This window comes from Sesamum indicum, linkage group LG1, assembly GCF_026168435.1.
Source record: "Sesamum indicum cultivar Baizhima isolate 11 linkage group LG1, ASM2616843v1, whole genome shotgun sequence".
Taxonomy (NCBI): Eukaryota; Viridiplantae; Streptophyta; class Magnoliopsida; order Lamiales; family Pedaliaceae; genus Sesamum; species Sesamum indicum.
The window spans coordinates 3,821,469-3,893,557 of record NC_142657.1 but is presented as its reverse complement, the minus strand read 5'-3'; the positions used below and the strand labels follow the sequence as shown (position 1 = coordinate 3,893,557).

At 36.0% G+C, this 72,089-nt stretch overlaps 5 protein-coding genes across 5 annotated transcripts; 3 read left to right on the top strand and 2 right to left on the bottom strand.

The window, feature by feature from the left end:
* Nucleotides 1-2,849: 2,849 nt before the first annotated feature.
* Nucleotides 2,850-4,161, top strand: LOC105156873 (uncharacterized). The gene is made up of 2 exons (XM_011073126.1): nucleotides 2,850-3,460; nucleotides 3,645-4,161. Exons 1-2 carry the CDS (start codon nucleotides 2,850-2,852, stop codon nucleotides 4,159-4,161), a joined length of 1,128 nt encoding a protein of 375 aa, XP_011071428.1.
* Nucleotides 4,162-6,080: 1,919 nt separating this feature from the next.
* Nucleotides 6,081-6,527, bottom strand: LOC148789338 (uncharacterized). The gene has a single exon (XM_088879657.1). The coding sequence runs from the start codon at nucleotides 6,525-6,527 to the stop codon at nucleotides 6,081-6,083; it is 447 nt and encodes a 148-aa protein (XP_088735783.1).
* Nucleotides 6,528-20,336: 13,809 nt separating this feature from the next.
* LOC105156858 (uncharacterized) lies at nucleotides 20,337-20,792 on the top strand. The gene has a single exon (XM_011073103.1). The coding sequence runs from the start codon at nucleotides 20,337-20,339 to the stop codon at nucleotides 20,790-20,792; it is 456 nt and encodes a 151-aa protein (XP_011071405.1).
* An 11,724-nt stretch (nucleotides 20,793-32,516) lies between these two features.
* On the top strand, nucleotides 32,517-36,204 carry LOC105156606 (putative aminotransferase ACS12). The gene is made up of 4 exons (XM_088883126.1): nucleotides 32,517-33,328; nucleotides 34,026-34,151; nucleotides 34,707-34,867; nucleotides 34,956-36,204. Exons 1-4 carry the CDS (start codon nucleotides 32,861-32,863, stop codon nucleotides 35,809-35,811), a joined length of 1,611 nt encoding a protein of 536 aa, XP_088739252.1. The 5' UTR covers nucleotides 32,517-32,860; the 3' UTR covers nucleotides 35,812-36,204.
* Nucleotides 36,205-36,539: 335 nt separating this feature from the next.
* On the bottom strand, nucleotides 36,540-40,327 carry LOC105156597 (Leucine-rich repeat protein kinase family protein). Its single transcript, XM_011072776.3, has 2 exons — nucleotides 38,288-40,327; nucleotides 36,540-38,203 (listed from the first exon to the last, which is right to left on the bottom strand). The coding sequence occupies exons 1-2, from the start codon at nucleotides 39,457-39,459 to the stop codon at nucleotides 36,724-36,726; spliced, it is 2,652 nt and encodes an 883-aa protein (XP_011071078.1). The 5' UTR covers nucleotides 39,460-40,327; the 3' UTR covers nucleotides 36,540-36,723.
* Between the last annotated feature and the right edge of the window lie 31,762 nt (nucleotides 40,328-72,089).

Sequence of the window (72,089 nt, the reverse complement as noted above, 5' to 3'; positions counted from 1 at the left end):
CTACAGCTGTCCATACCTCTTCTATGCATACTGTTTCTTGTTGCTTTATCTCATTTGCAGGAACCAAGGTCATTTACACAAGCTAATCAGATAAAGGAATGGAGAGAAGCAATGTCAGATGAACTAGAAGCTTTAGAAAGAAATAACACATGGAGAATAACAAAATTACCTCAACGTAAGAAAGGAATAGGCTATAAATGGATATTTAAACTTAAGTTAAAATCTGATGGCTCAATAGAAAGACATAAGGCTAGGCTAGTTACAACGTTTTATAACCAAATAGAAGGCATAGATTATGTAGATAGCTTCTCACCAGTAGCTAAAGCAGTAACAGTTAGGTTATTCTTGGTAGTGGCTGCCAAGCTTAATTGGCACATACATTAATTAAATATTAACAATGCCTTCCTACATGGATTTATGAAGAAGAAATCTCTATGCAAGCTCCAGAGGGCTATGATATGCCAGAAGGACATGTATGCAAACTAAAAAGATCTCTTTATGGGCTCAAACAAGCCTTAAGACAATGGAATTACGAATTTACACCAAAACTGGAGGCTTTTGGCTTCACACAGTCAAAATAGGATTACTGCCTTTTCACTAAGGTTACCTCCATGGGATTTTTTACATTACTTGACTATATAGATGATGTATTACTTGCAGGACATTCAGAAGAAATCATTGCAGACATCAAACTCTATTTGGACAAATTATTCACCATCAAAGATCTTGGTCCAGCAAGGTATTTTCTAGGACTGGAGATTGCAAGATCAAATGGAGGACTTACTATCACTCAAGCCAAGTATACCAGAGATATAATACAAGACTCACAAGCCAAGGAAACAAGCATTCCACTACCATCACGTGTTAAACTCACAGCATTTGCAGGAAAACCACTACCTAATCTTGAAGCTTACAGAAGGCTACTAGGAAGGCTGTTGATCTAGTTTAGCAGACTTGATATTTGTCATGCTACCCACAATAAGCTAATTAATGAAACATCCTTGCAAACAACATTGACAAGCCACATTACATCTAGTTCGTTATCTAAAGGGTTCAACTAACACAAACCTCTACTTCACTTACAAACTTCAACATTATTGCATATTGTGATGCTGATTGGGCTACTTCTAAAGACACTAGGAGATCACTCACGGGTTACTGCATATCCTTGGAGGGGGTTTGGTTTCATAGAAGACGAAGAAACAAACAACAGTATCCAGGTCTCTAGTTGAACCTGAATATAGGAGCATAGGAAGCACAACATGTGAAGTGACTTGGATATACAACATTCTCAAGGATTTTTAGATAGAAGTTCCAGTCCCAATACCGTTTCTTTGTGACAATCATGCAGCATTGCACATAACAGCCAATCTTGTTTTCCACGAAAGAACTAAGCATCTAGAAATCGATTGTCATCTGGTCAGAGACAAATACAAACAAGGTTTCATTCCACCATCCATGTTTCATCCTAGAATCAACTGGCAGACGTTTTTACTAAGACTCTCACTGGTTCTAAGTTTATCTTGCTTATCTCCAAGTTAGGATTGACCAATATTTTGACCAGTCCCATTTGAGGAGGGGATGTAAAGAAGCCTACTTAAATTCTACTCATTCTGCTGCATAGTCTGCTGCATAGTCTACTTAAATTCCACTAGACGTTAGGATATTACTTAAACAGTCATGCTCTCGCTTTTTTTCTTATAGCGTTTTCCAGTTAGTTATTGGTTAGTGGAGGTTAATTAGTTGAAAGAGGGCGGTTAATTAGAGAAAATGGATTTAAGAGAGAAGGTGAGGTTTCGTACAGAAAGATGAGAGAAGTTTTTCTTCTGTACATAAATTTGATCCAAGAACAAGAACTGATGAGGGAGAAAATATCGAATGACTAATATACCCTTCATTAAGGGTAAAAGTGAAATTGCACTCCTTTAAGTCAACTTGTCAGCAGATATGGCAAGAGATAAATCCATGAGCGTGATTTATGGAGGAGATCGCGGATCCTGATCATAAGCGCGATCTAAGCGCTTGATCAGCGTCAGGCCGTCCGATTAACAGATCTGATGCTCATTATCATGACACGTGGAAACTCATTATAGCAAGGTCTGGTTGTATAAATATTGGGAACCCAGACTGAAGGAAGGTAATCGTGGCATTCTTGTGCTATTTTAATACTCGTAATTATATATTTTCGACCTATGTTCTGACTTGAGCGTCGGAGCGTCTTCGTCGGGGACCGATCTGACTAGCCTGACGTGTTTTATGATCCTCAGATTGGACGAGATCGAGAACGGATTGTTGGGATCGCGACCACTGATCCATCACCCAGAATTCTAACTCGATAATTTGGCGTTGTCTGTGGGAAGATTTTCTGAGGATAGCGCATTATGGAGGAACACTCCAAAGGAAACATGCCAGGTTTGGAGAAAGTGCCGGTACTGAAGAACGAACAATAAATTGACTCGAGTAGAACTACAACAAATGATGGAAGAAGCAAGTAAGAACGCTATTGTAGCGTATGAAGGAAGAACGACAACTCCCATCGAGGGGGAAATTACCAAAAAAATATTGTTGAAAGAGCAGGATCATGAGAAGACATCAGAAGGAACCAGTAGAAAGGAGACGGAGAAAGGATATCGAACACCATCCGAAGTCGGATCGAGCAACCGCGACAGAAGTCATCAGCGAGGACCAGCTATCTCACGTGCCAAAAGGTTGACAATGTGGGAAGGCAGATCGCTATGCTGGGAATGCAAATCGATGAACTCAAGAAAAGGGGGGAGATCGTATCGCACAATTGAAACTCTCCCTTCAGCAACAGAATTTTGACAGAAATTGTCAAGTCGAGTTTCAAGATGCCCGACCTTCCCAAATACGACGGGACTAAGGATCCGCAAGAACATGTGGCGGCGTTTGATCTAGTAATGAATTTATACGGACAATCTGGGCCCATTAACGCTAAACTTTTTGTTACTACTCTTACAGAAAAAGCCCAAGAGTGGTTTACTAGTCTACCGCCCGACAGTATAGAGTCACACGAGCAGCTCATGCAAAATTTCACTTTCCATTTCGCGAGCAAGAGGAAGCAGAAACGATCTGCCACTCACCTCTTCACAATAAGGCAGAGAAAGAACAAGACTTTAAAAAGCTTCATGTGGCGATTCAACAACGAAACACTGGAGGTACAAGACCTGCGAATCGATATGATGATTAGCATCCTAATCCATGGGCTGAAAAAAGAGGCATTCGCATCAGCACTAGCAAGGGACCCTCCAGCAGATGTAGACCAGCTAATGGCATTAGCACAAAAATATATCGATGAAGAAGAGATGAACGCGATGAAAGACGAAGAATGGAGTGTCGCAGCGGATCGTAGGGGAGACAGAGATCGTGTTGATAAGGAAGGTGATCGCAGGACAAAGCCCGAGAAAATAAGAGAACCAGCTTACCAACCCAAGTACCAAAGGTACACTCCATTAAACATGACACGAACCAAGGCGTTATTAATGGTGGAAAAGATTGATGTGCTAAAATGGCCGCGACACACGAGGTTTACCCCAGCCAAGAAGTATTCGAACAAGTACTGCCGATTTCACAAGGAAAGGGGCCACGATACAGAAGAATGTTACTAATTATATTTTAAAGACCAGGTTACTCGAAACATGGAGAGGAAAGAAATACGACGAAGCAGATCGAGAAGTAGGGACAGTAGGCGAGATTGGCAAGGAGAAAGGAGGGAACAAGGAACGAGAGAATGCGCCTGTGAAAGGCATCATACATACAATAGCAGGAGGATCGGCTGAGCATTCGAAGAGATCGACGAAAAGATGGGAAAGAGAGAGCAGATCGAATAAAAGAAAACAAATAATGAATGTTGCTGCAGAGCAGGAGATCGTGTTGGGAGATCGAGATGCTGAGGAGAGAGTCAGAGTAGATAACGACCCCATGGTGATAAGAATGGACATTGCCAACTACACTATTCACAAAGTACTAGTTGACAATGAGAGCTCTGCCAATATCATCCTTAAAGAGGTGTTGAGGAAGATGGGATTAGAGAACGCTATATTACAACTAGTGAGGACCCCGTTAGTTGGCTTCGGAGGAAGTGAGGTCGAATCCCTCGGCACGATCGACCTACCCATTTCTATTGGGGAGACCCGGACTTAACTCTTTTAGGGCTATAATCTCCACTTACCACTTAAAAATAAAGTTCCCGACCCAATGCGGGATAGGCGAGGTACTGTGCGACCAAGCGGAGGCAAGAAAATGCTACAATCTGTCCCAGAGAAAGGGAGAAATGACCGATAAGAGGAAATCAGAAGGTTTAGATGGAATTAAATGGCCTAGGGAGAAGAACGAGCGGATTGAGCCAATGGATAAGTATAGAGAGGTGGAATTGATACAAGGGACCGTACCAAGACTACCAGGATAGGGACGAAGATGGAAAGTTTCGAAGCATTGATGATTGAATTTCTCAGGAATAATGTGGATATGTTCGCGTGGGATCCCTCTGACTTCAAGGGAATAAATCCTAAAATAATTGTGTACAAATTAAATGTAGATCCGACCATGAGACCGGTGCAACAAAAGAAAAGAACGTTTGCAGCAGAAAAGAATCGCGTGATCAAAGAAGAAGTGGGCAAGTTATTGAAAGCTGGTTACGTATCAGAAGTCCATTATACAGAATGGTTGGCAAAGTGGTGATGGTACCAAAGGCCTCGGGTAAATGGAGGATGTGCACGGACTTTACTGACCTCAACAAGGCGTGCCCCAATAACCTTTACCTATTACCGAGGATTGACCTGTTAGTGGACTCGACTGCAGGATACGAAATATTCTCTATGATGGATGCATACCAGGGGTATCATCAGATCTTCATGGGAGTCGAAGATCGAAAAAAAATTCTTTTGTAACCGATCGAGGTATTTACTGTTATAATGTGATACCTTTTGAATTGAAAAATGCAGGTGCAACATACCAAAGGCTGGTGAATAGAATGTTTCGGATCAGATCGGGAAGACAATGAAAGTATACGTAGACGATATACTCCTCAAAAACCAGAGATCGGAGGACCATTTAAAGCACTTGGAGACAGCCTTCACGACATGCGGAACTACGGGATGAAGCTCAATCTAAGCAAATGCACATTTGGAGTTGGAGGAGGAAAGTTTCTAGGATTTATGGTCAGTGATCGCGGGATATAAGCGAATCCAGAAAAAATTTAAGCAATCCTGAAGTTGAAGTCACCGAGTTCGCTCAAAGAGGTCCAAAAGCTGACAGGTAATACAAGGTCCAGGTGAGATTGAGATAGAGGTCGCCACAAGACTCTGCTTTATCACCACAAACAACGAAGCGGAATACGAAGCCTTGTTGTTGGGATTAGAGCTAGCATACGAGGCTGGAGCTTGCAACCTCGAGGTTTACACAAACTCTCAACTTGTAGCAATGCAGATCGAAGGAAACTACGAGGCAAAAGAAAAATCGATGGCATTGTACCAAAAGAAAGTGAAGTCGCTTATGCAGCAATTCAGTAGGTGTTTGTAACGACCAAGCGTAAAACTCAGAATATTTGCAGAAATGGAGATGGGGAAGTTCAGAGAGAACACAGAGATGAGAAGGAAAAGAAACTTGTAATTTCATTCGTAATGCTCGTTTCTTGAACAATTCTTACATTTACACGAAATGGGGGACAAAATTCAACAAAACAAAAGCTGAAAACACATTTAAGAATTGCAGACAAAAGAACACTACCATTGTCCTTGATCTTCTCCTATTGGTGCTCTTCTTCTTCCAAGGACACAAAACGCAGAGCCGCTATTTTCTTCTCTGTCAGGCGTGCTTCTCAGCCTGACACGTGGCCTCCTTTGATTTGTCAATTCGCGCCACTTTCAGACAAAAATCCCCAAATCGCATTTTCCCTAATCCTCCTCAAACGACTACGTTTCCATCTAGGGCAGTACAATTTTGCCCCAATTTAATCCCATCTTCAATCAAATGGTCATCTTTAAATCCCGAGATCGGACGTTTCCAATGGCTAACGCAACATTACCCTTCCCTTTTTGAGATCCTTGTCCCCAAGGATCAAATCATGGAAACCGAGCTGCTATTTCATGGTAATCCTCCCAGGTTGCTTGATCAGGGGAGGAGTGTGCCCACCGGATCAACACCTGAGGAACCCCTGCGTTGTTCCTGGGAATCAGACGCCTAGCAAGGATAGCTGCAGGGTAGATTTGAAACACCTCATCTTCAAGCTTTGGCAGGTTCACTGAAGGGAAGTACTTCGCCCCTATCTTCTTCTTCAACAGAGGAACATGGAAGACTAGATGTATCTTGGAGCCTTGAGGGAGTTCCAGTCTATAAGCTACCTTCCCAATTTGTCCCATAACCTTGTAGGGGCCAAAGTATTTCGCAGAAAGTTTGAGCTTCTTTCTGAGAGCCCCTAAAGTTTGCCTATATGGTTGAAGCTTCAAGAAAACCTCATCCCCTACCTTGAATTCTCTTTCTATTCTTTTCTTGTCAGCATATTGCTTCATCCTTTGTTAAGCCTGGTGCAAATTATCCTTCAAAAGTTACAGAGTTTTTACCCTTTCTTGATTAATTCATCTATACCAGAGTGATGGCTTTGCAAGTATGGCCCAATGGATAGTTGCTGGGTTCGATAACCATACAGTGCCTGAAATGGTGTTGTTTTAAGCCCTGAACTCAAGTTTGTGTTGTACCAGAACTCTGTAAGGGTTAACCACTAAGCCAATTTCTTAGGCTTTTGATGACACATGCATCTCAAATAGCCTTCCAAACACTGATTGTAGCACCCCCTTTGCTACAAGAGCTATATCTACCCTAAACGTCATAGTTATAGTAATCCCTGTGTTCATATATATACATTTGCACATAATCATCTAATCAATTTGCATACGTAATCACAACGTCATAACGACATAGTCAACCCACAACATCATATATATACAAATCAAACACCACAGTTGATCGCTACGCCTATGTACTCTTTATACAAACAAAATTAGATTTGTACTCTAGCTGACAAGAGGAGAAAACAGCATACTGGCCCAACCTGCCTGAGTATAGTGCGTGCGTAGACCTATTCTTCAACAGTCAGACACCTCAAAGTCTACTCCTGAAAGAAAATGTCAACAGAAGGATGAACCTGCCACTTAGTAAGTAAATAATCAGCCCTGTCTATATATGTATATCAAACATAGCCCAAACAGGACAAGTAGGCAACATGCATGGGTTACAGTCAATTTAACTCCAACATAATCAATTGTAGTACACCACATAGCTATCTCACAATAAAATAATCAATTAAACTTTCTTTTTCCTAGTTTGCTTACCAGAAGGTGATATCGTGTTTTTCTCGTCAACTCAATCTCACCGTTATATAAATTTAAGTGAATCCCCTTGACAACCGGCTCATTAATCTCATTTCGCATCATAGCTCTTTTATTTCGCATCATAGCTCTCTTCACATCACATCTTTTTCATATCGCATCAAAGCTGTTTTCATTTCATTTCTTTCTTATATCGTATCAAAACTCTTTTCATTTCATTTCGCCTTACAGGCTTTTCAACACATCAAGGGGTATTCACGCCACAATTATAATCAATTTCCACCACTCCCTCATTTTCACATATCACCATTCTTATAAGCAACTAGTAACGTAAAATAATATATCAACATATTCTCAGTTTCAAACATCCACAATACATCAAACAACAAACATAATATTCCAACGTATTTCCTCATTCCACGTACACAATACCGTCAATCAAATCAAATCATTCATCACTCATATACTTTCAGACAAATCAATGGCAACATGAACCACAAATTTATATAACAGTAACAGCACAAATAAAGGGGAAATATATAGATAATACTAATTATTTACTTACCTCAACCTCACAACGTTTCTTCCTACTCAATCGCTAATTGTCAGTCCTTTCACCTCACCCCCGTATCCTATAATGAGTTATACCACATACAATTAATATATCGAGAATATCGTAATTTCTTTTAAATACAATATTGAATATTATTCGTACAATTTCTACTAATTCTTTAATATTCCACTTCTATCGAAGTACAAATCTTCGTTTTTCCTCTTTATTAACATACCATTTATTAAATATAATTTTCGGAATATTTCTACGAATTTTTTATCACTTTCTCGCTATTATATAATTTAATTAAATAACAATATGTAGAATTGCGTATTTAGTTAACAATTCTGATAGAATTATATAAATTGGCCATAGCAATATTCAAATCTAATAAATTTAATAATCTAATTAACCAATGATATCATTTTTATATTCGATTTGATATTTAATTTGACACTATTTTAAATAGCCAAACTGGTAAAATATTCGGGTTAAATGGTACATCACTCAATATAAACAACATTTAATAAACGGACTAATTAAATAAAATAATTATATAAATTAAATAAAATTATAATTATAATTTCATACCTCTGTTTTCTGCCGAAGGAAGAAATTGCAACTTAAAATATGTGTGTATAATTGTGCATGTGTGAGTGAATGTATGTGTACTATTAATAATAAAAAAAAAAGAAAGAACAGGATGAGAGAGTGAGGCGATGGGGTGGTGGCCCCCACCTCCCACTCTCCACTTTCTCTCTCCTGCTATATGTATATATATATACATATTATGTTTTTTTTATATATATAATATAATTATTATTTTTTTTATTTAATTAAGCTTTTCTCAAAATACCATTTACGTCCTTTCTAATTTTTTTAATTAATATAAATTGTCCAAAATATTATAACGAACTCCAATTTAACTCATTCAAGTGTTATTATATTCCAATTATGACCCATAATTTATTTACTTATTAACTAAATTTTATAAAAATTTATCAATTAATCCCCCAATTATATATTATTATTTTTGGGGCGTCACAATTCTCCCCTCCTAATAAAAAATTTCGTCCTTGAAATTTAACTAACTTACCGGCTCAGGGAATAAATAGGGGTATTTTTCTCTCATGTTCTCCTCAACTTCACAAGTGGCTTCCCTTGGAGAGTGATGACTCCACTTGACCTTCACCATTGGTATGTCTTTATTCCTCAATTTCTTTATACTCCGGTCCAAAATTTCTGTTGGCTCTTCTACATATGTCAATCCCTCTGATATCTCTATCTCTGGCTCATGCAAAATATGACTAGGATCGGATCGGTATCGCCGTAGCATAGAAACGTGAAACACGTCATGTATCTACGATAATTCTGTCGGTAATGCTAACCGATAGGCTAGTGGTCCAACTCGCTCCAGAATTTCATATGGCCCAATATATCGCGGACTCAGCTTTCCTTGCTTCCCGAATTTTAAGATTCCTCTCCATGGTGATACTTTTAGAAAGACTTTTTCCCCCACTTCGTATTCCATCTCTTTTTCTTCTGTCGATCCTGTGCTGCTTTCAAACACTTTTTAACTGTTTTTATCTTATCCACTGTTTCTTGAACTAACTCCGGCCCTTCAAGCTGTCTCAATCCCTCAATATCCCAACAGATCAGGTTTCGGCATTTTCTTCCATACAAAGCTTCATATGGAGCCATACCAATACTGGAATGAAAACTATTATTATAAGCAAATTCCATCAGTGGTAGATGATCATCCCAGTTTTCTCTGAATTCAATTACGCAGGCTCTCATCATATCTTCCAATGTCTGAATCATTCTTTCTGACTGTCCATCAGTCTGAGGGTGAAACGCTGTACTGAAATGCAGTTTGTACCTAGAGCCGTTTGCAAGCTTCCCCAGAAATGAGAAGTAAATCGAGGATCTCTATCAGAAACTATAGAGGTAGGAATGCCATGTAATCACACAATCTCTGAAACATATAGTTCGGCGAGCTTATCCAAGGAATCATTTTGATGGATTGGCAAGAAATGTGCAGATTTAGTCAATCTGTCAACAATCACCCAAATAGCATCATGTCTTCTGAACGTACGTGGTAACCCAATGACAAAATCCATAGTAATCTTTTCGCACTTCCATTCAGGTATAGTCAAAGGATGAAGTTTACCAGCTGGTGCTTGGTGTTCTGCTTTTACCTGCTGACAAGTTAAACATTTCGCTACGAACTCTGCCACATTTTTCTTCATTATTGGCCACCAGTAATAGGGTCTCAAATCCCGATACATCTTAGTACTGCCAAGATGCATAGCATACAGTGCGTAATGCGCCTCGTGCATAATTTCCATTCTCAATTCCTCTACGTTCGGCATGCATATACGTTTTCTATTGAACAATGTGCCATCTTCTTGGATTATAAATTGATCGCTCTTTCCTTTTTGCACCTTAGCTTTCATCCTCTATAGATATGGATCTCTAGCCTGTGCATCTTTAATTTTATCCTTGAGGTAGGGCTTCACTTGTATCGTAGCCAGTAGAATATCACCACCAATGCTAAAATGTACATCCATAGCTCTGAGGGCAGTCAAATACTCCATGTTATAGCAGATCATACCCGCAAGTTGGTCCACCGTCTTTCTACTCAAAGCATCTGCTACAATGTTTGCCTTCCCGGGATGATAGTCAATGGTGCAGTCATAATCTTTCAAAAGCTCCATCCACCTTATTTGCCTCAAATTCAATTCTTTCTGTGTTGGGATATACTTTAGACTTTTGTGATCTGTAAATATTTGAAACGTCTCCCCGTATAAGTAATGCCTCCAGATCTTCAATGCATGTACTATGGCTGCTAACTCCAGATCATGGGTTGGATAGTTTATCTCATGTGGCCTCAACTGCCTCGAGGCATAAGCTATAACTCTCCCATGCTGCATCAAAACACACCCAAGTCCTTGTTGTGAAGCGTCAGTAAATACCACATATCCTCCATCCCCAGACGGCAAAGCAAGGATAGGTGCTGAAGTGAGTCTCTTCTTCAACTCCTCAAAACTCTGAGCACATTTGTCATTCCAATTAAATGGTGCATTTTTCTTCAACAAGTTCGTCAGAGGTTTTGCGATTATAGAGAAGTCCTTTACAAATCTTCTATAATAACCAGCCAATCCCAGAAAACTCCGGATCTCCGACACATTTTTAGGTGGCTCCCATTCTAAAATAGCCTTAACTTTTGCTGGATCAGGTTGTACCCCTTCTTTGGAAACAACATGCCCCAAAAAAGCAATTTCCTCCACCAAAACTCACATTTGTTGAATTTACCGTACAACTGTTTCTCTCTCAGAATCTGTAAAATTGTCCGTAAATGTTGTTCATGTTCCTCGGGACTACTCGAATATATCAAAATATCATCAATAAACACAATCACAAATTGATCAAGGAATGGTTGTAACGTCTTGTTCATCAAAGCCATTAAAGCTGCAGGGGCATTCGTCAATCCAAATGGCATAACGACAAATTCATAGTGGCCATACCTGGTCCTGAAAGCTGTCTTTGGGATCGACTCTTCCTCAATCCGTAGTTGTCAATATCCTGACCTCAAATCAATTTTAGAGAACACAGTGGCACCCTTTAGCTGATCAAGCAGATCGTCAATCCGTGGCAGAGGATACTTGTTCTTGATAGTGATTCGGTTCAGCTGTCTATAATCGACACATAATCTCATACTCCCATCCTTCTTCTTTACGAATAATACTGGTGCTCCCCACGGTGAAATACTAGGTAGGATGAACCCTTTATCCAATAGCTCTTCTAACTGCTTCTTCAATTCTTTCAATTCTGACGGAGCCATTCTATATGGTGCAATTGAAATAGGTGCCGCCCCAGGAATAGTATCTATTTCAAAGTCTACTTCTCGATAAGGTGGTAGTCCAAGTAATTCATCAGGAAAAACATCAGGAAATTCCCTCACCACTGGAACGTCTAATACACTCGGACTAACTTTCATAGTATCGTGCACACTAGCTAGGTACGCCTCACACCCTTCTTTAATTAGATTAAAAGCGGTCACAGCAGAAATTAAGTAGTTAGGTATCACTTTTCTTTCCCCCACTATAATCGTCTTCATCTGCTCATTGACTTCAACCATCACCTCTTTTGTTTGACAATCCACTAAAGTATGATTACTAGATAACCAGTCCATCCCCAGAATGACATCAAATTCCCTAAGGTCTATTACAACCAAATCTGCATATAAAGTAACACCCTCCACCACTATTGGACAAGATCTCACCACCATATTCACTAATACAAACCCACCAGCAGGCATAGACACATGTAAATCCAAATGGTTCTATCTTAGCATGTACATGAGATGCAAAATCATGTGATATAAATGAACAAGTAGATCCTGGATCAATCAATACATGTGCACTAAAATCGCAAATAGAGAAGGAACCAGTGATAACCTCAGGTGCCGTAGGAGCTTGTTCTTTTGTGATTGCATACACCCTGGCTTGTGGTTGAGGCTGACTACTTTGTCCTGTTGACGTCATAGAAAGATTCCCGCTACCTCGACCACCTCTACTTCGTCCTCTGCTTGTTCCTGCCCGTTGTGAGTTTTCCCACATATTGCTAAACTCTGAAGTCTGAGGTCTTCTAGAATTATCCCTCCATGTAGGACAGTCCCTGATAATGTGTCCTGGTTGATGGCAACGATAACATACAATTGGTTGAACTCCCCAACATTCACCAGTATGTCTCCTACCGCAGTTAACACAAGAGGGAATAGATCTTCCACTGAACGATCTGGCTGGACCTGGTCTTGCTCCAGCTCTAACCGAAGTAGGCCCGCATCTACTCGAAAATACTGAAGAAGACCTGCTAGTTTGACCCACTCCTCGGCCTCTGAACCAACCTCTCTGCGGACCAGAGCCCCTAAAAGAAAATGCACCACTCTGTCTCGCTGTAGGATTCAGGTTACCTGTCAATTTCTTTCGTTTAGCTTCAGTAGAACTCCTTTCAATTGACGTCTCTTCTGCCCTTAGTGCCGCTTCCAGCAGTGCACCATAACTCGGAGGTTTGATTGCTATTTTCTCCCGAATCTCAAGTCTCAACCCCCTTTCAAATCTGTCTCTTCTCAATTCATCAGTACTCACTTCTTCTGGGGCATATTTTGACAATCTCACAAATTGTAGTTCAGATTCAGCAACAAATAACTCATTCTGCTTTAATTCCAGGAATTCAACTTTTTTATGGTTTCTGCAGACTGGTGGAGTATATTTTTCAGCAAATTCTTTCAAAAAGTCATTCCAAGTCAAAGTGGTTGGTCGGTTACTGCTCCCTGGGACTGTTTCCCACCAATCTAAGGCATCTTTGTCCAGTAAGGACACTACATACCTCAAGTTTTGCTCAGAAGTACACTCGAATCTGTTCAACACCCTTTCCGTGTTCCTCAGCCATTCCTCTGCTGTGGCAGGGTCAGTTGTACCGGCAAATACCTTCGCCCCCTGTCTCCTCACTATTTCATAATTTTTATCAATAACTGCATCATGTGGTTGTGATTATGGCGGTGGAGCCATCCTCTACATCATTTCCATAAACTGTTACATAAAAGGGTTTATTTCTGGTTGTGGGGCATTTCTATTTTGGGATTCTAACCCCTGATGTTCTGATCCTGAATCATGACCCTGCACAGACTCTATTGACTCAGTTGGGCCAGCAGTGTTTTCTCTTGACACTTCCATCCTATATAAAATACACATATGTGAGTAGATTCCTAACATATACACCTTACGTATAAATAACATTTCATCTACTATTCCAAGGAAATCTAATCCTTGCTCTGATACCACCTAATGTAGCACCCCCTTCGCTACAAGAGCTATATTTACCCTAAACGTCATAGTTATAGTAATCCCTGTGTTCATATATATACATTTGCACATAATCATCTAATCAATTTGCATACGTAATCACAACGTCATAACGACATAGTCAACCCACAACATCATATATATACAAATCAAACACCACAGTTGATCGCTACGCCTATGTACTCTTTATACAAACAAAATTAGATTTGTACTCTAGCTGACAAGATGAGAAAATAGCATACTGGCCCGACCTGTCTGAGTATAGTGCGTGCGTAGACCTATTCTTCAACATTCAGAGACCTCAAAGTCTACTCCTGAAAGAAAATGTCAACAAAAGGATGAGCCTGCCACTCAATAAGTAAATAATCAGCCCTGTCTATATATGTATATCAAACACAACCCAAACAGGACAAGTAGGCAACATGCATGGGTTACAGTCAATTTAACTCCAACATAATCAATTGTAGTACACCACAGAGCTATCTCACAATAAAATAATCAATTAAACTTTCTTTTTCCTAGTTTGCTTACCAGAAGGTGATATCGTGTTTTTCTCGTCAACTCAATCTCACCGTTATATAAATTTAAGTGAATCCCCTTGACAGCCGGCTCATTAATCTCATTTCGCATCATAGCTCTTTTATTTCGCATCATAGCTCTCTTCACATCACATCTTTTTCATATCGCATCAAAGCTGTTTTCATTTCATTTCTTTCTTATATCGTATCAAAGCTCTTTTCATTTCATTTCGCCTTACAGGCTTTTCAACACATCAAGGGGTATTCACGCCACAATTATAATCAATTTCCACCACTCCCTCATTTTCACATATCACCATTCTTATAAGCAACTAGTAACGTAAAATAATATATCAACATATTCTCAGTTTCAAACATCCACAATACATCAAACAACAAACATAATATTCCAACGTATTTCCTCATTTCACGTACACAATACCGTCAATCAAATCAAATCATTCATCACTCATATACCTTAAGACAAATCAATGGCAGCATGAACCACAAATTTATATAACAGTAATAGCACAAATAAAGGGGACATATATAGATAATACTAATTATTCACTTACCTCAACCTCACAACGTTTCTTCCTACTCAATTGCTAATTGTCAGTCCTTTCACCTCACCCCATATCCTATAATGAGTTATACCACATACAATTAATATATCAAGAATATCGTAATTTCTTTTAAATACAATATTAAATATTATTCGTACAATTTCTACTAATTCTTTAATATTCCACTTCTATCGAAGTACAAATCTTCGTTTTTCCTCTTTATTAACATACCATTTATTAAATATAATTTTCGAAATATTTCTACGGATTTCTTATCACTTTCTCGCTGTTATATAATTTAATTAAATAACAATATGTAGAATTGCGTATTTAGTTAACAATTCCGATAGAATTATATAAATTGGCCATAGCAACATTCAAATCGAATAAATTTAATAATCTAATTAACCAACGATATCATTTTTATATTCGATTTGATATTTAATTTGACACTATTTTAAATAGCCAGACTCGTAAAATATTCCGGTTAAATGGTACATCACTCAATATAAACAACATTTAATAAACGGACTAATTAAATAATATAATTATATAAATTAAATAAAATTATAATTATAATTTCATACCTCTGTTTTCTGTCGAAGGAAGAAATTGCAACTTAAAATGTGTGTGTGTATAATTGTGCATGTGTGTGTGAATGTATGTGTACTATTAATAATAAAACAGAAAGAAAGAAAAGAATGAGAGAGTGAGGCGGTGGGGTGGTGGCCCCCACCTCCCACTCTCCACTTTCTCTCTCCTGCTATATGTATATATATATACATATTATGTTTTTTTTATATTTATAATATTATTATTATTTTTTTTATTTAATTAAACTTTTCTCAAAATACGATTTACGTCCTTCCTAATTTTCTTAATTAATATAAATTATCCCAAAATATTATAACGAACTCCAATTTAATTCATTCAAGTGTTATTATATTTCAATTATGACCCATAATTTATTTACTAATTAACTAAATTTTATAAAAATTTATCAATTAATCCCCCAATTATAGATTATTATTTTTGGGGCGTCACACTGATTCACCCTCTCAGTTTGACCATCACTTTGGGGATGGTAGGCTTAGGACATGTCTAGGGAGACTCCTGACAAAGTAAACAACTCCTTCCAAAATCTACTTGTGAAAATTCTATCTCTGTCTATGACTATGCTAACAGGTAGACCATGCAATTTATAGATGTGATCAAAGAATAACTTAGCAACTGTAGTGGCATTGTAAGGGTGCTTGAGTGCTATGAAGTGAGAGTACTTGGTCAGCCTGTCAACTACCACCAAGATTGAATCCTTACCTTCAGAATTTGGGAGCCCTTCAATAAAATCCATAGAGATGCAGGACCAAGTTTGGTTTGGAATAGGTAAGGATTGCAACAGACCTGGATAAGGTAGGTTCTCATGCTTTGCCCTCTAACATACTTCACATTCCTTAACCCAAGTTTCAATGTCACTCCTCATGGTAGGCCAATAGAAGAGGGATTTAACCCTCTGATGGGTTCTATTAATACCAGAATGTCCACCTACTGCAGCATCATGCAAGGACTTGATAACCTTCTCTCTTACTCCTCCATGGCTCCCAACACAGATTCTATTCCCTTTTCTGAGTATCCCTGTTTCAAGGTTATAATCAAGATATGAAGAGGAATCCACTACCCTTGCTTGAAGGATGGTTTGGAATAAGGTGTTCCCCTCATAACTGTTTTGTACTTCTTGCATCCAAACTGGAATTTGGGTAGTGACGGCCTCCAAGCTAACTTCATTGTTGGTTGATGTTATCCTTGAAAGAGCATCAGCAGCAGGATTCTCTTTCCCTTTTTTATACTGCACCTCATAGCTGAGACCAAGCAATTTTGTTACCCTTTTTGTTGCATCACTGAATCAATCCTCTGATCCAATATATACTTGAGACTCCTCTGATCAGTCTTGATAACAAAGTGATTTCCCTGGAGATAATGCTTCCATTTTGTGATGGCCATCAACAAGGCCAGGAACTCCTTCTCATAAATGGACAGCCCCAAATTCCTTGGAGCAAGGGCCTTGCTAAGGTAAGCTATAGGATGACCATGTTGCATAAGTACTGCCCCTATGCCACTGCCACATGCATCGGTCTCTACTATGAAGGGCTGGGAGAAGTCTGGCATAGCTAAAACAGGTGATGTGGTTATAACCTTCTTTAGCTGATTGAAAGCTGTTTCTGCCTCTTCATTCCATTTAAAGGCATCTTTCTTCAGCAAGGCAGTTAATGGCTTACTGATAACCCCATAGTTCCTGATGAACATCCTGTAATATCCTGTGAGCCCAAAAAATCCCTTGAGTACCTTGACAGATGTAGGTATAGGCCAGCTGATCATACTTTCTATTTTCTGAGGGTCAGTAGCAACACCCTCCAATGATATAATGTGGCCTAGATACTCCACCTTCAGTTGAGAAAAGGAACATTTGCTCCTTTTAGCATAGAGTTGGTATTCTTACAACAAGTCCATAACCTCACTTATGTGTCTCAAATGCTCCTCCCATGTCTTACTATAGATGAGGATATCGTCAAAAAATACCAGGACAAACTTTCTAAGGTAAGGCTCAAAGATATTGTTCATGAAGGCCTGAAAAGTAGATGGTGCATTACACAATCCAAAAGGTATAACCATGAACTCATAGTGCCCACTATGAGTAATGAAGCTAGTTTTGGGAATGTCCTCCCTCTTCATCCTTATTTGGAAATAGCCAGATCTCAAATCAATTTTAGTGAAGTACTTAGAGCCATGCAATTCATCAAAAAGTTCATCAGTTACAGGTATAGGGAAATTATGCTTAACTGTGAGTTGGTTGAGATACCTGTAATCCACACATAGCCTCCACCCACCATCTTTCTTTTTGACCAGTAACACTGGGGAGGCAAAGGAACTCTGACTTGGTCTAATAATCCCATTGCTGAGCATTTTCTTAACAATCCTCTCAATTTCTGACTTCTGCCCATAAGCATATCTATAGGGATGTTGCTTCCTTGGGATAGCTTCAGGTATCAACTCAATAGCATGCTCAATGCTTCTCTCAGGTGGCAAGGACTTGGGTTCTGCAAACACTCCCTCATATAACTGCAAGAGTTTAAGTATCTCAGGGGCCTCCTCTTCAGGTTTAACACTCTTGCTGCTCCTTATCACTGGTGTCACCTTCCTCAACTGCTGTGTCAAGGAATATGTGGCCAATGTTCTAGTCAATGTCTCTTGAGGTAATATCTTAATAACCAGCTTTTGGTAAGGCAATGAGATAGAGATTCTAAATCTGTGGAAATCTAGTTCAATGGGGTTGTAGATGCCCAACCAGTCACAACCAAGTACCAAATCATAACCTCCTAACTTCAGCAATCTCACAGGGTGAGTAAAAGTATGTCCCTGCATCACCCACTTGAACCCAACACACATTAGGTCACTGATAATTCTACTCCCATCTACAACTCTCACTGTCATAGGCACAGTGCTCTCTAATTTGAGGTCAAGGATCCCAGCAATCTTCTCATCTAAGAAACAGTGAGTGCTTCCAGAGTCAACCAAAATGAGGATGTCTTTATCCTTCACCTTCCCACAAATCTTCAGAGTCTTGCAGCAGGTGCTCCCTCTCATTGCATGTAATGACACTGATACATCCTCCTCCTCATTCCCTTCCTTGACTGTCAGAGTCTCAGTTTGCCCCTCCTTGTCCTCTCATTTGCGCTCCTCGTCATTTAAAAGCATATACACTTGCTTATATTTGCACCTATGTCCAGGGACATATGGTTCATCACAACGGTAGCATAGATTCTTCTCTCTCTTTGCTCTCACTTCAGCTTCTGTCAAGAATCTTTTTGGGTAGTCAAGATTCTTTGGAGGTGGATTTCTGGTCTGAGGCCTGAATGGGGGCTTTGGAGCAGGGTTTTTATGTGTTTGGTGGGCTCTTTTGATGATGACATTCACAGTGCACTCTTGCTTCCTAGCCAAGACTACTGCCTGATTCAATGAGGTGGGGTCACAAGTTGATATGAATGACTTCACTTCCTCCTTCAACCCGCTAATAAATTTCATCATAGAGAAATCCTCATCAAGATTCCTGTTATAAATGAGCATCTGCTCCCTGAGCTCCTCAAATCTTTCCAAGTAGGTATCTACAGTAGTTACATGTTGTAGCTTATTTAAATCAATTGTCACTTTTTCTCTGTCCAGACTTCCAAATCTTGCCAATACATTCATCACAAACTCATACCAAGTGTGGGCATCTCTCCTCTCTACATACCCTTGAAACCAGAGTTCTGCCTTACCCTGCATATAGATTGATGCCATTGCAACCTTCTGATCTTCAGGAATGTGGATTACCTGAAAATATATGGTACACCTCCTGACCCATCCTCTAGCATTTTCCCAATCAAAATAGGAAAACTCCAATTTATTTAGAGCACTATGATTACCATAGCTGCTTTGTGTTTATGCCTCATGCCTGGGAGCATTACTAGCTTAATTTCTGAGTTGTGCACTGCAACTTGTGATGAGGATCCTTTCTCCACTGATGCTGTTAGGCCTTCTCCCAAGATAGACTTGTTCCTATTGTAATGTTGCAGCTGCTCTACCACACTCTGCAACTGCTGCTGCATAGCTAGGACAGTGGCTTGTAAATTTTCTTGTGTCTCCATCATTTGATCCATCCTGCTATGTAGCTCATCTTCAGATACTTGTCTTCTTGCCCTTTCATCCATGACAAGTATATCAGTCTTCTTCTGGGCTTCTTGCTGTTCTTTTAAACGAGTTCCATCAGCCATTTATGTTTTGTATAGTTTGTTTTAGGTCCAAGGATAGAGTGGCTCTGAGGCCAAATGTAACGACCAAGCGTAAAACTCAAAAAATTTGCAGAAATGGAGATGGGGAAGTTCAGAGAGAACACAGAGATGAGAAGGAAAAGAAACTTGTAATTTCATTCATAATGCTCATTTCTTGAACAATTCTTACATTTGCACGAAATGAGGGACAAAATTCAACAAAACAAAAGCTGAAAATACATTTAAGAATTGCAGACAAAAGAACATTGCCATTGTCCTTGATCTTCTCCCATTGGTGCTCTTCTTCTTCACAAGGACACAAAACGTAGAGCCGTTGTTTTCTTCTCTGTCAGGCGTGCTTCTCAGCCTGACATGTGGCCTCCTTTGATTTGTCAATTCGCGCCACTTTCAGACAAAAATCCCCAAATCGCATTTGCCCTAATCTTCCTCAAACGACGACGTTTCCATCTAAGGCAATACAATTTTGCCCCAATTTAATCCCATCTTCAATCGAACGGTCATCTTTAAATCCCGAGATCGGACGGTCACCTTCAAAAGTCGCGTTTCCAACGGCTAACGCGATAGTATTCTATTCAATAAATCCCATGAAGCGAGAACGAAAGGGCCGATGCCTTATCGAAATTTGGGGCCCTTCTGACAGGAATAAAAAATCGAAAGATTACAATGATGGTTAGAGAACGACCATCGATCTCGAATATTGTGTTAGTCGCTACAGTAGATCCACAATGCATATGGAAAGAAGAAATAATGAATTATTTGAAGGAGGGGATCCTACCAGATGACCCTGTGAAAGCACGAAGAACAAGGTTCAAAGCTCCGAGATTTACTCTGATCGAATCCCAATTGTACAAAAGGACGATAGATGGCTCCCTGCTGAAATGTTTAGATGAAGATCAAGCTAATTATGTTCTTAAAGAAATTCATGAGGGAAGCTGTGGCAACCATTCAGGGGCGAGGTCGCTCGCACAGAAGATAATGAGACAAGGGTACTCCTGGACAATACTACTGAAGGATGCCAAGGAGTTCATTCATAAGTGTGAAAATTACCAAAGATATGCTTCCCAGATACATGCGCCCGCGGAACCAATGAAGCCAGTTCAGATCGTCTGCCCATTCGACTAGTGGGGCTTCGATATATTAGGGCCACTACCCCCAGCACGAGCATAGAAAAAGTTCATTATTGTGGCAGTCGAGTATTTTTCGAAGTGGGTAGAAGCGGAGGCTGTGGTAAAAATCTCCAAAAAGAAAATGATCAATTTTATCAGAAAAAACATAATATGCAGGTTTGGAATTCCGAGAGTTTTGATATTGACAACGGAACATAATTCCAAGGGCGACAAATCACAGCATGGTTGAAAGAATTAAAGATTCAACAGAACTTCACAGCAATAGGCCACCCCCGGACGAACGGACATACTGAGGTGACAAACAAAACCATCCTCCAACATCTGAAATCAAGTTTGGTATCGAAAAAAGGATGGGACGATAAACTACCTGGAGTATTGTGGGCTTATAGAAGGACCCCGCGGTCGACTACAGGTGAGACCCCTTTTTGTCTAATATATGGTTCTGAAGCTATAATTCCTGCAGAAATTGGGGAGAAATCACAAAGGATTAAAGGCTACGACCCAACAACCATTGAGGAACAAAGGATCCTCGACCTCAAGGTGGTGGAAGAGAAGAGAGATGTTGCCTATGCAAAAATGATACATCACAAAGGCATGATGCTACGCAACCACAACAAAAGACGAAAACTCCGACCTTCACAAGTAACCAATTTGGTCTTGAAAAAAGTTGAGGTCTCAAAACATGTGGGGAAGCTTGACCTAGGATGGGAAGGACCGTATAAGGTGATCGAGATCATGGGACAGGGGACATACAAGCTTCAAGATATGCATGAACGAGATTTGCCCCGACGATGGAACATCCAGAACCTCAAAAAATTCTACGCTTAAAGCAGACGCCTGAGAAAGACTAAATATGAGAGAACCCCGTTGTATCTGAGAAAGATCATGTCGATGTTATACTATGTGAAACAAATAAAAAACGATCTGTGAAAGATCCACTGAAGTTCTATGTATTCGTCTCGATCATGAATAAGAATCTGAGAAAGATCGTTCAAATTAAATCTCATCAAGATATATTCTGTTTTATCTTTTTGAATCTGAGAAAGATCCTAAGATATCATGTACGATCAACAAAACTTAGATCTGTGAAAGATCATGGCTAACTGTTCGAAATCTGAGAAAGATCTCGAGATATCAAGCACGATCAATAAGTCATGTATTTATGAAAGATCATGTCCAGTTGTTCGAGATCCGAAAAAGATCTTAAGAATCCACGCACGATTAGTAAATTTTAGATCTATGAAAGATAACATAATCTACGAAGAAGTATCTGAAAAGATTATGCAATCTGACCGAATCAACAGTTTCATAGATCGACAATTTGAGATACCAACCAACAAAATGTTCAAGCATACTGCATTGAAGGACAAATGGTTACATCTAAAAACAACCAAACTCAATGGTCTTCAAGGTCATCCAAAAGTGCTGCGAACTCATCCTCAACTTCTGGTGGGATTTCTTCCTCAGGAAAAGGTTGGAGATTCGCATCAAGGCCAGGATCTAATCGGGAGGCGTCAAAATCAGGCGCGAACTCAAGGGTAGTCACTTGGGCCTTACACCTGTCAAAGCCTTGCATTAAATAATCCGCCGGTTTCATCTCCACTGCTGACTCGAACGCGGGAGCTTTTAAGAAATCACGAGCACCTTGAAGACGCACCACGAAAATGAGATTCACGAACTCTTCAGACTTGAGAAAATCTTCGCATCCCTCGATCGCCCCAGCAATTTTCCCTGCAGCATGACCGGCCTGGAAGTCGACCTCCTTTCCAGCAGTCGTGGCCTTAGCCACCTCAGAGGCCATCATTTCCTCTAAATCTCTGATGCAAGCCTCCAATGCCGATCGTTGTCTCTCTCAGTCCTCCTTTACACTTGAAATTTCTGAAATCCTGTTTCTCAGCTCCCGATTTCTATGTTCCGCCATGATCTGATTCTGTCGGAAGCCTAAGCACTTAAGGGATAGGCCATGAATAAAGTTGGCCGCCTAAAAAGATCCAAGTTAGAATTTGGAAGAGATCGAAACGAGCTTAAAATCATGAAATTACCTATATGAGGGAATGAGCTTAAAACCATGAAATTACCTGTATGAGGGAATGAGCACAATGTTCCTCAATCCGAGTAACGACGTCTGCAGAAGAGCAGCTTGATCGCAAGGCAGACAACTTGCATCATACAATTCCCAAGAATCTTGACCAGATTGAGTCTTGAAAACAGTTCTATTCGGAGATATCTTCCAGTCCGGAGTTAACTTCTCGCCCTCCAGTCGAGCCGCCTGATGATGGGGATTGCGAAGGTCCTTGCGAGCTGATCTCCAACACTTTGACACCCCTCGGAGCAGTTCTATGTTCTTCTCCTCTTCGACACTAGCCTCTTCAGACTGCTGATCAAGACCAACTGATCGAGATCAAACCTGTCTATCATACCTCACGGGAGACTTGAATGCTGCTTACGTTTCCTTAATGCTTCGCTAGGGAATCCCTCGTTGACAGGAGATCGTTCTCGCGACCTCTCACCCTTAGCACCCAAAAATCTCTGGGACCTTGTATCCTCGCTTCCCACATCGATTGTTACGAGAGCCCGGGGAGGAAATACCTCAGGAGTCGCTAAAGCAGTCAGTTCAGGTTGGGTGGAGCCTATCGAAGGTTGAGGTTGAGGTTGAGGTTGAATAACCTGAGCTACTTGAGCTGCAGCCGCAGCTCCAGCTTGAGCGGCCCTTATCCGTTGAGTAATTCGAGCTTGAATGACCATATCGTCTGCATAAAGGAGTCCAAGTCAAAAGTTTTTAAGTAGAAAGAAAATACAGCGATAAACGAAGAAAGGATTCACCTAAGGAACCCTCAACTTGGAGGGGTGCTGGAGTTAGATGCGCAAGGAAGAGTATCTCCTCTACCAGAATCCTCTTCGGGTCATACCGGTAGGAGGTAAGGCTACTAATTTGATCTCCTTCCAGCCCCCCTCCCTTAATTACTGGCTTTGGCTTGTCTACGCTCCAATTTAACCAAGAGGGCCATTCACGACCCGGAGGTGGTCGAACAAAGATAAACTTCTTCTTCTAAGGACCAACGTTAGATGTCAAGGTGTCAAGATATCTACAGTCATTCCGAGCAGACAAATAAAAGAAACCCCTATCCCTAAACCTTTTGGAGGTTGTAAAAGAATATAACGACCAGAAGTTATCGAAATTTGGCTCAAAACGATGGACTCTCATGATGATGATGAAAAGAATAATATGGCGGATGGAATTGGGCGAAAACTGCATAAGGCACAGGCCTAAACGACTAAGGATTTGGGCTACATATGGAGCTAGAGGAAAACGTAACCCAGCCTCAAAATGATGGATGGAAAAGGCACAAAAACCAGGAGGAGGTCGATGCATGCAATCAAACAAACTAGGTATAATGACCTCATAGCTACTGGGAATAAAGAATTTGTCCTTTATGTTTTGAACCTTTAACTTGACCATACTAACTATACCAGCCCAAGGACTATGCTCTATCATAGATTGAAAATTTTCATAAGTATGAGCCTCATCATGGTCGGACTCTTGTACTGGGTGACCATGGTGTGGCCTAATCCTAGAAGGGCCCTCAAGGAGAGCTAGAGGAATATCCATATTAGGGGAAGAAGAAGCAGAAGCAGAATTGTAATCAGAGTTAAAGGACATAGTACCTTGAAGATGATGAGGTCGAAACCGGAGATCAAAAACTGGATCAAATGAGTGAAAGCAGCAATCACTGGCAGATGACAAAGTCGGTAAGACTTTTACAAATGAGTTGACTATATATATAAGCAGGAAGCAGCAGGCACTTCACAAAGATAGCCACCCCAGGGATAACGCGTGGCAACTCGCGGGTCGATGCGCCAATTATCGATAGACACGTGTTGTCCCAAAATTTGAGACGACTGTACTGGCAGCGGGAAAAGACTTTTCGACTTCTTCACTGTAATCAATTACACTTCAGAACTAGGGGAGTAATGATGAGGGAGAAAATATCGAATGACTAATATACCCTTCATTAAGGGTAAAAGCGGAATTGCACCTTTAACTCAACTTGTCAGCAGATATGGCAAGAGATAAATCTATGAGCATGATTTATGGAGGAGATCGCGGATCCTGATCATAAGCGCGATCCAAGCGCTTGATCAGCGTCAGGCCGTCCGATTAATAGATCTGATGCTCATTATCATGACACATGGCAACTCATTATAGCTAGGTCTGGTTGTATAAATATTGGGAACCCAGACTGTAGGAAGGTAATCTTGACATTCTTGTGGTACTTTAATACTTGCAATTATATCTTTTCGACCTATACTCTGACTTGAGCGTCGGAGCGTCTTCGTCGGGGACCGACCCGACTAACCTGACGTGTTTTCTGATCCTCAGATTGGACGAGATCGAGAACGGATTGGTGGGATCGCAACCACTGATCCATCACCTAGAATTTTGACTCGATCAAGAACCAAGTTGTCAAAGGAACTTGGAATTGTGTTCTCTCTTCAAGTTAGTTTCTTTACAACCTTTCATAAATTAACAATATTAATTATTTTTGATATTCTAATTAAGAATAATTATGTTATAAGGATAATTTAGTCTAATAAAATTTAAAAAGTAAGTATTGATATACTTTTATAAAAGAATAGAAAAGTGAAAGTTTATAGCCAATAAAGTTTAGTTTTATTGACGAAGTTGAGGCTCCAAGACTTTAAGATCATGTGTTTGAACTCTGTCAATGTGTAGAAATGTTGTTCTATTTTATTAGTAGGTATCGATTAGACATAATATTTTATACATATTGTGATTTGTATATAATTATTGTTATATGTAGATATTTGATATTGTATAATTATTCATGATTTTTAATTTTTTAAAAAAAATTGTATAATTATCGAGAGGAGCGTATAATGAACCAATTATGATAGCTATAGTTTGCACTCGGGGTTTAGCGAAACTCCTTCTTTTTTTGTTTTTTAATAAAGCAATTATAATTATATTATAAATTTCAATATTAACATATCAATTATCACCATCTAACAACATACTTAATTGACCAACAAATACTAGTACAATAGACAAAATTTCTATTATTATTATAGTAAGCTAATACTATCAACTTATAATTTTTATAGTTATGAGACCTCAGTGGCACCAATTAAGTTAGTCAGTTAAGTGGCACTGGCAACCAAGCAGAATAAGCTGGTTTATTGCTCCTATATGTCCTTCGATATGATCCCTTATAAAGAAAATTAATCAAGTGTAAACTTGCATCTTTCCGATTGATATTTATAAATGGGTTGATTTTGATCTTGATCTCGACTTTTATTTTTCTTTTCTATTCTTGTTATCCTATTTTGTGAACCGTGAATGTGTTTGGATGAGGATGGCGTATCTATCACACGCAAAGTGAGTTAATCAAATCAAACTTGAGTCGCTTTCTGTTGATTTTTTCATGAAATGCATTGATCTTAAGACTGATTTTTTAACTTGAACTTTTCTTTTACTGTAACTGATGTCATATCTATTGCAAATAAGGAGTTTAAACCGTTTATAAATGTGAATGCATCATTGACCTTTAGCAAAGTTGTTTTCTAGAATAAAATCGTTAGGTTCATATGAAGTTCGAGCGAACAGTACTTTGAGCAACGAGAAACTGATTATGTTGTACGCCGCCTCACCTGGTGTCGATTGTTAACATGAGGTTGTGTACCCTCCCAAATCCCTCGTCTGGGAAGCTGATAATGCTGCCACATGTTTCATCTGTATTGTAGATGAAAAGTTTAAGTGGCTTATGAACCCCTATACATGCACTTTTTAAATAAATTACGAGATTCATAAAATATTAGAATGAACAATATCTCGTGCAACAGGACATCAATTGTATTGCCCAACACATCACTATTACTTTTTCTTCTTCTTCCATAGTTTTCAATATGCCAATATGTTTGGTCGGAACAACCACCAATTCAAGATAGTTCGCCATCTCAATACACATAAACCATACACATTAAAAGTTATTCTAAATCATAAAACTATATATAATTATCTAAATTATAATAATTCAAACTTATTTAAAATAGAACTACCTGAAAGCATATCTCTAAACTTTTTGTTCAAACCGAAACCCTTAATTTCAACAAAAATAGATTATTATTGTATATATTGAATTGTTGCAATCGCGCGCCCAAGCCACTAATATTAGTGAAGTGACACAAACGTTGTCATTTCATGAAATAATACATGACGTTTATGATTACAGGATATCAATATTAAAATCCTAATATCTAAGTAACCTGTGTCACTCATAGCTGGATTGATTTTGACAAAATCTCAGCTCCAAGAAAACAGTTTATGTGGCTGAAATTCATATTATGACATAGCCCACAACCCCAAAATCTTAGACTAAATGAAAAGAAAGTCATACATACTGGGATCCAAACTTATCCACACAATTAACATAAGACAACAAAAGCAGGCCCTAATGTTGTTCTTGTCGTAGCTGGCTGGGCTTTGGTTGGATTCTTGTGGTTTGTGGTTCACAACACAGAAGACAAAAAGATCAGGAAGTTGTATTCTTCCATTGCCCTAATGTATTTGATTGCTGCTCAAACGAAGGGAGATAATGTAGCGGGTAAATTACAATTACCTTCCTAAACGTTTGACATAATTATGAATATTTTCTTATTATTTGTAAATTTATAAATACCTTCTTGATATTTTATAAAATTATATAATTTTTGGATGGATATAAGAAATTGTTAACTTTGCCCTCACTTTTTTAAAAAAAGAAAATTAAAAGTTTGTAAAAAAATTGAACGAGGTGGATGAAATTTTTTTAATAAAAATTAAGAAAATTTAAAAAGTAAATAAAATTATAATTCTTGATCTATAATGGTATTTTGATCACTTCACCACGAAAAATAGATGAAAACTTAAAATTATAATTCTTGATCACTTCTATAATGGTATTCTTGATCTAAAATTATAATTCTTGATCTATTAGGTTAATTGTTAGACAAGTGTTGAAATTATGAAGGGTAGTGATAATTTTTCAAATAATGAGAGGAATTTATAATTATGCGAAATTTCAGGAGAAGTCGTTGTAATTTATGATAACCGTACACTAGGGCTGCAGTAAGACAATTAATGTTTTGCCAATTAATGGTTGTTTCTTTAATTCGTAAGAACGATATAGTTGTGGGCGCAATCTTTTTGCTGACGTAAAAATTGTATTAATAGATAATTTGTAAGTACTTTTATAAGAAACTTATGATCTTGAATGCATGAATATTTCTGATGCATGGTGATGATCGGTAGTGAAGGCATAATTCCTAAAAAAAAGAAAAAAAATACTAATAATAATGTCTTTTATCCAAGCGAAACAGTTTCGTACGTTACATCACAATAGTTTATTTCCTCTTGCGTCCCTCTATTATTTCAATTTACAAGATGTGTTATGGAAAGCGATACGAAGAAGATAAAGTTAAGAGTCATACGGATAATTTTCTTTGAATATTAACAATTTTTTTTTTAAATTTTGTTAGCAATTTAATTGTTTAAAATATTTTATTTTAGAGTTTATGCAAAAATAAAGTATATTAATTTGTGGGTAAATTATATTTTTGGTCCCATAAGTGGACCCGATTTCAATTTTAGTCATACTAAGGGCAATTCGCACATTTGGTCCCATAAGTGGATTTTTTTTCCAATTTCAGTCCCGGTTGGGGATTTTCGTTAAAACTTAACGGCAGCTGCTGAAATCCGTTAGGTGTTGTTAAATATGGAGGGAAAGCATGTAGAATTGGAGGGAAAGCATGGAGAATTGGAGGGAAAATCAACAACTTGGTGGAAATTACACTATACCCTATTCCTTCTATTTAAATGAAGAAATGGGATTTAAATTACACAAGTTACACACATTTTCAAAAAATTACACAAAATTAAATTCCAATTTTTTCCCCTAATATTCATAAGATTATAGAAAAATTAAAATAAAATTTAAAAAATACATAAATATATAATTTTAGAAATTACCAAAAAATATTTCAGAAAAATAAATTCAAAATTTTTTCAGAAATTACACATATTTTCTTAAATTAACACAAATTATAAAACAACACAAATTACACATATTCATAAAATTTACACAAGTTGTACATATTCATAAAATTACACAAATTACACATACTTTCTAGAAATTACGTAAAATTAAATCCCAACTTTTTTTCCTAATATTCATAGGATTACAGAAAAATTAAAATAAATTTAAAAAATTTAGGAATTTCAGAAGAAATGAAATAAATTGCAGAAATTTCATACATTTTCAGAAAAATTTCAGAAAAATAAATTTAAAAAAATTTCAGAAACTCTTTTCAACAATTTTTCATAAAATATAAATTTTTAGAATTGCATCATTACAGAAAAAAATTCACATTAAGTTCAGACATTTCAAAAGTATTCAGAATATCATATTTTTTATTATTTTCAGATAATAAATATCACATTAAACTATATTTTTCATAAATTATAGAAATTAAATAAATTTAACACTGATTACATAAATTTAACATACATTACAAAAATCGAAACATATTTTCAGATATTACACATAGCTTCAAAAATAAAATTGCACAAATTACATAAAAATAGATCCCAATATTTCTTTTGAAAAATTACATTTAAATAGAAGAAAGAGGGTATAATGTAATTTCCACCAAGTTGTTTCATTTTCCCCCCAATTCCGCATGCTTTCCCTCTAATTCTACATGCTTTCCCTTCATATTTAACAGCACCTAACGGATTTCAGCAGCTGCCGTTAAGTTTTAACGGAAATCCCCAATCGGAACTGAAATTGGAAAAAAAATCCACTTACGGGACCAAATGTGCGAATTACCCTTAGTATGAGACTAAAATTGGAATCGGGTCCACTTATTGGACAAAAAATATAATTTATCCTTAATTTGTTGGTGTAGATATATTGATCTTATTATAGGGTTGAAAAGGAACACGTGTGAACTTATTACTCTCATCATTACATTTACCAACAATAACATAAGGAATAATTACATTTATGCTCCTTAATTTATGGTCTATTCATATAAATTATTCCTATCTTTTAAAAAATTACACATACACCCACCAAAATATCATTATCACTTACACAAACCACCCCTTACTTTTACACCCTAAAAATATTAGCATCATTACACAAAACTATCCATTTTTCCTTACTATTAAGAATAGTTTCCGTAATTATACAAAAAGCATGGGTAATTTGTATAAATTAACTATAGATCAGGGGTGTAAATATAATCATCCCATAATGTAAAGATATTCAGACACGTTCAAATCATCCCATAATGTAAAGATATTCAAACACGTTCTTTGAAAGCGTTTCAACCAACAAAAATTAAAATAAAGTTACGATTTATTGGCAGAATTTTAAATAATCATAACTTTTCATTGGAGAAAACTACATAATAATTTACATATATGTGATTGTTTTCCAGGAGATGGACATATTCCCCTAAAGTACTATGCTCCCTTGTCCTATCGATGTGAAATTATGATGTCCCAACGCTATTTTTTAATTCGTTCTGTATTTTTAATCATTTTTATAGATTTCTTTTTCTTTTTTTTCTTTTTAAATTATGTGTTAGTAGTCGTTCTTAAACGCGATAATTTATAATTTTATTGGTCATGTCATATATATAATATTTTTCACTTCCGGTGTCAATCCAAATTTAAGCATGTAACCTTTTTTTTTTTTTTTATTCAAAAAGTCGTCTGTGCCTAGGCGGAGGGTTTGGCGGACCTCTACCTGTTTATTACATCAGAAAAAATTATATTATCTATGAGTGAAAAGCAGTAAACAAGGAATATTTACTCCCTTTACAGTAAAATTTTTTTTAATTTATGTGCAAAGTCTATCTGAGCCTAGAAAACAAATAAAATTTTACCAATAGACATGTCCATCCCTTTTATACGGTGGTCGAACAACCTGCGTAGTAACTTTGCTTGCCGTTTAGCAGTTATTAGGGCTAAAAGCATTTTACTCTCTTTAATTATATTAAATATCTTATTCACTCGTCTAAACTAATAAGTGTACGTAATTAATGTTTATTTTATTTGACTAAAATTTTGGATAAAATTACCCTTACACTATATACATATATTATGCACAAAAATTGTTTAATATTTTGCACATTATTTTAAAGTATACTCTATTATTATGTCATAAATAAAAATTATGTTTTATTTCGCGCATGTTAATTACATATATTATCATTGAAAATGAAACATGAAGATGAGTTTTTCATTTATGTTTAAATTGCATTTCACATAATTACAATTAAATTTTTATTATTTTTTCAATTATAAGGCAAGTTTTTCATTTCTCTACAATATATAATTATCACTTCCATTGTATCATTTATTTTATATATATATATATATATATATGTTAAAACTAAAGGTTATAAAATGCAAGCTGATAAGTACAATTCTCTTGATATACTTATTTATTCCACAAATTAATAACAATATATTTAATAAATTAATTTTATTATGATTTTTTATTCATTGCACATTTAAAATTAATTTATATTATTCACTTTTTGATCATTTATTCATTTAAGTAGATTATATAATAAAAATTTAAGTATGCAGACATATTGCGAGTGCTCTGATTCTTAGGAACTAATTACAATATAAAGTAATAATCGAGTAGGTACGCGACATATTCGTCAGAAGCCTAAGATTCGGGTCCCAAGACTTTTTCGGATCCAAACTCGATTCGACCCTGATTGGTTTGACCCGTTTTATATTTTTAAAATATTAATATTTTATTATAGATATAATTTTAAGAAATAAATATCAATTTAATAATTAACTAATTATGGAAATGGAACTCGAAATAAAGAAATAGAGTTAAGACATATTTTAGACGTCGGTAACGGAAAACAAAGTCAAAAAGAGGGACAGCCTGCAGGCCTTCATTAATTGGCCCTCAACCTAGGATCTTGTTACTTCTTTTTTTTAGTAATTTTGTTGCTTTAAGCAATCAGCAAGAAAAGGAAGGACCAATTTGTAAATTCAATCCAAATCTCATGCCTGAATTCAAACTCAATTTCCAAAAATTCTTGTTAACCAATCACGTCATAAATGTAAAATCATCCATCATTTTCTGAAATAGTAAAGCAATCACTTATATGGGTGAATCGAATTTTCAGTCCAATATATAAGAAGCGGTTTGCGAGTAATTCATAATGTCTTAAATAAGACTGATAACTTATTCGATCTTGAAGTCGTAACTGTAGAATTTTGTCATATTGTAGGTTATTTGAAAAATGAGATGTTTTAAGAGGTTAAATGTGTTTAATTTTATTTTAAAATTAGATTATAAAGTGTTTGGATAAATAAGATGGTATAGTTTATATGATGTTGAGAGGTTGAGATAATAAATTTTTGATAATGTAAAAATGATCGAAAACCCGTAAAACTATTAGAATTTAAAATTATTTAAATAAATAATTTTTTAGAGGAAAAATGTCAATTATATGAAAAGTAAAAATAAAATTATGAGTGTGTTTTGTTTATTAAATTGAAAATTAAAAAATTTATAAGATGTTTCAAGAAAAATTAAGTAAAGTTGAACTTTTTTAAAGAGATTATAAGAACCTTAAAATTAATTCAGATACGATGAAATTGAATTGATGCTTGAATTTCCCACCACTCAGCTCACCAAAATCCCACCAAAATTAAAATCGCCAAAAAGCGCGCAAAATTCATCAGACGAACCAATACCGTTGTCTATTTCCAATTACTGTACCATTTTCACTGATTTTCTCCTCGATTTTGGAGCACTGAGTCTGCTTCGGGATACTGTACATTTGTTCGCATAATGATGTTCAAATACTGACAGACAAGAACAACATAAAAATCAGCTACCATTCTTCTCCGTCACTCACTCATTTATGAAAAATCAGGATATTTCTTGAGGAAAATTAACCAGGTGTTCTTGCTTTGTACACTCCGTCGCTGTCGCGTTGGTGGGTCAGCATGATGTCGCCATGAGAAAGGCCAGAGGCACCTCCTCCACCACTGCAACTGGTGGCGGCGGCGCGGCGGCGGGGATGAGGGTGATTGTGCCCTTACAAGGAGTGGTGCAAGGCCGCGGAGGCCTTTTCTTTGGCTCGGTTATCCCTTGTGCTCTCTTCTACTTCTTGCAGTTGTACCTCAAGAGCCGCGACGGGGAAGGGCGCCGGAACCCGCCTCCTTCAACGCCGGAAACTGAGACCCTTTTGCCGGAGCATTCTTCTCCTTCTTCTTCTTTTTCTGGGCTGCAAAGGGTGCACTCAAGGTTGCTACTCTCTCCGAGGGGGTCGAGTGGGCCGGCCAACGTGTCGTCTCGAGCCAATGCTCTTGTTAAACAGAGTGATGGGCCTTACTATGTGGGGCTGAAGCGGGTCGAGGAGGACCCCTTTGATGAGGTGGAGAATCCGGATGGTGTTATCCAGCTTGGGTTGGCCGAGAACAGGGTGGGATTTTGTTAATAAATGAAATCTTTGTGATTTGACAGACTTTGTTGTGCTTGCATTTCTACTTCTTTGTTAACAGAAAGTGTTTTTGTACTCTGTTTTCTCTTCGACTTTATTCTGATGAATTGATATAAGTGCATCTGTGCCACTATTATGTGAGTTCTGATGATGGGGTGTGGTTGTGCATATTTCTTTGAATGCCTTGTTATATAAAGTAAATGTATTGTATTTGAGCTTTTCATCAAGTTAAACAGACCTGTCTTTCTAAAGCTGTGTTTTTGTATTGATAAATTTGAATTCTTAAGACTGAAAATCCAGCCGTAACTATGTATCGTAACATCTAGCTGTAGTCTTAATCTGATAGTGATTTCTGTCATCAATATGCACTCCGTGAAATATTCATTTGCCAGAACATCAAACATTGCATTTAGTTTGAAATGCAGAAAGTTTTTGTGCTTTCATTTGACTGGCAGACGTGTCAGTTCATAGGTTTATTTGCGTTGAATATGCCTTCCAAGTTCAGTAATTAGCTGGGGATGTGTGTCCATGAGTTGTATGTGCGAATGCATGTAACCTGTATGTATCTCTGGTTTATTTATGGGTGATAAAGATAACAGCTTTTAAATTTTATCCGAGAGCATCTGTTATTTTTGTTGTATTGACCGAATATGGTGTTTGATTTTTGTGGTTGATGCAGTTATTGTTGGATTTGATTCAAGAGTGGCTTGCAGATCATGAAGCGGGATCGATAATGAGCAAGCAATTAAGCATAACTGGACTTGCCACATATCAGCCATTTGATGGGTTGATGGAGTTGAAAATAGTAGGTATTTCCATGCTTATGGTTATCGTTCATTTCTTTTCCATCCCCCGAATTAAAAATAGGTGGGGGCTGCTTACTTTGGTGCATCAAAGATGAGAGGTGTTAATTTTGGCAATTGTATCTACTTTCTGCACTAATGAACTTGGTAGGTCAAGTAAAATTTTGAGTATTGCAGCAGAGTAGTTTCATCTTTGATAATTTGATACATATACATATACAGCGGCAGAGTTGCATTTCGTTTTGATGAGTCAATGCTGTAAACTTTACAGAGGTACTGGAACAGCAGAGACTTCTATGCACTGTTTTCTACATTAAGCAGCTGAGTTTGGCTTGAAAAGATAATGAACAGTGTTTACTCCTCAAAATTGCACTATTCGCCTTACATTATTTATCTGATTTATGAGGCCATAACTTCGAAAACTTTCATTTTTGGTGACAAATGACCTATATATAACCCTCCCTTTGGTTTTCAAGATAAATCGGCATTGAATGCATCTCATGTTTATTCATCAACACACTAACTCCATAGGTCTGTGCTAATTATTCAAACTACAGGTTGTGGCAGGATTCATGTCTAAACTCATGGAGAGACCACTTGTTTTCAACCCAGAACAAATAGTATTTACAGCTGGTGCGACCCCCGCAATTGAGATTCTTGCCTTATCTTTGGCTGATCCAGGAAATGCATTTCTTGTACCATCACCATACTGTCCTGAGTAAGTCTCATTTCCTTCCCTGTGGTATGATGTACTCATGGTTGTTGATTAAAATAGTGAAGGCAGTAGTAACATAGCAAATATGCAGTCTTGATGGGGACCTCAAATGGCGGACGGGGGTGGAGATCATTCCAGTTCCTTGCCGCAGTGCAGATGGCTTCAGTTTGAGTACTAATTCTCTTGATCGAGCATTCAACCAAGCCAAAAAACGTGGTCTTAAAGTTCGTGGGATAATATTATCCAACCCTTCAAATCCCGTTGGCATTCTGTACAGCCGTGAAATACTTTACAGCATTCTGGACTTTGCTACAGAGAAGAATATCCATATTATTTCCAATGAGCTATTGGTTGGATCCACTCATGGAACTGAAGAGTTTGTGAGCATGGCAGAAATCGTTGATACAGAAGATATTGAGAGAAACCGAGTTCACATAGTTTATGGACTGTCAAAGGATCTATCTCTTCCCGGGTTCAGGATAGGGCTCATCTACACTCTCAACGACAATGTTCTGTCCGCTGCCAAGAAACTAGCAAGATTTTCATCTGTTTCAGTCCCTTCCCAGCATTTGCTTATCTCCATGCTAGCAGATACGAAATTTGTTCAGCAAACAATTAAGTTCAGTAGGGAAAGGGTCCGAAGTATGTACACTGAGTTTGTAAACGGGTTAAAACAGTTGGGAATCGAGTGCATGAAGAGCTCTGGGGGTTTCTATTGCTGGGCTGATATGAGCTGGCTGATTCGCTCGTACAGTGAAAAAGGAGAGCTTGAGCTATGGGATAAACTGTTGAGCATGGCTAAGATCAATGCCCTTCCTGGATCTTTTTGTCATTGTGTTGAGCCAGGGTGGTTCGGTTTCTGTTTCACCACATTAAGTGAGAATGATATTCCTTTAGCTATGCAACGTATTCAGGAAGTTACTGAAACCTGTAGATCGCCTAGTTAAATTGTTATTTTTTCATTGCCTTTTCAGGCTAAACGTTCAGATTATAGATATACTTATGTCAAGCTCGTGTAAGTTTCTTGTTGTGCGTCGAGTTTTGAAAGAGCGAAGCTACTGATCATTGGATTGCTGGCCAGCTCTGACAGCGGATGCGGCAACCTACTGTTCTCCTCTCTCTGCATTCGACCGTATTTGTAACGGCTCAGAATCTGATCATTATAGATAGGTTGTTTACAGCAGATGCTAGATGGAGACAATCCTTAGGAAAAGTGGGTTTATTCTTTTTGTGCAGAATACTATATGAAGTTACAATATTATGTTCTTGTACTGTCACTTTGTATTTATCCTTCGAGAGTATAGGCAATAATTTGAAAACTGGACAGTTTTTACATGGAACTAGATCTGTTCTGCTCTGTTCCTAGTTGATGTTGATTGTGAGAAAATGTGACTGACAGATGAACTGAATTGATCATACAACTTAACATGATGAATTGCTGTTGTTCTTACATAATTACTTAAACAGAGCAGAACTCTATTTAACAGGCAAACCTGTTTATGAGAATTTGATTGCAGTCATTTTGATGACAGAATCTGTAGTGTGAACTGGGAATTAGTGATATGCTCCAAATGACCTGAGTGCAGTGGTTACATTGGCCAAATGCAATTTTGACACTGTCTGCTGAAAGATAGCCTCATTTTTAGCACATAGGCGACGAAGGAGGAAGAGAACATTTAAGCTCGAAAATTCATTTATTTTGGGATATGTAGTACAAAATATATGCTCCATAAACTACAAAAGAATGGAATAACATTGCTGCCAACTACAAACAATTGAAGGGAGTAATTTTCAGAATGAATCCTAAAGAATTCTTATGTTTCTCTGTACCAAGTAAAGAAACGTCGCCTACTTACTGGTTATGATTCTGAACCATTTCTTATAGACTCAAGAACCTGAACAACCTCAGCCATACTCGGTCTCCTTGAAGGCATTTCAGAAGTACAGATCAAACCCAACCTCATTACCTGAATCAGCTCATTTTCCACAAATCCCCTCAAACTTCTGTCGAAACAGTCTGAAGCCAAACCCGTCTCTATAAGACTCCTAACATATTCACACAAAATCACTACCTCATTTGCAGCTGCGCTCTCTACCGGCTTCCTTCCTGTAACCAATTCCAAAAGAATAACCCCAAAACTATAAACATCACATTTATCACTGAGTCGGGAACTCTGAGCCAGTTCTGGTGCAATATATCCGACTGCATTATGGATTTTTGTGAAACCATAATTTTCCAGAAGGGGAAGCAACTTTCCCAGGCCATAATCAGACAGCTTAGCTGTGTAGTTTTCATCAAGAAGTATATTGGTGGATTTTATGTTAAGATGAAGAACTGGAGGCTTGCAGTCATGGTGAAGGTAGGCTAAGGCTCTGGCTGTTCCGACTGCTATTTGAAACCTTCTAGACCAATTTAGTTCTGGATTACCAGAACCAGTGCTAGTACCAGGATATCCAAGTCCATGCAAATTATCATATAAATTCCCTTTGGAAACAAATTCCAACAAGATTAATTGCATGCTGGATGACCAATAATAACCTTGAACAGCAACTAGATTCGGGTGCTGGAGGTTTCCTAGACGTCCTATTTCATGCTCAAACTCATCTTGGTTCCTGATTCGTCCCAGTGTCTCAAGTTTCTTTACTGCAATGGCAATGCCGCCTTCAAAGGTAGTTTTGTAAACTGTCCCGATTGAACCTCCACCGATTAAACACTCCTTGTCAAGCAAAGCTTTAGTTCCAGCTTCCCAATCCTCGTACTTTGAGGGTAAACTTTTGCTGAAGAGGACCAATTTCCCGATGATGACATTTGATTCTGTTGAAGCCAATGGAGTGCTCTCAACAATCATAGTTTCATCTTCTCTTTTCCTTCCACGAGCCTTTATATTTATTACAGTTATGATACAAACACCAGTAACGATCAGAGCAGCAGCAACTATAGCAACAATTGCAGAAGCACTCAACTTTGGTTTCCTTGTAACTGGAGTAGCAGTAACACCTGAGCAGGAGTTCTCCAACGGAGCACCACATAGACCTGGATTGTGAAAAAAAGCCGAGAATCCAAACTGCTGGATGTTTTGAATTGAAGGGATAACACCAGAAAGGTTGTTATAAGAGACATTGAAATGAGTTAAATTTTTCAAATTTCCAAGACTAGAAGGAATTGGACCGGAGAGTAAATTCTCTGAGAAATCTAAAGAATGTATGTTAAACAAATTTCCAATGGTCAACGGTATGCTTCCATTTAGCTGGTTGTGATGTAGGTCAAGAATTACAAGGTATGTCATGTTATCCAGGTTTTGTGGAATTCCTCCCTCCAACGAGTTTCCAGAGAAATCCCTGCATATACATTTCAGAGTTTCATCAGTTGAATGGAATAGAAACCTAATGCAAACACATTAAAGATGGGAGGATAGGACTCACATCTCAAGAAGAAACTTGCATTTGGTGATCTCATATGGGATTTCACCACCAAGTCTGAGATTGTGTAAATCGAGCACTTCAAGCCATTCTATGCTCCCAAACTCTGTAGGGATCGTTCCTTCTATTGAGTTATTTGCCAGTCGAATGACCAGGAGATTTTTCAAATCAGAAATTCCAACTGGTATGCTTCCATTAAGCCTATTAAAACCCAAATCTAAATACTTAAGGCCATTGCACTTTGTGATGCTTGGTGGAATTTCTCCATACAAAGCATTCCCTGAAACATCAAGGACTTCCAATTTCCCAGAGCAAGTTCCTATATCTGGAATTTCCCCTTGAAATTGATTCCAAGAAGTATTGAAGTATGTAAGGTTTGGCACTCCAAGAACCTCGAACGGTGCAGATCCAGTAAACATATTGCTGCCAAGATCCAAAAGATCCAAGCTTCCACATTTTGAAACCTGTTCTAGAACACCTCCTGATAGCATATTACTCCTCACTGACAAGTACATCATCCTAGGACTGCTGCAAACTTCTAAAGGCAACAACCCGGTGAGAGCATTGAAAGACAAGTCGATCCCTTCTAGATTCAAACAATTACCAATTGAAACAGGGATTAACCCTGATAGATTGTTATGTGCAAAAGAAACAAACCTTGTCTTGTAACAATTCTTAAACAATGCCGAAGGGATCTCCCCAGTATACCCATTTCTTGACAAGTCAAGAAATCTTATGTTTGGCAAATCTCCAAGAAATTCAGGGATTGATCCGGATAGCGCATTCGAACTCAAGTTTATCTTCCACAATGTCTCAATTTCCCCATACTCAACAGGGACATTACCAGTGAATTTATTCCCATACAAGGTTATAATCCTCAGAGATTTCAACCCAGATAATGCCGGAGACAACACTCCACCAAGACCAGTATTCCACAACACAATCCTTACCACATTTCCATCTGAATTACAAAACACCCCACTATAATCTTGACAAGGGCTTTTACTAGGATCCCAAGACCTCAAAATATTAGAAGGGTCACTAGAAATGTTGCCCTTAAACTGAAGCAAAATCTCCTTTTCAGTAATTGGAGAGACTCCAACTATCACAAACTGAAGCAGACAAAACGCATAAAGGGATACAAGGAAGTGGAAACTCGTACCTAGTACTCTCATATTCCCCCCAACATAACCCCAGCATTATACTTGCTGGATCCCGTTCTTGATCTCTGCCACTGCACATACAACAATGCCCTTCCTCAAGAACTGCACCCTTTGGCTTGTAACATTCCCAATTCTCATCTTGCTGGAAAATGTGAAGAAACTGCAAGAATTGTCTTGTATGCTAGTCCCTGGAGATCTTCTTTCTTTGAACAATGAAAGTGGGATCTCTGGGCAGGTTGTGATTGTGGGTCAGCGTGAAAGTTCCTAAATTCTATATTTCTTTTACAGTTTCAAGAAACTTGAAGAGTCCAAGAAGTAGATGGACAGTGTGTGTGCGTATGAGTGTGTGAGGGTGGGAGAGCTCAGAGCTGGCAGCATGTAGAATGGGTTGATGAAATGGAAAAATTGGGTGGCCTGGCTGGAAAGAGAAGCACAGATGGGCAATTTTAATTAATTCCTTTCTCTTTCTGATGCTCACAGCAATTAGCAAAGCAAAGTGTGTGTTGTGTGTGAATTTAGAGGGTCGCCACCACGTGGTCCGAGATGTATGAATCTATGGCTCATTACACACACACAGAGAACACACACTAGCTCAAACTGCTGTGTGTGTGTGCTGCTGTCTTTGATGAAATGAAAAGTTAATTATAAAATTACATTAGCATATTAATAAGAAACAAGGGAAGAAACCGTTCTGTCTGTTTGCTGAACTAAAATGCTTGGCCATTACTATGGCTTCCACTGTTGTGTCTTTTTCAGCACAGAAAAAGAAGCATTTATTCTCTCCAACAACCAAAAAGCCATCTCCACACCCACCAAGATTCAATAATATTTATTGTATTACCAACAAAAACTTGAAATATAATTCAGAATTTTTAACAAAGAAGGAAAAAATTATTGAAAGAGATTCGTTTGTGTGTGTGTGTGTGTGTGTGTTGGAGTTGTCATCCCTTGTTGAATACACTGGTTGATGAAATGATTTATCCACTATATGTTGTTGTTTTTAATCTTGTTTTGCATTGAATTGCCCAAATATGGCAGTTTATGATTTTCTTCAAATTTCTTCATTATTTGAAGCAACTTTTGAAATTTAGTTACAATCTGCATTTTTACGACCATCTATTAAATCGTAACTCCAAACGTGGTATCTTTTAAATTCCATCACCCACAAATGACATAAAACAATTTACCCCATGTGATATGTGAAACGAGCAAATACCTTGTTGTGGAAAAAGAATTGGCAAATTACACTCTCTGTATTTCAAAAAGTGAAGCAAATTATCTCATATTTAATGATTTAATAGAGGGTAATTTGCTTCATTTTTCAAAATATAGAGGGTAATTTACTATTTTATTTTTACAGGTTTTTTTTAATTCATTTTTTATATCAAAGATCGGGTAAATTGCATTAAAAACAAAAATACTGATACACAAAGCATCAAGTGTAGCACGGATCAAATCTCAGGACAAGACTTTTCTATATATAAGAGATCTCGTATTCAAATCTTAAATGTGCTCGATGTTTGAATATAAAATAAAATTATAAAAAAACAAAAAAGAGCATAGCATGGATCAATTGGCGTGGGATGCAGGGAAATGGGGTTTGAATTGAATGAGGTATTCGTTTTTGGTCAGTTTCCATATGTATGAATACGACAAGGACTTATGAGTAGACATTGGTTGGAATATATAATTATTTTTGGGTACATTAATATTAATAAATTTATTATTATTATAATTACTGACATAGACAAGAAAAGGTCCACCTTTTGTTTTTTTCTTTATATAATATAAGTACTATTTACTTTAACGTTAATAATTTCCACACAAATATTGTACCATTATAAGTTGTAGGTGCTCCTAAATGGCAATTCACATGACCCTATAGAAATTATTTAAATTTTTACCTCTTAGTATTATTATCATTATTGTTTTGTTATATATATCTTATTTTGTTAAATTTTCACTTGATATTTTCCAAATACAAGAGTCACATGAAAAGGGTATGGGTCTAAATAAAAATATAATTTTTTTATTATATTTAATTATTATAGTCAAAAAAGAAAACTGTGATAAATATTAACTAACTATGGCTGCACAACAGTCATTATTCGTTGTTTCTGCAAGTGAGGCCAAACTCTCGATAAAAATATTGATTGTCGTGGTGAAGATTTGAATCGTAGCGTTGGTTTTGTTTTATTGTGATTAATAGTATTGATTTACCGAATATTTCAAATCATTGTCATTTATAAAGTAGCAAAAATTAATTTTCTTTATAGCGTGGTATGGTGCAAAAGAAGTGGGCTTTAAATAGAGTACTAGTCTAAGGGAGTGTTTGCGAGCGGCTCTCTAAAAGCACTTTTGAAGTGTTTGGGATGTCAACTTCTGCTTCAGAAATGGCTAAAAAGAGCGCTTTTAGACCAAAATTAGAAGCACCTTGGGGGGGTGCTTTTAGCTGATTTGGCTTTTTAATAAATAAATTCAATTTTATCTTTTACTATTTTTTTCTTATTATAATAATTTTAATTCAACTTTACTATTTTTAATTTATTTTAAAAATTATATATTTAAAGTTCATATCGGAGTTTTTAAATAATTTAAATTTACACTTTCACATATTTAATATTTTAAGTTTTTATATTTTATGTGCTATATCATCTAATTATATTATTTCGTGTACATATTATTATTTTAATTAATTAATAAAATAATTATTTTTTGCAATCATTTAATTTTAATTATTGTGTATGAACGAACAATTATATTACTTATTAGAAATATTATTAAATTAAACATATTTTTAAAAATATAAGTATGAAATACTAATTAAAATATAATTTATAATTTTTTGTGGAAAAATAATTATTAATGACAAACAACAAACAAAATAATAAGTAAAACAATAGTTTTTTTTAACACAAATGGACAAAACAGTCTTTCATCAATTAAGTTTATTTTAGAAGTGATTTTTCTCCAAACGCTATCCAATTTAGTTTTTAGTTTCTTTTCACTTTTTTTTACAAATACTACCCACATTTAATTCTTTTACAGTAATATCTAAAAATAATTATAGATTTTTTGACTATAGTTAAAATTACGATAAATATTAATTGATTGTGGTAAAAAATTTTATATTAAATTTGATCATCATAAGTAATTTGATTGCAATAATTTTAAGTCGTAGTAATTTATATATAAAGAATAATTCATATTTTCGTAGTAATGTTAGAAACACCGAACATATTATATGACATATTCAGAAAGAAGGGAAAAAAAGCAATTTTAGCTCTATAATTTATGGGGGTGGTATTTTTTCTCCCACACGAATTAATTTTCATAATCTAGTTCTGTAATTTTAAAATATTGGCAATTTTTATCCATTCCCGGCCAAAATATTGCATATGAATTGCACACGACCCTAATTAAATTGCAATTTGGTCTCGTAACCTAAAGAACATTGCCATTTTTAGTTCTGTAACTTAGCGGAGTTGGTATTTTTGTCCTGCACGAAAGTGATTTACAATACTAAAATTACAATTTAATTGGGTCATGTGCAAGTCACATACAATTTTTTTTCAATCAAATTAGTCGAAAAATAACTAAAATTATCAAAATAGTAAAGTTACATAAATAAACCGCCAAAATGAATTCGTACAAAATTAAAAATACTATCCCTTAAATTACAATACTAAAATTATAATTTTTGGGAAAAAAGAAACTACTAGAATGTTTAATAATGGGGTAAAGTGAAGTCAACTGCATGGAGTTTTTTTCCAAAATTTATTGCTGAAATGTTGTCGGAATGATGCAATTTACATATGTAATAAAAGAATAAGAGGGATGAGTGTGCATGCAGTTAAAGTGTAACATTAATTGTGAAAATAAATTAATGAGCTTTCGTTGAAATTAAAGATTCATAATTAATTAGGGTGTATTAAGGTGGATGCACACGTTTGGACCACCTTGCCAACCACAGGCTCATGTCCGTATAAATTCTCTACGGTGTTTGCAATAATTTTTATTTTTATAACGAGAATAAATTATAAAAGTTGAGAGTGTTTAAAAATAAAATTGAAAAAAAAAAAATAAAATTAGAGTACTTGAAAAACAATTGAATATTTGCAATTTTACTAGTATGATGGAGAAGCTGATAAAAAGTTGCTTATACTTTTATATAAATAAATTTTAAATAGTTCAAAAATAGGAGTTGTAAATCAAAACACTCGTCAATAGATTTCAATAATAAATTGATAATCACTTATTTTAAAGTATAATTAAGTCTCCATTGGCCCTGAGATTGAGCCGCTTGAACCTTCATTTTGGGTGCAAATGCAATTTTTGTGATGTTTCGCCCATTTTTCGATAATATTTAATTCAAACCACGTTTCTTTAAAACTATAATTAAACTTATCAAATAAGAATTATTAACAAAGTAACTCTCTTGCATGGGAGCTCTACATTCTCCCTTGTATGGGAGTTCTTGGTAGTTTGAACTCTTTATGGTAATCAATCTCCTCCTTCCTCTTTTGGCTCTGTGCTTAGCTATTTCTTAATAATAAATGTGGATCCAATTATGATGATGAATGTTACAACTGTAGAGGAGCAACTTGCAAGTTTGACAAGAGCCATTGAGGGACTTTTGAAGCAGGTCCAAGAGCCAGATGCTCAAATCGCTAGGTTGATCAACAAGACAAATAATGTTGATACGAGTCATATCATGGGGAAACAAGTTGAGGCTCATTATGAAGCATAGGCATCCACGAAGCAACATTATATTAAAAAGGATAAGTCTGCAAAAGAATTTCAAGTTTCATCTGATGGACTGATTTTTCTGGATCAAGTGAAAGAATTCATTGAGAGAACCATCAGAAGCAAAATTGAGGAAAGTTCAAGGTCATCCCTGGCTTATTCCAAGCCTTACACTCAAAGGATTGACAACTTGAAAATGTCAATGGGCTATCAACTACCAAAGTTCCCATAATTTGATGGCAAGAGCAATCTTAAGCAGCACATGGCTCACTTTGCCGAAACGCGCAACAATAGTGGAACATATGGGGACCATTTAGTCAAGCAGTTTGTCCGATCACTGAAAGAAAATGTCTTAGTTGGTATACTAACTTCGAGGCTAGCTCAATCAATGGATGGGAACAACTAGAATTCCTTAATTGTTTCTATAGCAGTCGGCAAACTATTAGCATGATTGAGCCTTCGAATTCTCGCCAATGGAAGGAAGAACAAATCATTGATTATATCAACAGGTGGAGGAATATGAACCTTAATTACAAAGATCGATTATCTGTAGCTTTCGCTATTGAGATGTTCATTTAAGGGATGCATCGGGGCCTTCGTTATATTCTCCAAGGAATCCTATCCAATTTTTTTGAAAAATTAGCCACTCGAGCACATTATACGGAGTTAAGTATGACATCAAGTGGAGTTAAAAGGACTATCTATTCAGGAGCTTCGTAAGACCAAGAAAAAGCAAGAAGCAAAGAAAGGGGGTAAGCCCTTTTCAAAAGCTCCAAGCAAGGAATCTATGATCGTGAATGTGGCACCCTTCAAGCTCAAAGGCACTGCAAAAGACAACGTTGTCCCAAAGAATAGTGCTCCTTACGATAAGCCAAAAAGAAAATTAACTTTGAAGAAAATGCAAGCCAGACAATATTTGTTCCTTGATTTCGATGTCTCCAGAATATTTGATGATTTGTTGGAGGCTAACCTCATCTATCTTCCAGAAATAAAGGGACCAGAGGAAGCTGAACGGGTGGATGATCCAAAGTATTGCAAATACCATCGCTTAGTCGGGCATATGATACAAGATTGTTTGGTGTTCAAGGATAAAGCTATGCAACTGACTCGCCAAGGTAAAACCTCTCTTGAGAAAGATATTGCGGCAACAAACATTATTATAATCAAGTGTGGATATTTTGATGGCAGCAAGGATTCATGCAACACCATGCATAGGGAAGATACTACAGTCAATGCTGGTACACTACTCGAAAAAGAAGATTCCTCAAATTTTGATAACTGTATGCCCACAATTACTTTCACTGATGAAGATTTGCTTCTTGGGTCTAAGCCTCATAATTGTCCTTTACTTGTTGTTGTGTGAACAAAAAGTGAACAAATACTGGTGATGGAGGGTCTGCAGTAAATATCTTACCTTTATGAATTTTGAAAGAATTGAGAATCCTTATGGACGAACTCTCAAACAACCGCCTCATTATCTAAGGCTTCAGTTAGGGAGGGCAAAGAGCTATCGACATTATAAGAATGCAATTAATTATGGAGGACACGGTGCCGATTGCATTGTTTCATGTTATAGATGCCAAAACTTCTTATACCATGCTCCTTAGTCATGCCTGGTTACACAAAAATGCCATAATTCCATCTACATGGCACAAATACCTCAAATATTGCCGTGATGGTATAGTGAAAACGGTACTCGGTGACAACAAACCTTTTACTGAAGCTAAGTCGCACTTTGACGATGCTAAGTACTATATCGAGGATGCTAAGAAAGAAAAAGAGGTTCTGCCCTCCGAAGATCCAAAGTCATACGGTAATCAGAACGTAAGAAAGAATGATTTATCCACCATTGAAGTCAAATTATCAAAGGATCTGACTTTACCATTGACTCATATCAACATGAAACAACCGTCTAAGCCGCCACTCAAGGGATTTGTGCCCTCAACCCAAGAAGAAGAAGGAGGACATGAGGCGTTGGCCATAGATGGAAAAGGATTCAATCCTAAAGCCTTGAAGCTTTTTATTTAAGTCGGATATAACCCAAAAGAAAAACTAAGCCTTAGGAAACTTCCTCGTGAAGCCACTCACAAGAAGTTCCACGGACTCACTGCTACCCAAATAATGCTAAAAGAAAAAAGATATGCAATTCAAGATTCTCGAATAAGTTTGGGCTTTACTCCTCCTAAGCTTGTTCGAATTGCCATAAAGAGGGTCAAGAACAATTATGTTGCCGAAGAGTTTTCTTCAATTGAAGATAACAAGAGGGAAGAAGATCTGAGAGAATCTATCTTTAATAGACTTGACCCCCATAGAAGAACGGTGCAAGGAACAACCAACAAACAATCTGTCTTCGATAGTAGGGGTGCATGTGAAAGAGTGGTGTATCAAAAGAAAGGCATGTTTAAGGTGGCCGCACGTTCGAAGAAAATATCAAGTCTTCACATACACAAAAACTTAGAAGCTTGATCCGTTCCAGAATGAGGCAGAGATTTGAAGGTTAAAGCACAAACCATGATCTTCATGCAAGTATAATCTGAAGATGAGGATGATAGGGAAAGTGTAGCATCATCTAATTACATTAGCAATGGTGCTGAAGATGACATTGCCCAATCTTACCGCACCACCTTAACTGAAGATGTGAGGTTGAAGAAGAAGACATCAAAGATGCTCCTGTAGAACTTGAGGAGGGTGTTAAAGCTACTGTTGATAAATTGAAAGAAGTTAATCTAGTTGACACTAATGGCCCTACGCATTTACACAAATGCCTGGCTAATCCTGAAAGAAGAGGAAGTTTATATCATAGTACTCCATGAATTTAAGGATGTGTTTACACGGTCCTATAAAGAAATGCCCGAGTTCGACCTAAAAGTAGGTGTGCACCACGTATCAGTAAAGAAAGGGGCTCGTTCTATCAAACAAAGCCAGCTTAGATTTTAACCTGAGTCAATCCCATTGATTGAAGGCGAAGTCAATAAACTATTGAAGTCGGTTTCATTCGAGAGGTCAAATATCCTATGTGGATTTCCAACATCATCTTTGTAAGAAAGAAGAACGGGCAAATTCGAGCATGTGTTGACATCAAGGACTTGAATAATGCATGTCCTAAAGATGCGTTCCCATTACCAATTGCTAAACTAATGATAGACGCCACTACGAATCAAGAAGGTTTATCTTTCATAGAATCATTCCGATAGAATCAAATACATATGGCACCTGCAGATGAACAATTGATGGCATTTTACACTCCTAAAGGTATAAATTGCTATAAAGTCATGCCTTTTGAGCTAAAGAATGCCGGTGCCACATATCAAAGGGCTATGCATAGGATCTTTGATGACATATTTTACAAGAATGTCAAATGCTACGTTGATGACTTCGTTGAGAAATCAAAGAACCGAGGGGATCATTTTCATGTACCTTTGGAGTTACATCCTGAAAATTTCTTGAGTTAATTGTCCACCGGCGGGATATAGAAATTGAGAAGGCCAAGATTGTTTCCGTTTTGAGAATGCCAGAACCTAAAAACATCCACGAGTTTAAGAGCTTACAACGAAAACTAGCATATCTTTGAAGATTCATTTCAAATCTAGTAGGCTATTATCAACCATTTAGTTGCCTGATGAAGAACAATGTACCATTTGAGTGGGACAAAGCTTGTGGTAAAGCCTTTAAAAGTATAAAATTTTACTTAATGAAGCCCCCCATATTGATTGCACTTGTTCCCGGGCGCCATTTAATTCTTTATGTTGTTGCTCAAGAGCACTCTGTAGGAATCTTACTCGCTCATAGAAGTGATGAAAGAAAGGAGAATGCATTATACTATTTGAATAGAACGATGGCACTAAATGAGCTCAAATATTCACCTATTGAAAAATTGTGTCTCACACTCCATCTTTGCAATCCAGAAGTTGAAGCACCATTTTCAATTTTATAGTGTCCGTCTAGTCTCAGAGGCTAACCCTTTGAAGTATGTCAAGACGAAACCAGTACATTCGAATAGGCTTGCAAGATGGTTCCTCCAACTACAATAAGTTAAGATCACATACGTTCCCCAAAAAGTCGTGAAAGGGCAAGTTCTAGCAGACTTCTTAACTGATCATCCCATGCCTGTTGAGTGGGATTTATCTGATGACCTACCTAATGAAGACGTACTTGTCATTGAAGCTACACCTCCTTGAAAGATGTGATTCAATGGAGTCTCCCAGAAAGAAGGAGTCGCTGCTAGAGTTGTCTTTATTACATCAGAAGGAGAAGTACTGCATTACTCCTTTATGTTGACACATACTTGTTCAAACAATATTACATAATATCAAGCTCTAATCTTTGGTTTAGAAATGGCTTTCGACATAAAGCAACTACATCTCAAGGTGTATGGAGATTCTCAGTTAGTGGTCAATCAACTCCTTGGTCTCTACGAAGACACAAAGCCTGAGTTGTTTCTATATGATAACTACGTAAAAAGGCTAATGGAGGTTTTCAAAGTCGATGAGGAAGATTGGCGAAAATCATTGGTCGACTATTTGAAATATGGGAAACTACCCAATGATCTACAACGACCGACCAACACCCAATGGTGGGCAACTCAATTCATCTACTACAAAGGCACGCTCTATAAATGACACCCAATGGAATTTTCCTACGTTGTCTAAATGTTGATGAAAAAAATCAAGCTATGGAAGAAGCTCATTCTGGAATTTGCTGTGCTCACCAATCGGGACCAAAGCTATACCTTCGCATAAACAGGATGGGTTATTACTATAGTTAGAGATTGCATGAACTATGTAAGAAGATGCTAAGCTTGTCAATTCCATACCAATATGATCCACCAACCACCTAAGCCGTTTCATCCTACTTATTTGCATGCCTTCAAATATATTGCTAAATGCATCGTTGCATCCTAATTAGCTTGTCTAGGATGCTGTAAAAACTAACTCAATTGCTGAGCCGCATGAGACACATCTGGCCTGGTAAAGCTCAAATATAACACTCTTCCAACCATTTGTACTTCGAAGCATCTAATAATGACACTCCACAATCTATATTAAGTTTGATTTCTGCTAGCAGGGAAGTATAAGTAGCCTTTGCTTGTCCCAGTTCAACATCCCTTACAATATCAGCAATATACTTGCTTTGAGTGGTTACCAAACCTTGTGAAGACCTTGCCAACTCAATATCGAGGAAGTACTTAGCTACTCGTAAATCTTTAATAGTAAAGAAACTATGCAAATACTCTTTTTACATCCTTGATGTAAGAATTTGAGGGTGTTGCAACTAATATGTCATCAACATACACAAGAAGCACTATTTGTTCATCAATAACCTTTTGTGAAGTTTTTGGGTTCCTGCCAAACTGATAAACAATCTACAAAGCACATACAGGAATGTGCTAGAGAGATAATTTGTATAGCTTTTGAAGCAGAAGAAAAACCACAAACAAAATCATTCAGCCAAGTAGGCTTCGACATTGTTCTAGTTGATCTTCTAAGTTGGAAGGTTTGAGTTGGTGGACTAAGTTCCGCATGGTCGTTTGGAGAGATGTTTCAGACTGTAAAGGGTCTTGCTTGACCTCTTGAGTGCTGTCTATTAGAAAAGGGAGTGGGTAGGTAGATTTAGTGTAATTTATAGAATGAAAAGGAAATACTTCCTCATGGAAAACTACATCTCTGGTAATAATGATAGCCTTAAACTCTAAGTCATATACCTTGTATCCTTTACATCCATGTGCATTTCCTAGGAACACACACTTGGTATTCCTACGGTCCAATTTTCTTTTTGTTAGGTAAAGTGTTTGCTGCATAGTAGAAGCAACCAAAGGTCTTTAAGTGGGAATAAGTGGTAGGCTTATTGTACAACTCAAAGGGGTTTTTCCAGTTTAACACCAAAGTAGGAAGCCTATTTATGAAGTAGGTGGTGTAGTAAGAGGAGCTTTAGTCCAGAATTTCGAAGGCATTTTGGTTTGGAATAACAAGGCCCTAGCTATTTGCAACAAGTGTTGATGTTTTTTTTCAACTATCACTACAAGAAAATAGGGTATCGGAGATGGAAATTCAGAGACAGAATGAAATCCGTCTTTATCAAAGACGGATTTTAGAGAACGAATTTTTTATATAATAAATTATTAATAATTTTTATCTTAGAGATGGAGTTAGAGACGGATATATAATTTCACTAAAATATGTTATAATCCGTCTCTATATCCATCTCTGATACTATTAAATGATTACTTAAAAAATCAGGATGGCTGGCACTTAACTTTTTTAGTTATTTCCTTCTGTATTTCCGTAGCTAATTTTTTCTTTAATTTAGCCACGGAAATTTTTGTCTCTGATGTTGTAATTAGAAATTTTTTTATTTATGAAAATATTAAAACACAAAAATAAGAATATTTTTTATTTATGAAAATAATAATTAAGTTGTAAAATTTTATATGACATGATAATATATATATATATTTATATAATTATAATGAATTATTTAATTTTAATTAATTACAATAAAACTAAAAGTAAACTTTTTATTAATTTTTTTTATTTTAATAAAAAACACACATCCCTCTTAATGTTTTTTCTCACCAGCGAAGATTTTGAGCTCGAGTCGAGCTCAATTGTGTCTGTTCATAAGCTCGCGAGTTTTTTTTATATATATATTTTATTTTTGATTTTTTTATATATTTAATTTTGTATTTAATATTTGATCAATTTTATAATCAAAATTGACCATATATTATAATTATTAATCAATATCATACATTTTATTTTGGATAATAATAGTGATGGTTGAATAATTTTAATTATTATTTTATTATATATATAATGAGATCAAAAAATTTAATCAATAATTATGATATTTTAAAATCTGGTAACTCGATTCACATCAAATTTAAATATATATAAGACCGTGTCCATTAGATCATATTGGAGAGTTTGATTTAAAATCACATGGCCTGATTCTATGATACACTTACTTGAATGATTATTCTTATGTTCCAAGTACGATATCTTGACATCCGTATAACCAATAAGTCTAAAACTTTACCAAGTGTATTTTTCTGTAAGTATGATCATATCTAACGGTTTTATTTGAATTTTGATGGTCCGATTAACATATGTTGTTCAACAATGTAAGATGATAGTTGCATCAATGTAATACTAACATTTATAAATATATAAATTTACTACAGATTGTGAATATATATTAATCTCAGCTATAAAATATTTTTATGTATTTCAATTGCATTATTTTCGATAATTGATATTTTCTATAACTTTAAACTATTCAATATGATTTTTTTTATTACAGGCTCACTTAATCGAATCAAATTGAAAACTCGAATATTTTATATATATATATATATATTTAATTTTATTAAAGTCCAAGAGGCAAATTTTGAAAAGTTTTAAAGTTGATTGGAAGACCTTTGGTTGAATGGAAACCATCCTTGATGGAAGAATCTCTTTATGATAATAGTTTTATTTCTTTAAGACTTTTAGTTTTATCAGGAATTTACATTTTTTAGTTCTAATAGAATGTGATGTGATTCACCATATAGACATCTTTGGATCTCTCATTCTTGGGGAATATTCTCTGTATTTTTCTATAGTATTTTCTCTTCTTCTTTTATTTATTCTCTCATTAGCGTGCTAGGCTAGTTCTTTTAATTTCGATTAAAGACTTGGTGAATGCTAAATTCCAATGAGTTGTGAGATCTAATCATGCTTTCCACTTTCATTCATATTGGTATTTGTATTGCTCTGTGCCTTTATTATAAATAATCTGATTTATGAATGATAGGTATCGTTATTCATTATCAAGAATATTTGCCTAGGCAATTGAATTTGCAAATTCGTAATTGTTTATTTAGTTCAATAACTAGTGGTAACACAACATAATTGATTATGTTGTGGGGAATGCACAATCTAACTTAAATAAACCTTTATAGGATTTTATTAGTTAGAATTGGGCTTTTCTAGTTTTTAATGCTATTGGAAAATTAAATGTTGAGAACATTTTCAAGGTTATTTACTAATTAGAGATTTAGTCAATGGATGTTTCTTGACTATCGGCAAGGTAAGAAAAGGTGAGATTGTTAGGTCATACCTATGACCATAACCAATTTATCTATCATGAATGATTGTCATCTTTGCATCTATAATCAACTGTGAAATTGAGCATGATCCTATCTTTAACTCAAATGTTTCTCTCATATTTATCATCTTTCCAAGTGTTTTCTGCTATTTAGTTTTAGATTTGGATTTTAAACAACCCCTTCCCTTTTTCCCACTTTTAAAAGGAATTAATTTGGAACCAATCTCTGTGGATTCGACCCTACTCATCAGTTTCAAAAGTTTTTGGTAGAAAATATTTTTGCTGGATTCGACAATCATCAAGGAAGTAACAATAGACCCCTCTGTTCAATTCACACTTGATATCTATTGTTGCTTGTCTAGCTTCGAACTCTGGTTATATGTTGTACAAGCACAATGCTACCTAGCAGTCTTAACAATCCTACAATTGCTTCATGGGTTTTCGACACTTGGGCTTTGGATGTTGTGGGACCTATGACAAAGTCCTTCAGTGGTCACTTGTATATTTTGGTTGTAACGGATTGTTTATCTAAATGGGCTGAAGCGATACCTCTTAAAAAAGTAAAGAAAGAGAACATCACTGATTTTATCCGCACCAATATCATCTATTGTTATGAAGTTCCAAGGTATATCATCACCGGTAATGGAAAGCCCTTTTGCAATAGCTTGATAGACAAGTCATGTTAAAAGTTTGGTTTTAAACAAAAAATGTCTTGTCTGTATTATTTTGCTGCCAACAGTCTTACTAAAGCATTGAACAAAATTTTGTGCAGCCTGTTGAAGAAAGTGGTGGCAAGTCAAAGCAAAATTGGCTTGAAAGGATTGGAGAAGCTCTATGGGCATACAGAACCACTGTTAGAATGCCTGATCAAACAACTCTTTACGCACTGGTCTATGGGGTAGAAGCAATCCTTCCACTTGAGTGACAAATCCCATCATTGAGGTAGCAGTACAAGAAAGACTTACCGACGAGGAAATGCTCGAATACATTTGAAGAGTTGAAAGGCCTTGATGAGAAGAGATTGGAAGCACAATAAAAGCTCAAGCGTTACCCAACTTGGTTGTCTAAGGCATTTAATAAGAAGGTTCACCTGCGTTCTTTCCAAGTTGGTGATTTATACTCATAGTGAGGAGGCCTACAATCACAAGTGTCGATTGAGAAATAAATGCTTACCCAAATGGGATGACCGATATGTTTTCATAGAAGCCTACATAAATAGTGTGTATAAGTTGACCACTGAAAACGGCTTGAGAATAAGCCCAATACTGGAAAGTTCTTAAAACGGTACAACGCTTGAGTGGAGAAAAATAAATAAAAATGAAAAAAAGCTCCAAGCCCACATGAGAATAAACTGTGAACGGCCCTCCTCTTTCCAAATAAATATTTTTGTACATTGAACTACGTAATTACTTGATCCTTTTGATGAGGTAAGTAGGAAGCTTAGACATTTCTATGCTTAGTCATAACATATAAAATGTCCTATTTTCTCATATAAAATTGTTAACATGAAAAATATCGAGGTATGCTCAGATATTGCAAGATCGAAAAAAATAAATTCTATTATATAATCTTTGTCGAAATGGGGTCAAAGCAAAAACAAAAATGAAAAAAAAAAGAGATGGAACTCAATAAGAGATTAAATCCTAAACAAATCTCAAGCAAAATGACTCAAACTCCTCAAGTCTTCCTTGAGGACTTTCAAATTTGCTCTTGAAGACTCCAAATCCTCAACTATTACATCATTTAGCGGGGTGGTATTGTCAAGTGCTAAAATGTCCTCCTCGATCTTATGAACTTTGGATTGAGCATTATGGTTAAGTTGCTTTTGTCCCTTCAAAGTAGCACACAAGTTCGTTCTTTGTTCTTTCAAATCCACAATCTCCTTGTCAATATGCTCCAACTTGAGCATAGTGGATTGGACCTTAGAAGCCTTTTCACTCGCTTTAGCTTGAACATTTTGGAGACGATCCTTTGCTTTCTTTAATTGTTGCTCAAGAGACTTCGGGACAACTTCTCAGAATACTAGGATCTTGCTTCGTCATATGCACAACTTTGGCAAAAAACACGTTCAACGATTCCTCCACTTTCAAAATATCAAACTTGTAAAAGCTCCTCATGGACTTAAGAACAAGGTAAACACTGTTTTCGATTGATGAGATGAAGTCAGTTGAAGTGTTTGATATCTTTACGAGAATTGCACTCCACATCTTTTGAAGAAACTCATTTTGGTGGTTAAGGATGAACTTCTCACCTTCAAATTCCCACACTGCAACATGATGTGGGAGTTGTTTCCTCTTAAGTCCATCCCAACTAGAGGAGTTGTGCAAACAAATTAGGCCCCATAATCGTCTTTTAACTATCTTGAGACTCTTCAGTGGCATCAATGGACTGGACTTCATCTTCTAACTAAAAAGAGAATAAGAAGACAATTTTAGTAATGATATTAGAAAAAGGGAAAGTTTGAACATATTTGATTAAGGAGATATGACTTGTGCAACGAAATTCACCAAGAAGAGCTCGATGCACTATCATTAGCCTCTGTTGCTTTTAAAGGTGTAAACTCATTCTTTTGCCTTTTCCAGTGACGATCCCATTTGCTACTGTTGCTATCCTCCAAATTATGTAGTGAACCATTTTTTTTACTTGCCTCTGACACTGTATTTTGAGGGTTATACTTGACCACAATCGAAGGAACAAGCACATGTGGAGATTGTTCTCACCACCATCAACCTGCTTGTCCTCGTGCTTTATGAGTCTTGATGTAATATGCTACCCGCACATAGACAAAGTAGATAAGAAAAGAAGGACTTGTCTAGCAGGTTTTGGAGAACTTGTGATAGTATTCAGAACCCCATAAATACTCTCCAAGACAGGAATCCCTCGGCTCACTACTAGACCGCTCGCTATCATGGATGCCATATTAAAGATACTTGGATGTATGGAGTTGATGTCAACGAACGCGGAGAGCCAACGAGCTAAATATGCCACTAAGTAAGTTTCCTCCTTGAGATTCTCTTTAATGCTTAGCTTGGAGAATAAGGCCTCCTCGACAGTCGACCATTTCTCATGAGCTTCGGTGTCACTAAGAACGTTATGAGTTGACTTAGACCAAACCATTTTCTTCTCTTTACATAGGGGGCGGGTGGTACTTGGTAGCTCTTTTAGACAAAAACTTCACCCATTTGTCGAAAGATACATCGGAGCATTGATTACCATCAACACTTTGAAGTAAGTGGTAAGCGTAAAGTAAATACTTGTTGGAACGAGAAATGAATCTTTATCCCTTTACATTAATGTTGGTAAGCTCTAGCGCACTCGGTACGACTTCATCTTAAAGGCAGCCCGTTATAGGAAGTCTAGCGAGGTCATATAAATTCCACAGTGAAATGGATAATTCTCAGGTCGAGGTAAGTAAAGTAATCGTATGGGGGCCTCACTTTTCACAAAACGCCTTGACAATGTGAATTGTAATCATATGTAAAAGCAAAGTATAAATGGCGTTGTACATTTTGATGAAGTGTAATTTATCTCCGTAGTGGCTAAGTACATCTTTAGTCCACTCCCTATGTTCTTTGATGTGGAATTCTCCAATAAATCGAAGATCACCATCCAACTTTGCATCGCCTTCAATGATTGAACGACCCAAAGTTCGTAAAGGGGCGAAGTTATTTAATTATTGATGATGAGGAAGCTTATGGTAGGCAACTCGTAAAGTCCACGCCTTAATATTCTTGCTCAAGATAACTTCTTGAAACCAGTCTCCTAAGTAAGAAGAGTTCGACAATCAACTCCAGAGTTACTTAGTTCAACGAAAATGTCGTTGAACGACGAGATGTAAAGTACTATTTGGCAGATGCCAACAAAGTGGTAATAAATTGAGTCAAGCTCAAATTTCTTCCTCCATTCCAGAAAAGTTGTCATTGTGACCTTTTTACCGAACTAGTAAAATATACTCACGTTGTGTGTGATGCATAAATTTAAATTTTTTAATATTAATTTTTTTTCTTTTTTCATCCTTAGATAATGTGTAAATAAATAAAAGATTTTAATGGGCTAATTTTGATAAAAGTATTAATACAAAAACTTGATTATTGAAAAATAAACTCCAACCAAATATCTACACATTTGGCTCTGCCAATGTGTGGTTGAGATTAATCTTAACGATGAGATGAGAAGCTTTCAAAATCTCTTTTGAAAATATATTTAGATACTGTAAAAATTTCGAAACTTATATATAGAACTTACAACTTCTCTCAACTTTAATATTTGTCGAAACTTTGCATCCACAAACTTCCGTATTTATACGAAACATTCTAAATGTTTTTAACATTCTTAATTTCATCCTGCATGTAATCTTTCAATCTTAACCAGCTCTATATCTTCGTAGACCCTTTTAAAATATGTCATTTTGAAAGTTGTTCATATATGTCTTTTGTCTTGATCTTTTCTAAAAAATAACAAAAGAAGTTTAAATATTCTATTTGTTCAAAAAGTTTAAAATTCAAAAAATACTGAGCAATGTACATAGTGTAAAAGAGGGAGATAGAGCTCATTTTCAATTGATATTAAGGTCATAAGATGAACTCTTATCATAACAATCTGATATGTATACTTTACATTTGATTAAACTCACTTTGCTTTCAAATAATTATATTGATATTTGACATAATTTCTGTAGAAAGAAAGTAATATTATTAAGAAAGAAGGTTTTTGATTTTGTCCCACAAATCAACATAATAATAATAATGCAATAAGTATTAGACTGACTTTAAGTTATTTTAAAGTTTAAATTATAAAATTACATCTCATCTGAAAATAGGAAGAGTTTTATATATGATTTTATTTTAAATATTAAAAATATATATTTTTCTATTTTAGCTTGCATCTAATAATACAATAATCAACGAACCTTGTTTTGAATTAAGTACGAACACAAATATAATTATTCTCTAGAATAATAAATCAAACAATATTAATTTATGTACATCATCCCCTAATAAAAATTTTATTAAGATATAGAAATGCATTTTGTTTTGCGAAATTGTTTGTTCAGAACTTTTCAAATATTACGTAACAAGATATATCTTTATATAAAGTTTGAATTTTTTAATATTTACATTCTTCTAGATCTCATTTTTATTTTAAAGCATATATCGTATATATAACATAAGTAAGTTTGAACATAAGAGAATTATTAAAATAATAAAATCAGTGAGAATCATAAAATAATTATTTATTCCTCCATTAAATTCTATAATTTCTTATGTTTTTCGATTTTCTTGATGCAAGTAAATACAATTTATAATTTTAGTTAATTTATTGCGCGTGATTTTTTTTCTTTTTTTTCTGATCCAGCTTTTTACACTGTAAAGTGTATACACTCGTCATGAGTATCACTTTTTAAAGATTTTTATAGATTATTTTTTCGTGAATTTTAGTAATTTTTTATTTTGATATTTCAGTCATTTAATTATTTAGCAGTTTGTTATGTTTTTTAATTAGTAATTCTATATCTCTGATTCTTTTAAAATATCTAAAATTTAATTTTAAATACTAAATACTATAAATGCATTAAAACATACTTGATGTGGTTATGATTTTGATGAAATGATGGGATGAGAATTTACCCTCAGCACAACAACTCATTAAGTGAAATTAAGCTTTAAAAAGAGAATTTTTTAGAGAGAGTATATGGTGTATTATCAAATCAATGAATAGTAACTTGATGTAAAAGATTATATTTTGCGTATTTACAGTGGTGTTGGAAACTATATAGTGTTTGTAGGGTGTATATATTTATTGTATGGCTTATTTATATAAAATTATTTTTTTGCCCTTGTAAATAAATGCGTATTACCAATATATATATCATATCGCCCCCCACTCTCGAATAAAATATCTAGTGCAGTATATTGTTTGAGAGTAGACACTTTTCAGAGCTGAGTTTAACACATGAGAGTGGGGAGATGGGAGTCATTTATTGTTCTCAAGTGGTTAGGGTGCGTGAGTATACATGCATCCCTAAGACTAACTATAGCCAGCTGAATCAGAGCCCCCATTCGCCCAGCTAGGCTCAAGGCCGTGCCTCGAGCTGGGCTAGTTGGTCGAGGCTCGAAGCCCGTGCAAGGCCTCGAGCTAGGCAGACCAGCAGACCTTGGCTAGAGGCACCTCGAGCTCGGTCACCTAGGCCCAACTGACCTGGGCCCAGCTGCTCACGTCCAGCTCGAGGTAGGCTGTAGGCTCGAGCCCCTGAGCTCAAGGTGCCTCGAGCTCGTTAGCTGGTCCGCCCAGCTCGAGGCCTTGCTTGGGCTTTGAGCCCAGATCAGCTGGTCCAGCTCGAGCACCTCGAGCCCAACCTAGGTCAACGCAACTAGACAAGGCACAGTCGGGCATCGAGCTCTCGCCCTTAGTCCAGTGCCTCGAGCCCAACTGGGCTGATGCGGGCTTTGATTTAGCTGGCTATGATTAGCTTTAGGATTATACGCGTACTTGCACACCCTAACCACTTGAGAACAATAAATGATTCCCCACCTACCCGCTCTCATGTGTTAAACTCAGCTCAGAAAAGTATTTACTCTTAAACAAAATGCTACATTAGATATTTTATCAGAGAATGGGGGGCTATATGATGTATATATTGGTAATACACATTTATTTACAAGGGCAAAAAAATAATTTTATATATATAAGCCATACAATAAATATATATACACCTTACCATACTACATAATTTCCATCACCACTATAAATACCCAAAATTTAATTTTTTACACAAAGTTATTATTCATTGATTTGACAATACACCATACACTCTCTCGAAAAACTTCTCTCTCTAAAGCCTAATTTCACCTGGTGAGTTGTTGCGCCGAGGGTAAATTTCCATCTCATCCCTTCATCAAAATCATAACACATTATTGGCGCCGTCTGTAGGAATACATTATTCTGGCATTGAGAATGCAAACCAGGTACTATGCTTGTAATGTTCATGTGCTGGACACCACCCAAGAAATACAAGTGAATGGTGCGGGTCAAGCTCCAGCCCTTGAACAATCACCACACTATGTTCATGGGGTGGACACCACCCAAGAAAAACAAGTGAATAGAGCAGTCAAGCTCCATCCCGTGAACAAGCCCCGCTCAATGGAGAAATCATGCCACCCCATGAACAAGCCCCACCTCCACACCATGTAGAGCCACCCCCGCAAGGTGTTTCACCCCAAGAAGCAATCATATGGCTGAGGCAGGAAGCTTTATTGGCCTTGATTCGTGATGCATCCACCAGAGCAGCTGCACAAGCTATGGCTCATTTTACTACGTTACACCCCGTCAAGCCACCCCCTTTTTCACCTCGCCGAAGTCTACAATTATCCTCGGCTCCCGAGGAGGAGTAGAGGCAGGAAGAGGTAAATGGTAGAGTTTTCCAACTTGAAGTCGCTCAGACATAAGAGCAAAATCCCCCCTAATAGTCAATCTACTGCTTCCCTCCCATCAAGGAGAGTGGAGGATCCTTATTTGCCCTAGGCCGTTGCCCCTCTTTGGCGAAGCCCTTTCTCCCTACAACTTTCTCCGAGCCAGTTTCAGCTGGCATCAAAGTATTGAATCAGTCACAATACGATGGAACATGGGACCCACAAGAACACTTGGACAAATTTTGTGCTAAAATTGATTGGTACAACTTGAGTGATGCCCCTTATTGCAAGGTTTTCTGCACTATGCTCTCCAAACGTACTTTAGCGTGGTTCAACCAACTGCCAGTTGGAACTATCTCCAGCCTTGAGCAGTTGACTCAATGTTTTTGCATCACTTCTCCATGAAGAAGAAAGTCCCAGAAAAATGACAACATATTTGTTCACCATTCGCCAGAGAGAAAATAAACCATTATGAGATACATTCAAAAGTTTTTGGAGGCAGTGCATGAGGTGTCGCATGTCAATCATAAGTTGTTGGCCAATATTATTCAGCAAAATTTGCTTCCAGGAAGATTCAATTTGCTACAATAGCTCTGTAGAAAACTTCCTCATGCGATCACATAAATATATTAGAATCGAAGAGTCCAATGTTTGGGACACTTTCCTTAGCGTCAAGAGGAAGGACAAAAATAAGGAGAAAAAGCCAAAGAAGGAAGAGCACAAACACTTAGCTCCTACAGGGTTGAAGCATTACACTACCCTAAATGCTCTTAAGGGTGAAATATTAGTCGTGGCGGAACAACAAGTGCTAATCAATCGGTGGCCGAGAAAGATGAAAGATAATTTCAAAAGGCTCAAATCAGACAAACATTGCCATTTCCACCGTGACATGTGACATACAACCGAGGAATGTCATCACCTGAAAAATAAGATAGAAAAGTTGATTCGACGTGGATACTTTAAAGAATATGTAAACCACGGGCCGAGTGGTTCAACTCCTCATCATGACGACAATCTTCCCACAGTCGGTGCCAATGATGTGGTTATGATTTCGATAAAGGGATGAGTGGGAATTTACCCTCGGCACAACAACTTACTAGGTGAATAGGTTTTAGAGAGGGTGTATGGTGTATTGTCAAATCAATAAATAGTAACTTAGTATAAAAAATTAATATTTTGAGTATTTATACTGGTGTTAGAAATTATGTAATGTGTAGGACGTATATAAATAAAATATTTTTTTTGCGCTTATAAATAAATGTATATTATATACATCAATACTCTATTCATATATGTGTATAAAATAAAATAAACTATTAACAACTTTGAAATTATAAGCCTGATTTCCCATTATATATTAATAATTTATCATGAGTATAACACCTAGGTTATTAATTTAGTATAAAAATCTTATTTAACATAATTACTGTTGTAGTCAATAAATTATACATTGCAGAATTATAAATATCTTTTGTAATGCTCTTTTAATTAGATTATTTTTAGTTAAAACTATTAGATCATTTCATTTAATTATCAACTTATTTGCACGCTTTTAATCTTGGTTCTGTTGTATGTTTTATTCTTTTTCATTACATGTAAAATAGAATTTGTACAAAATAAGATGTATATTGGTGTACCAGTTTAGTGTTTTAATGACTTCTTGTATATATATATTTTGTCTTTCAGAAAAAAAAAAGTTAAAACAGTATAAATATGTGATATATGCTCATACTCTTAGAATAGTCTTTATAAACGTGTTTGTATATAAAATATAGACTATAAAAAAATTGAATTTAGATTAGATATAACCAAGAGATGTACGTAGAAAATTAATTATATAAATGAAATTTAATAATTTTAGAATTGAATTTAAACAATTCAATGAACTTTTCAAATAACTTTGTTAAAAGATTGTCTAAGTTCAATATTTTCAATTAATATATTTATCAGTTCAAGATATTATCAAAATTAAGTTAGGTAATAATAATGTAATTATGCCACTAAAATTAATATAATTGAAGAATATTTTTCTCGAATCAAAAAATAAAAAAATCTTTTAATCCATTCAAACTTTTATAATAGAATAGAAAAGAATTTTTTACCAATATTACGTTCCATATGTTACAATATATTTAAAAAAAATAAGAAAAATAAATTAATACAAACGTTAAATTTTCTTTAAGACTTTTCTTCTGTGCAAATCAGATTTTCGAAGCCAAATATTAACTCTTACGATAAAAGGCATATTTGTGGGAGTATTAAGTATATGGTTAAGTGAAAAACTTTTATCAAAATTAAGTCTGATCGAACACAATTAATTATGAAATAAGTGTGTTATATAATTAATTTTTTTTTGAATTATACATCAGTTATATATCAAATACATTACATTTATAGTATAATTTTAATTTTAATATGATGAAAATTGCTAACACCAAATTTAAAGCTTTTCGTAATATCAAAATAGAATACATAAATGTTTTGTGGGACGTCGGGAATACTAAATATACCCTTACATCTGATTAATTATTTATTTTATTATTTCTATAATTAACTAATTATTAATACTTTATATTGAATTAATTGCAGTCCAAAAATGTGGTAGCAATCTTATTTTTTATGGGGGTGTTTTTTTTATTATTGAGAGCCAAAATGCAAGTAAGTCGCACCCAAAAGGAATAGTTGGGTAAGGAGAAAAGAGAGCCCTAATGTGGTGGAAATGCATTTAGGGGTAGACCAAAGAGTGGTTGGGAGATTGAGTGGTGATGGGGAGATTGCCCACAGGACAGGAGAGGGACGTGATGTTGATGCTGATGTTGATGTCTAATTACCACACTTTCCCATAACCCAATCAATTTCTTTTGCTTTGGAAGAATCCAAACTACAAGCATGCACATGCTGGTGGTAATGTATAAACATTTAGGGTGTGTACTATTCGATCGATAGAATCAAAATTTTGATTTGTATGGAATTTTCTGATTTGATATTCAGTTGGTTTATTTTTTTTTAATAATTTGATTGATTTTATTTTTTTATTTGCTAGATAAGAAATGATCGAATATCGAATTTTTAAAAAATATTATAATTTTATAAGTATATGTAAATGTAATCAACTTAATTTTGTTTAATTTTAAATATAATTAACTTAACTTGAAAATTACTATTCTTTATATTACTAATTTTATTTAATTTTGAAAAGAAATACTTATTTTATTTTATTTTATTTTCTTTAAAATTGGATTAATGTACATCAACGAACAAAACTGAATGAATACAGTATCGAACCAACTGGTTCGATTCGATATTCAGTTCGTCATGAATTTTCAGTTCAATTCGATTTGATTAATTGAAATGAACAGCCCTAAGTTGCATGACTTGCACTGAGTATTGCAATTATTGGATGAGTGTCGTATTTCAACGGCAACAAATGCTTGACTTTTATGCAAGTTTTGTGGATTAGTTGACAAGGTAGTCAGCTGGTTATACTGACTAGTGGAAAATTGTCATAGGAAACCCTTGGAGGAGAATTCCCCGGCTTCGATAGTACGGGAGTAGCCCTTAGACTTGAGGAACCATGACAGTTACATGCCACGATGGTTGTATCTTGGATCTGACGAGAGGTGATTGTGTCACAAACATGATCATTATAAGCTTTTTCCAGTTCAATCAGAATGTGTAGTGAGGACGGTGGGTTTCAAGAAGAGGTTCCGTCTCCTGTCAGTATGTGACAGCGGTATCTCCTATGCACTTGGAGACGCGTTCACGCCTTACAAATTTGTAGCTACAGTGGTTGATCGAATATGAAATTGTTTCCTATGTCGAGCAATTAAGCGAAATGCGGTCTCAAGTATTAAAGCATAAATACCTAGTCCAGGATGAGAACCCACACAAAATTTCATTCCCTAGACTAAGGCTGTGAATTATAGATGGAAGGATCGTACCTGTATGGAATTTGGGATCCTAAATGTTCACATGGTTATTCATCTAGTCTCTACTTCCATGGACCGTTGCTAGACGGTCACCCATGATAGTAGGTTTTTCTGATCAATGGTTGATCAAGAATGATTAATTAAATTAGAGTTAATTAATTAGTTGTGTTGGACACTAGCCCAAGTTTAGATGAAAAGTGACGCTAAAAAGTCACAAACAAATAACTTTAGAAGGACAAGAAATTCATTTGAAATTAATTCAAGAAGATGTAAAGACTTGCATTATTTACACGTGGGATGATCCATTGGATGGATGTCTAATATTAAATTAAAAAGATTAATTTAATTGGGCTTGTCTTAATTAATAAATTTGATTTATTAATTATAGAGATTGGGTTTATGTCTTTATTAGATATGAAATTGGACATAATTTAGTTCTAATTTTATTAAATTAGATTTACTTAAATTCTTTAGACCTTGGAATTATTTTTTGAACTCGGGGTACTAAATTAAGGCCCATTGGCTAAAGGTTAACTTCTGTTGTTCGAAGGAGGGTTGATCGTGTTGCACTTTTGGAATGTTCAAACTTGACCATATTTGGAGCTCTTTTCTATATGGCATAATTGGTTCATACCATCAGGAAGAAGGTTGCCTTGTAGGTAAGTGGAATGTATTTAGACACATTTTTACCTTTTCATACAAGATATATAGATATATATATATATATATATGTGTGTGTGTGTGTGTGTATGTATGACCATAGTAATACATACATAATACAGAAAACAAAAAACTCCAATCCTCTCCAGGATGCTTTCGGCCGCCTCTCTCTCTTTCTCTCTCTATCATCTCTTATTCCACCAATTCTCTTACTCTTCCTAATCTGGTATCAAGTGAAGAGTTGTAGAGAATTTTGATGAAGTGAATACACTAGCTAATAGTGTAGTTCTCTTTGATCATCATTCTTCAAAAGCGATTTTGATTTCTTCTAGGAAAGAGACCTACTCTTGATATTATGTGGATCATCTTTAGAGGACTTTTTTGTTGGAGTCTAAGGTGAACAGGTCGAATATGCATTGCCTGTCAAAACACAAATGAAAGAGGTAAATTTTCATTTTTACATATTGTGACGCCCCAAAAATTATAATACATAATTGGGGGATTAATTGGTAAATTTTTATGAAACTTGGTTAATTAGTAAATAAATTGTGTTCCATAATTGGAATATAATAAAGCTTGAACGGGTTAAATTGGAGCTTGTTATAATATTTGAGAGCAAATTATATTAATTTAGAAATTAGGAAGGACGTAATTGGTATTTTGAGAAAATTTTAATTAAATCAATAAAATAATGATAATATTATATATATATATATGTAAATAATATATATACATTAAGTAAGTAATAAAAATATATATATATATATATATTAGTGTATATATATTAAAGAATAATATATATATACATATGAAAAGAGAGAGAGAGGATTGAGAGAGAGATGGGCCATTCCTCCACCGCCTCACTCTTCTTTTTCTTTTGTCTCATTTCGTTTATATAACACACACATTACACAATGCACATACAACACACACAGTAAATTGCGATTCTTTGGCTGAGAAAGAAAAAGAGACAGAGGTAAGAAAATTATAATTTTAATCTATCTTAATTTATATAATTAAATTATTTAATTAGTCCGTTTATTAAATATTGTTTATATTGAGCGATGTATTATTAACCGGAATATTTTGCGAGTTTGGCTATTTAAAATAGTGTTGAATTAAATATCAAATTGGATATAAAAATGATATCATTGGTTAATTAGATTATTAAATTTATTAGATTTGAAAGTTGCTATAGCCAATTTATATAATTCCATCGGAATTGTTAGCCAAATACGCAATTCTATGTATTATTGATTAATTAAAGAGTATAATAGCGAGAAATTGATAGAAAATTCATAGAAAGGTTATGAGAATTATATTTAATAAATGGTATGTTAATAAAGAGAAAAAATGAAGATTTGTACTTCGATAGAAATGGAATATTGAAGAATTATTAGAAATTGTACGGATAATATTTAATATTATATTTAAAAGAAATTACGATATTCTCGATATATTAACTGTATGTGATATAACTCATTATAGGATACGGGGGTGAAGTGAAAGGAGTGACAATTAGCGATTGAGTAGAAAGAAACGTTGTAAGGTCGAGGTAAGTAAATAATTAGTATTATCTATATATGTTCTCTTTATTTGTGGTATTACTATTATATGACTTTGTGGTTTATGTTGATATTGATGTATCTGAAAATATGAGTTGTGAATAATTTGATTTGATTTGACTGACGATATTGTGTACGTGGAATGAGGAAATACATTGAAATATCATGTTTGTTGTATGTTGTGTTGTGGGTGTCTGAAAATGAGAATGTATTGATATATGATTTTACGTTACTAGTTGCTTACAAGAATGGTGATATGTGGAAATGAGGGAGTGGTGGAAATTGAATATAATTGTGGTGTGAATACCCCTTGATGTGTTGAAAAGCCTATAAGGCGATATGAAAAGTGCTATGTGCGAAAAGAAATGCTATGTGCGAAATGAGATTGATGAGCTGGATGTCAAGGGGGTTCACTTGAATTTATATAACGGTGAGATTGAGTTGGCGGGAAAAATACAATATCACCTTCTGGTAAGCAAACTAGGAAAAATGGAGTTTGGTTGGTTGTCTTATTATGAGATAGTCATGTGGTGTAATAAAGCTGATTATGTTGGAATTAAATTGACTGTATTCCATGCGTGTTGCCTGTTCCTCTTGTTTGGGCTGTGTTTGATATGCATATATAGATAGGGCTGGTTATTTACTTACTGAGTGGCAGGCTCATCCCTCTGCTGACATTTTCATTCAGGAATAGACTTTGAGGTGTCTGACTGTTGAAGAGTTGGTCTACGCGCTATACTCAGGCAGGTCGGGCCAGTATGCAGTCTTCTCCTCTTTGTCAGTTAGAATACAATCACATCTTGTCTGTACAAAGAGAATATAAACGTACGAATTACTTGTGACGAATCACTTTATGGTGTGTGATATGTATATATATATAATGTTGTGGGTTGATAATACGTACTATGACGTGTTGAGATTACGTATGCAAATTGATTAGATGATTATGTGCATTTATATATAACCACAGGGATTACTATAAGTATGACGTTCAGGATAGATATAGTTCTTGTAGCGAAGGGGGTGCTACACATATCGTATTTCTTTTATTCATTTATCTATAGCCTAGTATATTTGAATTTGTTGTTTTATTTTTATAATACACATACTATATTAAACGCCCTAGAACACCAAGCGTATACCCCATGGTTGGATTGAATTAACTTTTGATTAAACCTACTTTCTCGCTTTGTTATTTACCTCACGCTTCCGTTCCCACATTTCTGGGTCGATACCACCTTCTTCAAGTGGTATCAGAGCCTGACTCGATGTAGGACTATAGATTTATGTGTGTTCTTTATTTGATGTGCATTACGCTTGTCGCTAATGAAAAGTGGCACCCATCATATGGATGGAATATTTAGTGCAAGTTCTCAACTGGAAATATTTCAGATCTAATTCTCGAAAATTGATTTCATAGTAACCTCAAATGCACAATCCAACTTTATTGGTTGATTTATGATCCGTGGGCTTTGCAACATATGACAAATATAGGGGTAAAACTAACAAAGTAAAGAGAACTTGTACCACCCCACGACAAACATCACCCCAGCTGGTACCAAGCCAGGTGGCCCATAAACAGGTAAATAAGGCCCACAAAGTTTCTTTCATCTGTACTAAACTGATAGGCCCAGGAGCAAGCTTATAATCAGTCTGTCACGTCACTACATAACTAGGCAGACACGTTACACAAATTGCCAACACATTAAGACACATCACTCTAAAATATTGTTGGAATAGGTGACCAAAAAGCCAATTGGATTGACCATTTTCTATTCGAAATGATGAATATGGCGTAATTAATTATACTAGCATTGTGTTTGTTGTACTTACCACTTGCATTAAATGATATTTCAATGCCACAACAAATCCACAGATCAAAAGGACCTCGAGATATGGCATCGAGTGTCCTATACAGACTCGCACTAAGTATTACAATCGTGTTTTGCTGGTAGGAGACGTAGGTCATCTATGCAATTTTAGTGGGTTAGTTGGCAAGGTAGGCGACTGACTAAACTGACTTGCAAAATTATCCTATGGGAGCCTTAAGGACTTGGTCATTCTGATAGGACGAGATTAGTCCTCGAATTTGAGGAATCATAACAATCGTGTCCATACAAAAACTATATCTTGGATCTGGCGACAGATTTTGTATCGTGAGATATAGTCATCATAAGCTTTTTTTCAGTATTATGACAGCGAAATCTCCTATGCTCTCTGAGATAGTTTAGACTATTTAAGTCTTTGGCCATAGCGAGTGATTGAATGGAAAGGAATTTCCTACGACGTTGAGTACAGTGAATATATCTCGAGTATGAAGCATAAATGTCTAATTAAGGACGAGAACCGACGCCCAATACCATACTCTAGAGTAAGGCCAGAAGACGGTTGACATTACGACCATACCTATATGGAACTTGGAGCCTAAATGTTCGTACAACTATTCACCTAGTCTCTAGTGCCATGGTTTGTTGCTAGACGGTCACCCATGGTAACGAGCTATTTTTGATTATAAATTAAAAAAATAATTAATGAAATTGAATATAATAAATTGTATTGATCACACATTCCCAAGTGAAGGTGAGGGTGAATCTAAAGAGTCACACACAGATCACTGGAAAAGTGAGGAAACTAATTTGGCATTTTATGGAAATTTGTATTTTTTAAATAATCATGATTGTATTTTTTCAATTTTTTTATGTTCAGAAAAAAGAAAAAATACATTTTTAAAAAAAATCTGCTGGCCACGCACATGCGGCTCGCCGACAGTGCTTCTTGTGCGTGAATGTGCTGCACGCCTGGGCGCGGTCGGCAGGTCGTGCCCGGATGGTTGGGCCATTTTTTCTTTATTTTTCTTCAGAAAATCAATTTTTTTTCTATTTTTTTGGCATATTTACTGAAATGGTTAGTTTTAGTTGAATTTAAATTTTATTGAGAATGGTATTTCCATACAATTAAGTTGCTAAAATTATTTTGGAATAGGTTTCCATGCAAAATTTATTTTTGCATGCGTTGCACTATATCTAATTTTAAGTGCATTATTTTGCATGGGTTGCACTATATCTAATTTTTAAGTGCATTATTTTACATGTAATTTTAGCATATGATTATGATTTTATATGGTACTGGTTATCATATATTTTAGCACATTGCTTGTGTTATCTGGTTAGCATGACTACATGAAATTATGTGTTTGTCCAATATTTGTTAATTGGATTAACAAAGGATGACCACAGAGCCCTTAGACCGTATATATGGTTTTATTTTATTTGTTTGGTTGGGGTTTGCATGACTCTTATTTTTTCTTTCTCTCTCTTGTTATTGACCTTGGAGTAACAAGGCTTACTTTTTCCGTCCCATTGTGCTCTCCCCAACTACTGATTGGGGTTCCTTAGAGAGGAAGTGAGGACATCTATTTTTGAACATAAAATGTAAGACGGTAAGTCCAAGGCGACGAAGGCCCAAGGAGAATGCTATTGGATGGCCATGGAGGATCCATGAAAAGGGTCGATGGACTCACAATAGAGAGTTCAAGAGAATAAAAAGGATATCAATAATTCATAAAAATTGAGTATTAACATGATTACTACTCTACTCTGTGTATTAGATATCAATAATTAATAATCTGTAAATGGCTTGCAGGTGGTGATGAAGAGAGAGAGCCGAAATAAATGGTCCTAAGGCTTAATGATAGCAGGGTTGTTACATAGACTAGGGACTAAGTTAGGGTTAGTAGTGATCATGTTAGGATAGTATTCATGTAACATAATATGATTGAAATAATATTTTCATTTGTTGTTGGACAATTTTTTTATTACATATTTATTATCAATAAAGTTATTTTATTTGACATAGAATGGAATTCATATTTGCTAGGTTGAAACATAAAAATTTCACTATCTGATAATTACATTATGAATACTCAAACAAAGGATTAAAAATGATAATCAAGAAGGAGACTTACAATTCTTGTAGAGTAATCTATTCTAGTTAAGGATAAGGAAGATTGATGGACTCAAAGAGTACTAAAATAGACGATTTGGATCTATCAACTTTCAGAACCTTCTTCAAAAGGACAAAGACCATAAAGCTCTTTTATGGGACGGACAAAATGAGTTCACCAGTTATACGTTACATTCTATCCAATTTGACGCTTGTAGATCACCAAAATACACAAGATTAGTATAGGGTTTACAAGTCTAATAATATTTGACGAGGTTCAAAGAATTATACTTGTAGGGATGAACCAAACTGATTACCATTCGATTGGATCGAGAGAGTGTATTTAGTGGTTCTTGAATATCTAAAATGAGGCTATGATTCTCACTAAATGAAAATCTTTCTAAAGGGACCATGGTCGAACAGTCTTTGATAAGGAAGAAATTAGATCAAGTTGGACTTTATTTAATTGGTGTTTAACTAAAGCACCTTGGCCCCTTATTGCATGAAAAACCTTCGTTCTACAAAGTACTTGAGTTAATAAGATAATCCTATACAAGTCAAGGAAATAGTGGGAGGTTTTTATGTAATTTCTTGAAAACATCATTTGTAATCGCATAATTGGATTACAATCCAATAAGACATAAGGAGGAGCGATGTGGGACATTGTTTGGCTTGGAGCCTAATGATTTGGCATGGAATTCAAATCGGGTTTGAAACTTCATGTAATTAGAATATTTAATTTGTCAAGATCATATTGGGTATGATGAGATAAAACGAGCTCAAAGGTCAGTGTGAGTAGCTTTGCATTTCAACGTGTAGAGTGTATAACGTCTTACTCAATTAGATGAAGTTAAAATATTGAGAAACACTAAGACACAAATACATAGTTATCACATGATTCTCCATAATTAGGAATTGGGTTTCTAAATTAAAGGGATAAGCTATTTAAGACTTGGTCACGTCAAACTGATAAGAAAGCTTAAGTTGTTCAAGACTTAGTCACATCAGACTGATGAGGAAGCTCAGATGTCTCTAACATTCCCTACGCCTTCACCGTAAGAAGCATGAAAATATTGTTCGGTGCATTAGCCCTGATGTTGTGTGTGCTTTGGGCATGACACAACGAATATCGGGAATACTCTAATGAGACAATAAATAGTTTTCGGGAGCAATCTTTAATACATGAATAAGGATTAAAGTAATGTTCTTGACACATCGTTTGTGGAGAGTTGACTCTGGAAAGCTAAGCGGTACTAGCTTCCAGACTCGTGTGGATAATGAATTAGTCCTTAAAGTATAAGTACATTCGGACTTGATGGTGACATTCGCATCTTGAAGGGATTTCAAATAATTGTCCCTTCTTAAAATTCGAATGTATGACGACTTTTGCAAGTCAAGTTTGGATTGAAAAACCGTATCCATCAAGTGGATGTGGTGCCCAACATAGCCGAGCCAGTTGTCGCGTTGGAGGCAAACAGCAAGGCTAGGGCAAAAGCTTTTGGACCTTAGATCTCATAACAAGATCCATACAAAATTCTTAGATAACCACCATCTGTAGGTAGTGATGATGAAAGAAGCATATGGTTGGACCATGTGGCTCCAATAGAGAATATAGTACACCCACGAGACCGAGCCGGTGTCGTAGATTGCTTATACTTCGAAGTATTTGAGCAATATTGATAATTGACATAATAGTTAAGTGGGAGATTGTTGGAATAGATGACCAAAAAGTCGACTGAATTGGTTATTTTCTATTCGGCAATCTTTATCAAAATAATATTTAAATAATGAATATGGTAAGAGTTCATCATACTAGTATTATGTACTATTGTGCTTACCACTTACGTTAAACGGTGTTCCAATGTCACAACAAAACATCCACAGACCGAACGATTAAACCCATGGAGTTGGGTTGCGCATTAGTTTGGCGGCTATAAAACCAACTTCTAAGGATCGATATGAAATGTTTCAAGTCAAAGATCTCAAGACAGGGCATTCAGTGTCCTATAGAGACTTGCACCAAGTATTGCAGCTATTTTTTGTCGATAGGAGAAATAGGTTGTCTATGCAATTTTAGTGGTTTAGTTGGCAAGGTGGTCGAATGATTGAACTGACTTGTGAAAATCTTCATACAAAAGTATTAAGGGCTCGATCGGTGTGACTGGTCTTCCTAATTCCTATAGTACGAGATTAGTACTCAAACTTGAGAAAAATCATGGTAGTTGGTTGCATACGAAAACTGTATCTTAGATCTGGCGAGAGAGGATGTATCGTGGATATGGTCATCATTAGCCTTATTCACTACA

Coding starts and splice junctions, on each gene's coding strand:
- LOC105156873 (XM_011073126.1), top strand. CDS start 2,850: ATGCCCGACCTTCCCAAATACGACGGGACTAAGGATCCGCAAGAACAT. Junction 3,461..3,644: donor TACCAACCCAAGTACCAAAG/GTACACTCCATT, acceptor TTTAAAGACCAG/GTTACTCGAAACATGGAGAG.
- LOC148789338 (XM_088879657.1), bottom strand. CDS start 6,527: ATGAAGCAATATGCTGACAAGAAAAGAATAGAAAGAGAATTCAAGGTA.
- LOC105156606 (XM_088883126.1), top strand. CDS start 32,861: ATGAGAAAGGCCAGAGGCACCTCCTCCACCACTGCAACTGGTGGCGGC. Junction 33,329..34,025: donor TTGGGTTGGCCGAGAACAGG/GTGGGATTTTGT, acceptor TGGTTGATGCAG/TTATTGTTGGATTTGATTCA. Junction 34,152..34,706: donor GGTTGATGGAGTTGAAAATA/GTAGGTATTTCC, acceptor TTCAAACTACAG/GTTGTGGCAGGATTCATGTC.
- LOC105156858 (XM_011073103.1), top strand. CDS start 20,337: ATGGTTAGAGAACGACCATCGATCTCGAATATTGTGTTAGTCGCTACA.
- LOC105156597 (XM_011072776.3), bottom strand. CDS start 39,459: ATGAGAGTACTAGGTACGAGTTTCCACTTCCTTGTATCCCTTTATGCG. Junction 38,204..38,287: donor TGCAAGTTTCTTCTTGAGAT/GTGAGTCCTATC, acceptor ATGTATATGCAG/GGATTTCTCTGGAAACTCGT.